The sequence below is a fragment of the Mastigoproctus giganteus genome, chromosome 3 (assembly GCF_048544385.1).
Source record: "Mastigoproctus giganteus isolate SK-2022 chromosome 3, ASM4854438v1, whole genome shotgun sequence".
Classification (NCBI taxonomy): Eukaryota; Metazoa; Arthropoda; class Arachnida; order Uropygi; family Thelyphonidae; genus Mastigoproctus; species Mastigoproctus giganteus.
Window position 1 is genome coordinate 39055175 of NC_143577.1, and position 50988 is coordinate 39106162.

The following is a 50988-nucleotide window of genomic DNA, read 5'->3' on the forward strand; positions in this document are numbered from 1 at the left end:
TACTTACTTCGGGGTTCTTGAAAGCGAACACAATCCCTACACTTTTAGCTTTAACGATCTGATATTTTTAAACCATGTTCAACCGTCAATCAGCGTAAGTTAAACCCTTTCTTGTGAAATATTTAAATTGAGATAAAATAAACTGCTATAACAACTTCGTATAGGCGGCGTTATGTTAGCTTTTCGGATAATCGAGGTTCGGATAATGGAGATCAAACAAATAAATAAAGTTAAAATATTGGTATCAGTATTCACTCCGAAATTATTCTGTCAACTTCGTAGAAACTTAATTTAAACACGAAGACAAAGGCACGTTCTGGAGTATGAAGTTGGAAGAAGGCTGCATATCACTTTTCGAATATAACACAATATCATCACAGGTGTTAATAGGAGGGGTAGTGGTGGTGAGCGTCTGTATTTTATTTTCGTTTGACGAAGGCTGACTGCTTCTACAAGGAAGTTATCGTACAAGGCTAACGAAACTGAGTTATTAAAAACATCAACGCCACTGTTGGACATGCCAAATGAAAGGTCACCACCTCAAGTTTAACTGGGTTCTTTCCCTATAAAACATAAACCTGTTCGGAAAGCAAGTGGATTCAAAGGTAGCCGCGAAAGAGCTGTTTCCTTTGTAAAGAGATGTTGCTACTGGCGATATTTTCGGTCGGATTATTATTCCAGTGTGCTTGTGTCAAAGGAGGAAATGAAAGCGAAGCAATGGAAAATATTCCTGCCAGTACAGCGCTTCCATCTGAGATGCAACGAGTAAGGAATGCGTGGATTGAAATGTTAAATAACACCCGTGTTGGGATCAACAGCATGATCAAATCGTACCTCCCTCAGTTAGTAAGGGCTACATATGAAATGGAACTGTCAGAGAAGTGCATGGGAAGTCTCATGAAATTGATAAATGACTTGAGGAAGATGAAACTTTGGGCCTATCAAAGTAAGTTTGTAGGGTTTTAATACATTAATAATCATTTTCATTCACATTTATTTAAATAAGTTTTAAATTTAAATGAATTCAACAATTTTAAATTAAAATACTTTTTCCGAATGACCAAAAATTCGCAACTCAACTGAAGTTTAAAAACATTTCTTTAAATCTTAAAATAATTTACGAATAATTGGTATTGGTACACGAAGGACTGTTTCTTTCCTCCATAATTCCCAAACATATAGATATTTTTGCAGAGTAGATCAATGAATGTTTGTAGTAAGTCTGGTAAATGGAAATTCTGTTCTTCTCTTCAAGAAATGTCCAGATGCAGATGCTACGCAGCTTGAGATGTTGTCCCATATTTGAAGGCATTCAAAATCTTTGGCCGGTACGACGAAGTGAATAAATCCAAAATTGCATCCTCTTTGGCCAGCGTCTAACTGTAGTGTTTATGATACGCATTTAGGATTGAATATGCCAAAGTAGGAAGGTACACTGAGTTTGAATATTTGGCCAACCTGTTTGGCTTGTGAAATCAAAATTCTCCAATTCTTCTAATGGTACAGTGGTCAGACTCAGGCTGAGATGTAGACTAGATCAAGCCAATCAAGTTGGCCAAATATTCAAACACTGAGTTTGAATATTTGGCCAACTTGATTGGCTTGCGAAATCAAAATTCTCCAATTCTTCTATTGGTACAGTGGTCAGACTCAGGCTGAGATGTAGAGTAGATGAGTTATGATGTAGATGTAGATGAGATCCATGAAGTACTCAAGGTTTCTTAAATATGTCCTTAACATTACGCTTTGATGAACACTAATGAACATGATTACCAACAGAAAAGGAAATATACAGCTATTTTTCATTCTAAAGATGACAATTACCTCAGTATTTTTACTTTCTTTCCTTTTCTATGTGTAATCACGTTCTCCGAAAATGACGTCCGGTCATTCTAATTATAATTCGCTCCAAAATATTCTGATACTTGTCGAAATCCTTAAAAAGTTCTTTTGTCTTGCACACAAAAGATATTCTAGTTGAATCGCAAGAGCTTTCTCCTTTTTTCGAGTGTATCCATCGGCAAGGGGATGACAGTATTAGTGTGGGGATTACTGTTATTACTACAGTGTGCCTCGGCCAATATTTACAATGCCAGTACGGACAGACACGTTGGGAATACAGAATGGCCTCCACTTATAGCTGACTTAAGAAATGACTGGATACAGGCATTCAACAACAGCCGTGTAATAGTTAACAACATGATAAAGACGTACCTTCCACAACTGGTAAGGACGGCATACGAAATGGAATTGTCCCAGGAGTGCACGGGCAGTCTCATAAAATTAATAAATGGCTTGCGGAAAATGAAACGTTGGTCCTTTCAAAGTAAGTTTCAAATCATCTTATTTACCTATTAAAATAACACTCCTCTTATGGCTTCGCTCAGTACGCTTTCCTACTCTTTCTAAGCCTTCACGGATAGCACAGTGGTTATAATCTCTATCCTTGGAACTCAGGGTGGAAAAACCCTGAGTTCGTCCAGCGAATAGCAACATAATGAAGAACACACGCAATTAGAGACACAATATACTGATGTCTCATAGCTTTTGTTTCTTTGGCCCTTAACACACTCACACCTAACTTGATGTATACTTTTTTTCACATTTAATAAAAGTATTACAATGAATGATGCTAGTACACTCTTTTATAGAAACTTAAACGCTACGTGTTCCCTATAATTCATTTCAAAATGGTTACAGTAGCTCAGTATAGACAATTTGAAAATTTGAAGTGTTTTTATTACTGCTTTCTGTATCAACTAGTTTCTTCCGGCTTCCCAACCCTCAACTCGCCATGGTACTAGTCACTTCTTCAGCTTCAGCAGAATAAGAAAGAAAATAACATCCCAAAGTTGTTCATTTATTCTTATTCTTTGTGGTCTGTGGATCAACAAATTTCTTCTTACTTCACAACCAACAATCTAGCTATGGTATCAATTATAAACTTAAAGAGCCTTCCATAAAAATAGCAACGTTCTTCATAAGGTTCCTTTAATTCTGGTGTCCATATCAAAAAGTTGCTTATTCTTAGACTTTGCAACCTTCAGCCGATCCATTAAGAACTGTGCAAAAAGGAGAGTGCATTGGACGCGACACACCTGGGACCCGATATAGAAGGGCTCCAAAAACCAGCTATGCACTTAAGGTCTTAGGACAAGGGCTGCAAAACCCAGGCACTTTGGTAATTAAGACAAAAGACTTTAATAATCAACTGATTGAAAATTTATGAAGGCTCATTTCTACTTGTGTTTTATATCTAATTACACAGCGTGTCTTTTCATTTTTTATTTTAGTGTTAGATGCTTGGGGAAAGCCACCATCTGGATTTCTGTACGCAGTATTCTCTGCAACTGGATCGTACGAAGAATGTGTAAACATCGTAGTCAAAGATAAAGTAGGTGGTCAAGAAAAGGAAAACTTCCGAGGACAATACTGTACCCTTGACATCTTTCCCGCTACTCCACCTAGAAAACTTTTCACAACTTTATTTGATTTTCCAGCAGAACTAGAAAGTATAGCCGACAATGACACTGTAAGTATCAACTTGGAGAGACAAAATTTATAAAACCTGCGTATTAACAAATCAGCGTGTTCAGCTGATATTAAAGAAATATTTAACCTCTTAATGTACATATTAATTTAGATATATTAATTAATCAGAAAAGACTCCAGGTAATTTTTAAAGTTGGAAAGTCTGAGCTTATTATCCATTTTCCAATTTGAGTTAATGGATGTCTAGGAGTATTATAAGAAATGCATTAGCATATTTCGAAAGTAAAAAGGAAACGTGTGAAGGTCGAAATCTTGATGCACATTTTAACTACTTGCATTCACCATTTCAAGACTTGAAACAATTTTCTTGTCATGTTCTTCAAAGAAAGGTTCAATAAAGCAGCTTAAACTGACAAGGAAACCCATTAATGTGTATCTTTTTTGAAACAGCTGCTTCTTTTCCTGGCCTCTATTAATTATTATTATTATTCCACTGACGTTTTATACATGTATCATTCTTCTTTGTTTCAGTACAAAATTTTAAAAAATGCAAAACAATAGCACATTACTCAAGTCCCGACTTTTGCAAAACTCCTTATTTAAATAAAAACCTGTTTTCGAAACTTTAATAAACAACCACTTTCATAAATAATTTCAATATCTTTTGCTACTTATATGGTACCCATCCGGAACTGGATTCTAATGACTTTTTTAACTGCTGCAGTCACCAAGTGGTCAGGGTCAAAGAGTACATAAGTACATGTACTTTGAGTAACCGGGATTCAAGCCTATGACTACTAAATACGGTGCTGTTTTTGTATTCTTTGGATCTTGTGAACCCATTCGGGTCGTCCCGGAGTATTAACATAAAACTGATTTATTTATTTACTTATTTTATGTTGAAATTTATCAAATTAAAAGATTGGTGTAGTTGTAATTCAACGTAGGTATTCGTTATTATTCATTATTCTTTAGATAAAAGCAAAATATATAGTCAAGAGAATTTAATTTTAAATAGCCGAATGTATTTTATTACATTTTGTTTCACTTGAGTAATCCATCAATAAGTATTGTATGGAAAACTGAATTTAGATGGAAGCTGTGTCTATTAATCTTTTACAATTTTATATTTAAACCAAGACACGATTTTCTCTCCATAGGTTTCATATGACATGATTAGAGCAGCACAGATATTTAACTTTCTTTCCATTCGTCTCGGTATGTGTTTACCAAGCAGTTGCAATAATGATGATGTCTTTAAAATAGGACAGCAGAGTGAGTAACTACTTCTTAGCTCTTCTCTCTTTGTTAACTACTTACTTCTAAGATTTCTACATTACTAATCCAGTATGGTTTAAGTGATATACAAACATGTTCTTACATGATTTTAAATTTAAGCCGGCAGTGGTGGCGCTACACCTGTGAGGTACATCTCTAAAATAGGGAGCCCGCGTTAATTGTTGGTTGGCAATAAAAATTTGTGACTTTCTGTAGCTTCTAAATGCAAATTTTAGCTTTTGAATTGTGTTCCCAGAGTTATAGATTTTTTTTACACCCAGCAGGTACAGCGCCACCGTTCTTGTTAGTTTTTCATTTGAAATCGCGTCTCTCTCTAGTTCTTCTACCCGAAATATTTCTTGTGTTTGTTGCTGGCTATTTGCGTTATTCCAGTCTGACTTTAGACGTGTCGATCTGAATGATTTTTATAGGAAATAATCATTTCTAAACACGTGATTTACTCAAAAAAATTTTTTTAACAACTTTCTATTTCAAAAGTTGCGATAATAACTTTCTATTTCTAAATTTCTAAGCCTCCTTTGAAGTAAAATATCTATAATTGTGCAATTTCTTATTTTTAATATGTTAATACAGTAATTATTAATACGTGTTGATGCGTTCTCTTCGCCAAAAATACCCCAAATATTTTCTCTAATTATTTTAATTAATAATACAGATCAAATAGTAGTAGATATTTAATAGTAAGAAAAATCGTTCTTAATATATTTTTAATATTTGCCATGGAAATCTTACATAAACTATTACATCGTCCGCGACGCCCCTGGTAAATTATGGCGCCTTCCCAGGGCGTCGTGATTCATAGTTTGAGAACCGCTCATATATATAGAGTGGAAATTGGGAATTAAGAAAGCAAACCTAGTACAGGGTTCTGCTGTATATGTATTTGTTGAAAATAAAAAGTGTGAAAAACTCCCTTTCAAAATGCAATCATAAGGAGAACGCAAATCATGCTGGCAAAAACTTTTTATACATATCACAAAAAAGCCTACACATGCGCATGTGCAGCATATGTTATACACTGTTTCGTTTTTAGTTTTGAGTGGTGTGGAGTTAAAATAACTATTAATAATTATTATTAAGAAAAATAGTCCATAATTTTGATTTTTTATTATTTGTAATTATTATTATATATTTTACTTTATATTATTTTATTTAATGATAATAATTAGTCTATAGAATTCATACTTAAGCCATAACAACTCATAAAATATTTCATATACAGTTTTTTAGAGGAAAGAAGCATATTCTATTCAATTGCTGAAAAGCATTGACCAATAAGGACTCATCTGCTTTCAAAATTCTATTATTATAAAAAAAAAAATCATCAAAACAATATTAATACGTATGTAGGAGAGGTTCGGTTCAGTTGTGTCACTAAGCACAAAAATATAGTTATAAGAGATTTTGTATCTGCTGAGACGATTTGGAATAAACAATATCATACGAAAAATCAAATTTTGCAAACAGCATGAGCAAAAATTATAGAAATTATGAATGCGTAATAAGCTTCTGCGCATTTTTAATATGGCGACTAGTTCTTCGAATTGCAACGTGTTCAGTTTTCACTAAAGGTGCTAAATTATCGCATTAAGCGAAACATATGATTTGAGCCATTGTAAAAATAATAACTTATACACACTGTACATAAATAATTAAATTTATGTACACTGCCGTACACTTTCCTTTGAAAAATCCGATCAAACAGTTCTGAACGGTCTACTTTTCACCTCAAAAATAGTCTTCCGTGCGCATTAATACATTTTGAGCTACACTGTGCTCCCACTTTTTAGGTACACCCCTTCTGTTCACACAAATGGTTTGTTCCACAACGTTACAAGTCACATGACCACAGTTGTGGATATAAATGCAGCAGAAAAACCTTTCTAGTATCAGTTAAGCGTACAAACCGTAGCAAGAATGGGGAAAAGGAGTGATCTAATGGACTTCGAACGTGGCATGATAGTAGGTGTAAGGTGTGCTGGACAAAGCATCTCTGAAACAGCAGTTCTCCTCAACTTTTCACGCACCACAGTTTCAAGTGTATATCGAGAATGGTGAAACGAACAGAAAACATCCTCTCAACGGGACTCCTGTGGAAGAAAATCGCTTGTTGATGAGAGAGGTCAGAGGAGGATGGCGAGAATTGTGCAAGCAAATAGATGGGCCACAATGTCGCACATCACGTCAGAATACAACTTGGTGCGCAGAACAAAATATCGCAACGGACCACTAGTCGCACTTTGTCGCGAATGGACTACAACAGGCGACGGCCACATAGCTACCTTTGTTATCAATGATGAACAAGAGAGCATGAAACCTGTGGGCACAGCAACACCAGCACTGGACTATCGAGGATTGGAAAACAGTTGCTTGGTATGACGAATCGAAGTTCATGGTGCATCATGTTGATGGAAGGCTCAGAATTTGGAGAAAACAACATGAATCCATGGGGGAAGCGTTATGGTGTGGGGAATGTTTTCTTGGCACACGTTGGATCCATTGATACCCATAGATTCACGTCTGAATGCCACATTGTACCTAAACATCGTTGCTGACCAAGTTCATCCGTTCATGTTGACAGTTTATCCTCAGTCAGATGGTTACTTCCAGCAGGATAATGCGCCGGTGCACAAAGCCCGAATCACTATGAAATAGTTCCAGGAACATGACAATGACTTTTCTTTACTGCAGTCCCTAGATTTCAATCCTATTAAACATATTTGGGATGAGCAGGAAAGGGCTGTTCGCTGCAGACCTCCTCCTCCGTCGAATCTCAAGGAACTGCGCGGCACACTCATGTCTGCATGGTACTCCATTCCTACACAACGTTTTCAGCATCTTGTTCAATCCATGCCTAGACGAATTCAGGCTGTTTTGAAGGCTAAAGGAGATTCAACACGCTACTAGGTAGGTGTACCTAATAAAGTGGCAGCGCAGTGTAGGTAAATAGGATCTTCTATAGACTCAACGTTGACTCACAATGATGTCGCAAAGTATAGTTTTTGAAACATCTATTCTGAATTTATGCTATTTAATAAAAACTATTAATTAAAATAACATCAGTATTATCAATTCCTATTTGAATTATTATTTTCTGAATAACTAGAAAAATATTTTTAAAATTGTAGAATGTATTTCCAAAATTCCTAAAAATTTCTAAAATGTGTTTCAATTTCTGGTTGGTTTATATCAGCAAAGTTTGAATATTTGAAATGCAATTACATTTGAGAGTTATTCGACTTTAAATGTTAAGTGCCGTATGGCAACATAAACTATTATTTATTATTATTTTATTTATTATTTTTTTTCTAGTTCCAAAGCTTGTGGGTTGGGTAGTACAAACGTCTGTAGCTCGATGCGATACGAAACAACCAAAACGATTTTCCAATGAACAAATAGCAGTAATGTAAGTACATTTTTGCTAATCATTTTATGTTTCTTTATTGCTGTACTGTATAATATCGGTTATCGAGAGAAGATACAAGGTTTGATCAGAAAGGTCGGTGGATGTTGCAAAAAAATTAACTTTATTCAATGATAAATATTTGCATTGTTATTATTCTACAATATAATTTCCTTCTGCAGCCACACACTTGTTCCATCGAGCTTGCCACCGATCAAATCATGTTTGCAAGTGTGCTTTTGTGATTGCCTCGCATCCGCCATAGTGCTCTTTCATTCCTCCAAATCAGCACACACACCAACAAACATAATATACAATGCTTCAGCTACAATATATGGTATATAGATAGGCTATGTGATAATGTATGAAAAAAAAATAATAATAATTGCCGGATGTTTATTGTATCGACTTTAATAAAATTTCGAAAAGCTCAATAAATCGTTATAATAAAGATAAGTATAAAATTTCATGAAAGCCTTTCCATTGGGAGTGGATTTATTACATGCGGACGGACGGACGAACAGACAGATTTACATGGTGAAGAAAATGACGCGTTACACATATACCGTACATGTATATGCTAACACACCTAAATAACAAATTTTCGCTAAAAATAGCTTTCCTCTAGACTGCAGGGTAAGTAGTTACAGCTTTATTTATGCGCATGCTCAAAATATACAATACTTTAGCTACGTCTATGCGTTTGAGCTTTGGATCAAACCTTGTATATTGGTCTATGCTGCAATTAGCAGTTATGCATAATTACAAAGAATTCCGAGTAACTGCAGTAAAATAAAAGGAAACGTTTTAGTTTCTGTGGACTTCATTACGAAGTCCACGTTTATCAGAAACTGAGATTTTTCGATAATAGACTCGTACCAAGGAGCATATAAATATAAAAAAAAATAATAACTAGGGGGCTCCGCACCCTGCTCGCTTCACTTGCCAACCCCCTTCTTAATGCCAACTCACTTCTTTGTCTTCGCCAGATTTCTACACTTCGTAAAAGGTTTTAAACATCTTTTCCAACACATCAGTCCTTTTCACTCTTTTAGCTCGCTCTATCAACGCTTCTCCGTTGTCCGAGAAGCGTTGATGGAATATTTACAAACTATACAAATATTTACAAAATACTAAACTATTTACAAATATACAAACTATCGGTTCCCTTCATCAGCTGACATCAATATATAAAACACGTTATAATGGCACATCAAATGATGCCGGGCATGGTCATGTATTAGAGAGTGAAGCACTTGCACGGGTTGGTGAACGTTATGGAGGCAGTTGTCTTGCAATGCGCCGAACATTGGCATGCGTCCCAAACGTACGCGCTCTACATTGTGAACAGCAAGTGTCTGATTCTGCCCAGTAACCCATTTGTGTTCCTTCCATTTAACCTTCACCAATCTCGTGCACGTGCTTCACTGTCTAATACATTACCACGCCCAGGATCATTTGATGTTCCATTGTAACGTTATTAATGTCAGCTGATGAAGGGACCTATTGTCCCTATATAGTAGAGGTATGATGTAAATATTTTAGTTTTTTGTAAATATTTGTGTAGTTTTGTTATTATTAGTATAATAATAACATTATAACGCACTGATCGAAATCTAATCAAGAAATGACCTATGTAATTATTTTCCCGCGCATTTTTAGTGACGTAATTGCCACGCCCTCATCTCCCATTGGTTCGAATATATATGTTTTTTTAATGTGTAGAGAGATAACTTTACTCCTTACAGTAATTTCGTTCGTCCGAGTACTCACGCGGACTTGAGGTCTTGAAGGAACTGATTCTCACCCCCACCACATGAATCTGTGTTGTCTACCTTGAAGAAAGCGGAAGTGTTTCAGTGGCAAAGGTCATCCACTCAAGGTTAGTGCGAAGGCTGACAAGATACTAGTCATTTACGGAATAAAAAATGCGAAGGAGTCATATTACACCAGACGGAACTCACGCACCAGTAAGCAATGGAGTCATCGTCTATGTATATTCAACAGCACGTCGCATCAGTTCAAAAATGACAATATGATGGACGTCATGTTTCTGTGGCTAGAAAAGGGGAAGCAAGAAAAGCCATAATTACTGCCTTACTCCGGATAAACTGAGAGACATTAATCTATATTATCAACGATAAAGAAATACCATACTTCCATTTGTGGTTTACGTGAAGGTTCGATAATCCGAAATACTTACAGTCTCGATAATCCGAAATACTTAGTCTCCATAATTCTGATTATACAGGCTGATAAAATAAAGAAAAAAATGTAATCCAATTTATTAAAATGCTTTAAACCAATTAAAGGAAAAACAATAAAATTATATAACTATTTTAAAAACCACACAGTTATAAATTTTGAAATTTAATATTGAGCAGTTTAGATAACACGAAACAACAGCACAATATTATTTCTTTTTTGATAATGCACTGCTAAAACATCCGAAATTTTCTATTCCAAATTAGAAGTATTATGGCTGTCTTCGGTTTAATGGTGGTTACTGGGACTCTTCTCGAAGCCATGTTTGTACTCTTTCCGGGTTGTGGTTTGAAAGTTCGAGAAGGTAAGGTTTTTTACGGTTTGAGCCTTTCTGGACACATTTTATTTAATAGATAAAATCTGAAATAATTCAACGTGAGTTATTGTACCGAATTAAAAGTAAAAACAGCAAAGATCACCGAATTACAAACAATACAAAATAACTTAAGTCCATATCTATAAAATTAATTCTTTTAAAAATTTCCATTAGAATGATCTAATCAATCTTTATTTTTGTAATTAGGTATCGCTGTTCGAATCTTTCTATGCTTTTCAATATATAGGAATTCTGCAAGACTTTTCAACACAGATCTTCCTCCAAATACTCTGACTTCTTTCCACGGCTTGCGATTTTTATCGGTGACCTGGGTGATCATTAGCCACACCTATCTTTTCACTTATTGGCGATCGCAAGGTAAGTGGGCAATCCCTATGTATATAATGTTTCTATTTTATTTTGTTTCTAAGAATAATATCAATATTTTACCATTAATTAAAAAAATCGAAGGTAAAATAAATAGTAAAAACTTGTTATGGATTGTAGCGATTATAGACCAATTTCGTGCCATCGACTGCAACATAAATTAGGTACACAGAGTGCAGATATGGCCATAACTGTGCTTGGGTAGCCTTCACCTATTTACCCATTGCTACTTGTGCCCTGGTACACTATTTCTAGAGGCCTCATGAACGTAAATGTGGGACAAACGCATCCCACTGAGTCATTGATATTCCAATGTCGATGGCATTCAGAATTAATAATGACATTACAAGTTCCTTTAACACCTATTAATCAAAGTTAGAAAGTCCAATGGAATAAGTCATCGTCCACTGAATATGAATAGGAATAGGATATAATTGGTAGCAAGTGGAGGTACTTTTGCATCCTGGGCCGTGACACGTTCTTCTGTAAAATCCATAACAATATCACTTTTGATAGACAAAATTTCCAATGAATTTAATATATGGGAATATAGAAGGGTGATCCTAGAGAACAGGGTAATTAAGGAGTGTTTGCGTGTGTGCGTGGAGACCAGATGTCACTAGAGGTCACTTGCTATGTGATAAGAGACCAGTTAGTCCTGAAACAGGCTGCAATAGCTGTCTTATCTTTTAAACTCTTTTGGAGAGGCCATCTGTTTGAAAGTTGTGCAATACCAGTGCAATTCGTTTCAAAGGAAAGTTAATTTCTGCTGTACGCAAAAAACGAATAAATTGGATTGTAACATGCCTGATTTTACAAAGTTTACTGTATATGTATTAAAAAACACAACCTATATTAGCAAAACGAAATTTAAATAGTTTGTTCTAGCTCGTGACAATTATTGTATTCTTCTGAGTTGGAAAGCTAATTGTCTAAAAGAGTCTGAATCCCAGAAAACTTTTCCAGTACTTGCATAACAACAGTCTGTGATTATGACATAAATTTAGCGTGATGATTCACAGCCATATTTAGTAAATAAATATGTTTTTTTTCTTTCTTACTTTGTCCATCTAATCCTGGCTTCATCTCTCGCATCTTACTTTATGATATGTAGATCGAAATAGCAGCTTATCTTTTACTAATAGCCATTTCCATATTAAAAATGATTGACACTGTTTATAGAATTGATTCCCTAATATATTTCCTTTTTTTTCTTTCTTATTTATTTTTGAAATGTTCTGGTGAATAGCTCAAGGAAGAAATATCCAAAATATAGTTCAAGAAATTGGATTCCAACTTCCAAATAATAGTTTTGTGGCTGTGGAAAATTTTATCTTCATGAGGTAAAAAATTTCATAATTTTCTTGTATGATATTTCATTTTTGATTCATTAATGACCATCAGTAATTTCCGAATAATTTTTTTTATCTGAATGAAAGGTAAGAAACTGTTATACCAAATGTTTTCTTAGTAAAATTCGCATATCAGGACTGAATCCAAAACAGTTCTTATTTAGAAAATCCAATATTTTTTTAATATAATTTTTCAATTTTTATTAAAGGTTTTACAGTCATGCGTACTGCTCTGGGACTTCAGGAGCAGGATCCTTTACTTACTATGTAACTATTATGTATGAAAAAAGAATCTTGTGAGATCTAAGATCGTTTCAGAGGACTGTCTATTAGCGCGAGACATTTTTCTTATCGTACCGAGAGATGCTTTATATTTAATAACTCTGAATGTGTTTGTTTCTGTAAAAAAATAATATCAGTGCTCCTGATGAAGCATTTTTTCTACTTTCAGTGGTGTCTTACTGGCCTATTGGAGAATGAGAAACAAAGAAGTATCGATCAACATTCCACTCTTCATATTCCGTCGAGTCTGGAGGTACGCTTTTATAGGATAGTAAAGATTCCTTCAACGTCCACATGTTCATAATCTGAAATCTTCTGTTAAATATTAAAATACGTTTTTTTTCAATTGATTTTATTTACTTTGTTCATTTACAGAATAACTCCCTCCTTGATGATGGTGATTGCCATAATGTTCATCATACCTTTAATGGGAAGCGGTCCAGTCTGGCATTTGGTTCTTGATCCAGAAATAGACAAATGCAGGAAGTTCTGGTGGAGAAATCTTCTTTTCATCCATAACTTCTTCGGAGCTGATGAAATGGTGAGTTGGCCTCAAAGAGGCATACATACTTACGTATATATCTACAACAGGTTTTGTCTAACCCAAACGAGCGGGGACCGGTAGAAAACCCAATTCTTTTAGATACACAAGAAGCAATATTTGTGTTGCGCGTATACCAAGAGAGAAATGAGAAGTCGGTGTGATCTCTAACGGGATATATGATCTTGTCTAGAAATCTGAATGTCATCAAGACAAGCTAAGGATCGGTAGACTATGCGAGAAATAAGGCAGGAAAAAATTTTATTTTGTTGCACTGAAAAATCATCTGGAGATTGGTACTTAAGGAATTAGTGATGGGTATTTGAGAAGTTGAAGCCTGTTTTACAGGATAAGGTTCCCCAAATTGGAAGCTGGAAAGTGTTGCGCTATCATCAGTAAAACTAGATAGATTTTCGAAGCATCGGCAGAAGGTCATTACCAATAGGGTAATGACCTTCGATATTTGGGCAAAAGCATAGAACCTTGAAATTTCATGAGAAACTCCTTGAATTTCACCAAACGTTTCCATCGAATTTGTCCAATGAGTAACATAAGTAAATATACAGTGCCACCAGTAGGTCGACGCTGACGGTAACCATATTAGCAGTCATCGATCTGATGGAAGGTTTCAAGATGATTTGAGTTTAGAGTTCATGAATTTCTTCATTACTTTCAGAAATTTCATTATTTTGGAAACGGCAGAGATAAATCAAATGGAATAACATTGAAAGAGAAGGATTTTTAATCCTCATTAGGGATTTCGCTGTGTGTAATCAAATTTATATGCAGAAGATAAAAACAGTGGAATAATAGGGTACAAAAAAAGCGATACAGAACAGAAGCAAACTTAGGAGTATTGCTTTTGGGAAGAAGTGTATAAATGCCATCAGGACTAGGAGATTATTTGGCATCAAGATTTTTCAGAATTCTTCTAACATCCTTCTGTTGGAAACCACAGGAGGCGTTGGGTGGAGTGTGTTTGGCATGGCAGAAAATTCATCAAGGTCATCTATACAAGAGTTACGAGAAAATTAGGATGATGCGTAAGTCGACTTTATCCTTAGCTGAGGATGCAATAGATCCATTAGGTTGCGACAGAGGTGGCATAGGATAGAAGTCGTGACCTGTAGTTTTTCAAGAGACCAGGAGGATCGACTATCAGTTGGTTGGACAAGAAGCAAGTTTTCTATTCTTAGCCTGTTTCAAACTGCGCTTGAAATAACTGATTGTTTTACAACTGTTGTGAAGTCACAGCCATTTTAGAAAAGTCGTTAGGATTTCCTTTCCATGATGCTGGAATCTTCCCTCTAAGAATATAATTATATTCTTAGAGGGAAGGAACTCGATTATCGTTAAGTCTATTGCACAAACTGTGGGTTGTACTTCAGTCGTATGACAAATTCAACATGCATATTATGAGTACTGATAATAATCAAGTCTAACCCATTGTATACAATAAAAATCGATTCCATTCACTTTATGAACGCCACGGTCTTTACCTTTAAAACTAGTTATTCTGTTCACAAATTTTGAATCTCGCAACACACCGACATCTTTAAAGATCAGACTAGTTTGAACTTTCCAACAAAGAATATAATGTAAAAAACTATAATCTTTTATTAGCTTTTAGGCACATTCGATTATGCATAAAACACCTATTGCCTTCACACTGTCTATCTTTCCGTCCTTTGAGAGCTGAAGGGAGTGATAGATTAGTAATCAGGCAAACCGACAAAACGACAAAAGCAAAACAGGCAAACCGACTGAGATATCAAATACACTGACTCCATGTCCCTAGGGAAGACAATACTGTGCAGCTGCGATGTTGATACTGGTATGGTATTTTATTAATTATTTATTTATTTCTCTTTGTAGTGCCTGCTCCATTCTTGGTATCTGGCTGTAGATATGCAACTGTACATCTTATTTTTGTTTCTGCTCATTCCTCTTCCACGGTAAGTAATTCCTTTTTTTAACTTTTCAATGTCAAAATAAGACTTTTCTAAAATATGTGTTAGTGCGCAGTTTGGAGAGTATCAGCAATTTTTCTGATATTCTTTTACGGTAATAATTCTCAAATAAAAATGTAAGGTTTGCTGGGTACAATTTCCAATTTGATTTATGAATATCGTTCGATTAGTTCCATCACTAAAGTATGGGTGTTTGAACACTCATAAATGCATCTGCCAGTTAAAATGAAGTAAAAATGTATTCATGCAGGATAAAAGAATACTGTTATTTATTATGTTTGAAAAAATCTTTCGAGCAGTCTCAGAAATTCGGAAGGATTACAAAGTACCGTATTAAGACGTTTTGTTTGAAGATTCGTATTTTGCACCGGATGCGAAACACTTTGGCCTTAAACTTTTATAATGTGATTTTTAAAATAATATGGGGAGTGCCCCTAAGTGAACTATGCCCTTGAAGCCCTCAGTACAGTATATTATTATAAGCTCCAGGCTATCACGCAAGTGGCTGTTTATTTTGATACGCATCGATCTGTCAACCCGCATTGGACCAGCGTGGCAGATTATGGTCCATTTCCCTCAGCATGAATTGTTGAGGAGGCTTCCATCCTGCAGTGGGTTGATAATGGCTGCACGTTACCTTTTTTTTTTTTTTTTTTTTTACCCAATTTGAGAATCATTACCTTAGGCAACTCTCTGGAAGGTAAGATAGTTAAATTCTGGTTATAACAAGTTAGTTAATGCAACTTGTGCATTGAAAAAGTAAACGTGTAAAAGCAAATGATTTTTACTATGCAAACAGAGAAAACCAACCTAAGCGTTTCCCTCCTCCATTAGGTAATTATCCAGCTTACCTTTGAATTTCCCCAAACTGTCAGCCTCTACCACCCATGTAGGTAACTTATTCCAGTAATTTATAACTCGCTGGTTAAAATAAAACTCCCTGCAGTCCAGTCTAAACATCTCCCCCCGTAACTTGAATTTATGTCCCCTAGTTCTATCATCATTTATAATCTTGAAAATTTCGTCCTCATTCATTTTACTGATGCCTCTCAGAGCCTTAAACACCTCAATCAAATCTCCTCTAAGATGTCTAGTTTCCAAACTCTGCAACCCACATATTAGAAGTCTTTCTTCATAAGGACGCCCTTTTGCCGAACTCACCAGTGAGTTACGCATCTCCCGACCCTTTCAAGAAATACAATGTCTCTCTTTAGGTGCAGTCTCCATACTTGAACACAGTATTCCAAGTGTGGTCTAACAAGAGCTTTATATAATGGGATTATCATGTCCCTATCTCTAATTGCAAAAGTTCGGTAGATCATCGATAGGACACCATGGGCCTTCCTTGCAACCTGTCTACAATGCTCAGAGAACTTAAAGTCTGACCGTATCGTAACACCCAAATCCCTTTCCTCCACTACCGGCTTTAGTTCAACTCCGCCAAGTTTATAAGTTATTTTGGGGTTACTGTTCCCCAGGTGTAATACTTTACGCTTTGCTGGATTAAAGCATAGCTGCCATTTTTCTGACCATCTCTGAAGTCTATCTAGATCATTAACTGCTCTACCAATCTTTACATCATCTGCAAATTTAAACATCGGGCCCTCTATCCCTTCATCGATGTCATTTATGAAAAACAAAAACAATGGTCCTAATGTGATCCTTGGGAAACCCCACTTCTTACATCAACCCAATCTGAGGAATAACCATTTATCACAACCCTCTGCCTCCCGCCCTGGAGCCATCCAGCTATCCATCTAAAGATTTTCCCAGTGATTCCAACCTGTTCCAGCTTATAAAGTAACCGCTCAATGTGGGACTCAATCAAATGTTTCTTTCTGAAATCTAAATTAACAATGTCGAAATTATTCCAAAAGTCCATCTCGTGAGTGACCATGTCAAAGTAGCTGACCAGATTAGTTAAACATGAGTTTCCCTTTATAAAATCATTCTGAGTATCCTTCAGAATTCCATTTCTCTCTAAATGATCCTGAATTCCAACTTTGATCAATGTCTCCATGATTTTCCCTACTACTGAAGTTAGACTAACTAGCCGGTAATTTCCCACTTCACTTTTAGAACCGCCCTTATGTATTGGAGATACATTGGCACTTTTCCAATCCAACGGAATCACTCCCTAGTTCAGTGATGCTCGCATAATTAGTCTCAATGGTTCAATGCACTCACTTGCCGCCTCCCTTAAGATTATAGGGTATATGCCATCAACCCTAGGAGCCTTACTGACCTATAGGCTCGAAATGTTTTGGATTAAGTAAACATGTGAAATTTCAACATCATTAATTACATTTTTTTTTCATCTTAACTCCCATTTCTCATTGGCATAAATGGTTTTTCTTCTGTAAATATCGATGCAAAGTAACTCTTGAGTTCATCTGCGACTTCAGCTGGGATATCTAATACTATCCAACGTCCATTACTTGAAGGTCCAATCTGGTTTGTTCTTCTCTTTTTTGCAACATAAAGTGAAGGAGCTCAAAAATATTTTTATTCAAAGTAATCACCACCTTATTGAATGTACTTATTACACTGTACTAAAAGTTTCAGAAAAGAACCAGCGAAGCCATCCAAAGCGATGATGGTCAGGTAGACGGTTACATTTTTCTTTATGCCCTCAACGCCCTGAAATCTCTTCTTTTGAAGGAAGTTTTCACCTCGAGAAAGAGGAAGATGTCCGCTGGTGATAAATCGGAAGAATAGGTTCGATGGTCGATCCGTACAATGCCATATTTCGTCAAAATGCGTTCACAACAAGTGCGGAATGGGCATGGGGAATTGTCGTGCAACAAGTATCCTGAATGTATCCTGAATATTAAACATACAAATTGTATTTAATAAATTCAAACGGCTGACTCTCTCTCGAAATTGAGACCCGGGAAATGCACTTCAATAGTCTTTGAAGCACTGATGCGTAGAATGCAGCATTGAATCTCTCCTCTTCAGGTACAAATTCCTTGTGAATCGCACTCTGTTTTTCGAAAAAACATGACCAGCATCTTCTTGATCCTGGACTTCTGTGAACGAAACGTTTTGGGCCTTGGTAATGATTTTGAAATCCACTGCATGCTCTGACGCATCGACATTTCACTCATCACTGGTGATGAGTGAAATGTGTTTCAGTATACTGAAACACATTTCACTTATCACCGGTTACAATACAGCCGAGGAAATTAGGATTTTCTTGAAAAGTCTGATGAAGTCTTCGCATGATGACTCTTCGTTGCATCTGTTCATCCGTGAAGCTCTGCAGCACAAATTTTGCGCAGACCTTCCTTTTCCCTAAATCTTCGTTCAGAATTTGACAAATCGTCTCCTTATTCATATCCAGCTTATCGGCTATCGTTCTGGAGCCATCCATCTTGTCAAATAACTATCTCTTGCCACAATTTCCCGAACTTTTGCAGCTCTCTTCTCATTTCGCAAAGGATATTTACTCATTGATATATGACATCAGGGATTCAAGAGATTCACATAGATCCCATACTACAACGCTTACTTTTGTATTGTAACTTTGTTAACCCCACACAAAATAAATAAGTTATTATTTGTATCTTGGTGTATTGCAGACTGTATCCTGAATATTAATAATAAATAAATCTGTACAGATGGCCAAAAATTACTTTGTGGGTGAACTTTCTGTTGATGGTGTCATCCGTGATCGGAACATACTTCCAGAACTACGTGTACAAACTACCCCCAACAGGCTTAACAGTATTTCCCGATCCAATGTAAGTATCCTCTTTTTTAATGAGAGTACAAATATGAATATTTTATTAAAAATGTAGTTCGCAATTTTTTTTTGTTTAATTTATATAGCTAAATTCTAATTTATGTCTTTCAGAAGTATGTATTACGTCCTGACGCACATGCATTTCATGCCGTACACTCACATGGCTTCTTACTGCATTGGTGTAGCTACGGGGTATTTTCTCACAACCTCTCCAAATGTCACTTTTAGCAGAGTAAGTACAAATAACCAAGTTCCTAATACTAGAAGAAATTCGGAATTATTCACCTGATTATGACGCTCTGCATTAAAAGTTTATTGTAATCGGTATTGTACAGGGGCTTGCCCATCCAATAGATTTTGTAGGACTTCGATTAACCACTTCCCGAAATCCCGAAACTTTATCTGCAGATACACTATGCCTACCTGCTCCTGTCTGATGCAGCACTGATTGTTCCGTATGTGGATCTCTCTCTGGAATTCCCGTTGAAAACATCCCTTTACAGTCACTGGAGATTTGATGTCCCACAGCCACAACCGCAGAAAACCTATTTAAGATATCCATTGCAATAAAAATTTAATAGAGATTCATTATCACGTGAACAATTTATAGACATTATACTACAAAAAGGTTATTTCTAGGAGGATCTAAAATACTAAAAATAGATTTATTTGTCTCGTGTTAAAGATAAATAATAAACATGTTATTTGAGTGGTTGTTAAAATACAAAAAGGCTTTAAGGTATCCGGATTAATGTGTCTATGTTCTTTTTTTTATAGTTAACACAACTTTTTGCTTGGATCACTAGTATTACTATGGGAGCTACCGTGGTGTTTGGCATCCTAGAGTGGAACAGTGGTAATCTTCCATCTCCAGAAGTCGCTTCCATTTATGCAGCTACGTATAAAGTTGTTTGGATAGCTTGCATTGCGTGGGTGGTCACTGCGTGCCATATGGGATATGGAGGTTAGAAGTTTATTCTCATTTTACAAATAAATACTTAATCTTAGTACTTAATCAAATAAACTTAATTGTTAATTTATTTATCTAGCGGTAAGTTTGTTAAAAGTTGAAATTTTTGAGTAAAATTGTAATCCCTGAGTTCTTGTATTAATTGCTTAACAAAATTAAGTTCAATTGTGTAATTGCTATGTAGAGAAGGATGAAAGATTAAGAAGACATTTCTTTAACAGTCACGAGTTGGCATAAACGCTGTCTTTAATATTTTAAAATATATGTTAAGTTTTAATCATCTGTGAGGTTTTTCGGTATGTCCATCGATAGACCACTGCACGAAACGGATCCATCTCTAATTCATTTATTCATATCGACTAAATTAAGTTTCCATTTCCAACAACCACTGTCGCCGTTCACCACACCATTACAAACAGATGTCTGTTCCAGTCAGAAATGAGAGGTCTTCCCAGTGTAATTCATTTTACTTGTTCCATTACTCTCGGTATGCAGTATGCCAGCCATTAACCATAATAATTCAACCAAAGCAGTAAGAAATATATGAACTCTGTTAACTTGTTTCAGTTGACTTTTATGCGGTAATTTTACTCTAGCCTGTTTATTCATTAAGTTTTTATAACCGAAGTGCATTTCCTGACGTTATATAAAAAGATTACTATGAATGAAAATATTTAATTAAAATAAAAGTGAACATAAACATACAAGTTAAAATTGTTATTTGTTTTTTTTCCCATTTTCTCTTTTAGGGGTTGTAAACAGTTTTCTGAGCTGGAAAGTATTTATTCCATTAGGACGTCTAACTTTTCTGATTTATTTATTCTCTGTACCAGTGCAGATCACGAGAGCAGCTTTCACGCACGAGAACCTTTATACGCACCACTTTATCTACGTAAGTTTTAATTTCATCTATCTCTTTCAAAAAATATATGAAACTTTATTTCCAGTTCTCAAGCGAATAATGACAAGTCATCACTAAGCCAGATATCCAAGCTAAAACTATTCAAAGTCCACAGATAATCTGATTACTATTCCAAGAACATTTTCAGGGCTGCTTCAGTTTCCTTCAACAACTAGAAATGGTGCCCCAGTGCAGAGGGAGAATACTTTCAAGGAAACAAACGCAGACAGGTGGTAGTCCCTGACACGTTTAGCTAAAATCATGTTTAAACTGAATTAATATTTGAATAGAATTAATATCAATTAATTTACATTGTCTCAACCGTCTCACCGGGGGTCTGTGTGCGTGCTGGGACAACGTCGACCTAATTTCCGAGCGGATAATTCTTTGCAGGGCTATCATATCACATTCTATCAGCTTTGAAGTTTTTCTGGTCATTTAGTGAAATTTCACGTGCAGACCGAATTTAATAACTCCTACGAAGGCCTACGAGTATATTTATAGTTATCTGACACGTGGTGGTTGGAAAGACCTGACCATTAACGGATATTAATTGTAGGGCAGTTGTATATGACATTTGAGAGGATGTGTTCCATTCATTAAATTAAAAACAAAAATACCACAAACCGTAGTGATATAATAAAATTCATTGAGGAATTAAATTTTTATGAATATGTTTTATTCTTTTTTTTTTTCTTTATAGATGTATCTTTTCTTCGGGCATGTCATGGTCACTCTTGGGTTGTCTTATCTTGGTACGCTTTCCTTTGAATCCCCATTTATGGCATTAGAAAAGATTATGTTCTCACCAGGCAAGAAAAAGGCTATATTAGAATCTTCGAAGAAAAGTGAAGAAAACGGATTTGAACAAGTAAATGGAACGTTTAAGGATATCAACAGCAGTAAAGTCGTTTAACTGTACATAGTGCGCGCGAATGTATATAGTATTTGAAAATAAATATTTCATATTCTAACACATTTATTGAAAAAAATATTCCTAAACGATTTGAAATATTAAAGGTTATCAGAGGTAATACAATATTTATTACTTCAAATAATAAAATTTGTTAAGGACATGTTCTCAACAACAAATTTAATATAGTCAAATTTTAAATATATATGTCTTAAACTCCCCCTGCCCTTTCTTTTTCCTTAAAAATTAAAGGAAAAGATTAAGATAAACTTCTTGATTCTAGAAATTAAAGTTACATTAATATCGTAATTAAAATTAAATCAGTTGCTTTATTATAAATGGGTGCTTTTCGAGTTATATGCTTCATATAAAGTTATATGCTTCATTAAAGTGACGTTTCGGGTATCTTACCGATACCCATCATCAGACCATAGTGTTGGGGAAACAGAAAAAATTACAAATTTTGAATATTTTAGAATATTACAGTTACAATTACCAAATTGCTAAAGTTTTCTAGTTATATGCTCCAGGCACTTACTGAATACGTTTCTTTAAATTGGACAATGAATTCTTATTGATAAAATATTTTGAACCATATTTATTTAACAATTTAGAATAATTTAGAACAATTTATAATATTAGTTACAACAAATAATTGTAATTGCAATCTTCTAAAATATTCAAAATTTGTAACATTTTCTGTTTCCCCAACACCATGGGCTGATGATGGGTATCGGTAAGATACCCGAAACGTCACTTTAATGTATTGTAATGTAGGTGAACATCCTAATAAACTACTGTATATTAATAATTTCACGTGGTATAAGAGTGATATTAATATAATAATAACCGTAATGGAAAACAGCCACGTATCGTCCTTCCCTAACTATATTAGAGTTTATTGAGTTGATCAAAAAGAAAATTTCTCTTCTCTTTAAAATTAAAACCAATTTAGTTTTTTTTTTTTTAAATGGGAGGAAATTATTAAATTTCAATAATGTGTGCTTAAAAATCAGAATCGAGCCAAATTCTCTAATCCGACAATAATCTCAATATTCTTTTTAAAAAAAAAAGGAAAACAAAAAATTATTCATATTTTTTATCTCTGTAAGATAAATGGATCAAGACAAAATAAATAGATATTCATATAGGGATTGGTGAAATTTCTCTTTGGGGAACCCCTCTGTTAATATAATATTTAATTCCACCAGCATTGCTCGTGGAACAAATTATAATTAGAGAAACTGATACGAATATATTTAATAGTTAATTTACTGAGTAACTGATAATATTCTGTTTTTTCTATCCTTATGTTTATCTGTTTGAAATCGTAAATAGACTTTCAAAATACGCTCAACAAGGTCAGCGCATGCGCCTTTAAGAGAAACTGCCTTTTAACCTCGAGTTTCTTCACAATATAATTTTCTCTTTTAAACGAGTGGGGGGAATGTTTGCTTAAATATTCAGAAAACATGAAGGCCACAGTTAATGGGGATGCTTTCCGAATTTTAATAAGTAAAGAGAAAAATTATCTAAATTATCAGGCTATTATCACAAAATCTGCAGGCAAATAATGATCATTCTATTATCTTGCACAAATCACAGCGGAAATTATCCGCACACCCAAGGGCAGGAGGGTTACTTTTGTGCAATATAAGTAACCAAAAGGAAAACTCGTATACTCTAAAATTAAAGAAAACTAATAGCTTTTCCTTTTCCTTCCATAATTACGCTTAGTTACATACGAAAGATTAATTTTCGTTTCGACCACTAGATGGCACCATTTGCAAGCTCTTATTGCAATTGTAATAATACAGTGTTTCTACAATCTTCTCTTTCTCTTTCTTTCTGTATTCTCTTTGTTAAAAACTTTACTGATTTCTTTGGGAAGAAGACGAAGGGTCATCTGTGACGACTTTTTCGTCTTTCACGTTGAAAAATACGAAAGCGAAATGATGTATTCTAAATATTAACTATAATTATACGAAAATGACTCCAATAATTTTCAAATGACTTAATAGCAAAATTATAGTGTATTTTTTGCAACCATTTCTTCTCAATTTCTAGAGATAAAAAGAAATCTTTTCCGCCAGGCAATTTGTCATGTCTCATGCATGTCGATAATGATCTTTGTTCTCATTGTAGTATTAGATTTGTTTAGTTTCTTTCCCGAAACAAATCGTATCCAGTTAATATGGTTTTCCATATTTAGTTAAGGTTATGGTAGTGAAATAGGGATAGGAGTGTATAACACTATATTTTAAAAGGAATTTATTATTCTGAAAGACGATAATTAGCTTTTTCCAGATGCAATTGCAAATAAATGTAAACATTGACTTTTAAAAAAAAAACTTCATTTGTTCTGCTTTAAGACAAACAGAAAATATCGAAAATACGTAAAAATAGTTTATTAATGGAATTAGAATCTTCATAATTATTATTAATTACAATCTAAACTTTTCGGTAATATAGAAAACATTTAGCCCCAAGTTTAAATGTTGAGATATTAAGAAAATTTGAGTGCTACCTTAGAAACTGCAATTTGATTAAACTGATTGCAAGATCTCTAGAAACTGGAGTTTCTTGAGAAGGGAATGGATTAAACTTTTGACCCATCGGTGGATACACTTAATGAGTCCATTGATTATCGATACGGATTCCATCAGTGACAATCCACAGAGGGCGTTTAATAATATGTCGCGTCAATGGCCTTTATATGAAGTGGAAAAATTTTATAGAAACTCAAGCACCAGCAGAGGCGGATTTAACGGCGGGTGCACCGGGCGCGCGCCCTGGGCCCCGACTTCTGAAGGGCCCCGAAACCCCAACTTTACACTTAACGATATCTTATATAACACGAACCGAATTCGCTTATGGACTATTGGCCTTTGTGTTTACAAGAAATGGCAGTCGGACCGGAATCACCCCAACACGATAGGAATAAGAGAAGATTCTGAAAATGTATTTATGTTTTTTATATCAGTGAAGGGGAAACACATTTCCCCATAATAACGTAAAAACCAACACAATTCCAGTTATCGGCATACAGTAATCGCAAATGCAATTAGATCGAGTTTACTACCAGTTTATAACAGATTCTACTAGCAGAAACGCAACTTGTTTTTAATTGTTTAAAAACGGAAATTGTTTTTATTGTTTTATGGTAGTAACCCCTAGAAATGTGCTTTAGTAAAATGTGAGGTGTTAATAGTGTATCTCTGCCTTTACGGTGTGTTGTTTATTCAATTACTACATGCGCGGAGCTTTGTTTATGTGTATCAAGCGTGCCTCCTCATTTTGTAATAGTGCGAGCGATGAATCTGTTTAAGGACAATGCAATTGTCATATTTCCATGAAATCCTCAAGAGGAGGTAAAGTGTCATTGGAGAGGTTCTTTGTTAAAGTCGCACAAAAAGAAAGAGTCAACAGATAGCAGTGATTCCGTTAGTGACAGTGAAAGTGGTCCTACCATATATCCGATTGCTTTACGTATATTAAATTTAAATATTAAAAATATGAAAAGGTATGTATGTATTTTGTATTAATCATTTTTACAGTATATGAATATTTTCGAGTTTTGGAACAAATCAACTGGGTTTCCATGATTTCTTATGGGAAAATTCGCTTTGATATACGAGTGGTTTGGATTACGAGCACGTTTCCGGAACGAATTATGCTCGCAAACCAAGGTACCACTGTATATTGCATATTGTTGAAATTATATTAAGATAAAATTAATTCCTGTTGTTACATCAGCGCCTGGATTTTCGTAGTTTATGAATAATTTTTGAATTTAATTAATCATTAATTTATTGCACTATAACGAAAAATCTTTTCTCTAGTATTCTAATCATTCAGACTATTATGACTTTTCATTGGTAGCCTACCAATGGTAGCTAAAAAAAATGAAACGACATCTATCAGGGGCTAAAAAAAAAAGACGCCAGCAAGTTGCCAACCAACAGAAAGGAGCATTGGACAAATTTATAACTGGCGCTGGCCATTCAAGCCACCATAATTCGAGCAACAATGAAGATGAAGAACAAGGAACTTCCATCATCCAACAAAAGGAGTTAGTTCAAGTTGAAAATCAAGGTATAGAAGAAAGCAACAATGATGAAGAAGATGAAAAACCAGTTAACCGTCAACCAGGTAAAAAACCAGTCGAAAAAAGTATAGAAGAAAGTCCATTAGAAAATATTGAAACGCAAATGGAAAATATTCCATTCGAAGTTACACTAAAAGATATTGCTCTGTGGCCTAACGTTTTATCTAATGAAATGGTCGAATTTCTAATTTCAAATAAACCAAGAAATATAGGCGATATAACTACACTTAGATTGGTCTATAAACACGGTGATCGCATTTACTACAGAGGCTTGTGTAAAGACCATTTTTACAGAAAAATTTCGAATGGTGAAAAAGAAGAAAGGACGTGGCTAATTTTTTTCCGAAACAACCAAATCAATTTATTGTTACCCATGCAAAATGTTTTCGGGATCAAAGTCTAAGTTGACTATAGGGTTCCAAAATTGGAAAAATATTGGAATAACTTTGTCCGAACATGAAATGTCAAAAGAGCACATCGCTTCAATGTGTACATTATACAAGCGCTCCTCTACGTTAAATCGCGTTGACGTTCAAAATCTGCAAATTACATCGCAAAAAGAAAATTATTGGAGAGAGATTCTGCGAAGAATTGTATCCACAATAAAATTCCTCGCAAGTTTGGGCATTGCTTTTAAAGGCCATAACGAGAGTGCAACATCTTCGAGAAAAGGCAATTATTTGACTAGTTTAGAGTATTTGAGCGAATATGACGATTTTTTAAAGTTGCACTTACAAAAGTATGGAAATCAAGGTAGCGGACATGTAAATTACTTATCGCATCAGACGTGTGATGAACTTTTGCAAATAATTGCCGATTATCTTAGTGCACACATTGTGGAGGAAATGAAATGCGCAAAATATTATAGTATTATTTTAGATTCTACACCCGATGTTGCGCATGTGGATCAACTTACTTTTGTAGTGCGCTATTTATCAGAAAATGGGAATGTTAAAGAAAGATTTTTAAAGTTCTTCCCTAAGAAAGACACGATGCGGAGTATCTAGAAGAGACAGTTTTATCTACCTTGCAAAATTGGCCAGTAGATATAAAATATTGCCGTGGACAATCGTACGACAATGCAGCAAATATGTCGGCCAAGTACAATGGTCTGCAAACAAGAATAAGATAACATGCTCCATCAGCAACGTTTATTCCGTGCTCCAGTCATTCACTTAATTTAGTTGGTTATATTGCTGCAGGGAGTTGTAGTAATGCTTCCAGATATTTTTTATTCGTGCAAAATTTGTTTGTTTTTTTCCTCCGCATCAACGTTTCGATGGAACCTGTTATGCAATAAATTGGATAAAGGTTCTTATACATTAAAGAAATTGTCAGATACAAGGTGGTCTGCTAGGGCCGATGCAGTTTTAGCGTTAAAATGTGGCTACAAAAATATAAAAGAGGCATTAGATGAGATATGCAATTCCACAAAAGAAAAAAAAAATTGCTGTTATTGAAGCAAAATCATTACTTAAAGAAATGAATGATTATGAAACTGCTGCAATGACAGTCCTATGGAATAAAATTTTGCAAAGAATCGATGCAACGAGTAAATCTTTGCAATCTATTGACTGCACAATTGTTAAAGGTGCGTCATTATTAAAACGTCTAGAAATTTTTATTAATGAAAACATAAGACATAATTTCAACGAAATCGAATCAGAAGTTAAAGAACTAACAGATAAAACATTTGAAGATGATCCCGAGCGAACATCTACAGAAAATCGAAAGGAATTTTTTTTACATAATGTACTCTACGTAATTATTATTATTATTATTATTATTAATAATAATAACATTTAACAGCAGAACTGAACAGACGCGGAAAAATCTATGAAAATGTTAAGTAATTTTTAGAGTTTTTTTCCTGTTTACATTGTGTGTAGAAGAAAAGAAAAAATGCGTTAATAATTTAATAGAAATTTATAAAGATGACCTTGATTCCAACAATTTTAAAGATGAGTTGGAACAGTTTTTAATCTATTTAGATGAAGAAGACAAGCGATCAATTAATAATATATACAAAAAAGCATTAGATATGAAAGCAACTTTTCCAAATGTGGAAATTATTTTGAAAATTTTGTTAACCATGCCAATTTCAAACACATCGGAGGAACGCTCATTTTCTTGTCTAAAAAGAGTAAAAAATTATCTAAGAAAATCAGTTTCAGAGGAAAGACTAAATAATATGGCTATTTTATATATAGAGAGCGATTTACTTAAAATTACTGATTGTGATGAGATAGTTAATAAGTTTGCAAAACGAAAAGCAAGAAAAAATTTATTTAAATATTTTCACATTTGTAATTTTAATTTCAAGTAAAATTCTATGATTTTTTTTGTTCAAATTTCTGATTGTCACTCCTATTATACGTATACCATCATTAATTATACTCTTACATATGTTCAGCTATTAGTTCAAAACTTTGTGATTATTATTATGCTATTATTAATTATATTATACATATATTATATTCAAATTTTATTGGAAATAAAACATTAATAGTACATAATATTTTTTATTAATTTAAAAAAATAGTTAACATGTACTTTTTTTTTTCCCTGTCTCTCTCTTTTTTTTTTTTTAAGGGGCCCAAAATTGTCTTCTGCGCCCGGGGCCTCAACCTACCTTAATCCGCTTCTGAGCACCAGATGTTAAAGATATGATTGAGTTTTGCATATGGGCCTTCTGAGTTAGCTTTCAGTTTAGTGTCTACTGCCTTTTGTAATTGGGTCACCAGTTTCCTCTCTGGTTGCTGATTACATGCGATGGTAAATAACTTTCTGTCCTCTAACCTGAAATATCCCGAGGTAACTATCTTCCTCTTTACTATTTGATAAAGCTCCCTCCACAAACAACTGCATCCGTCTTTAAAATTTCGGAATTCGCTCCTTAATTTAATGCCAATCTCGAGGTTATTCTACTTGAGAAGCTAGATAACGTATGTACTGTGGAAAGGACATTACTAAATATTAAAAGGACATAACCAAAGTGTGGATCATAGGAGGGGAGAAGATGAAGTTTTTATTTTCATTTACGAAATCAGTCAGAAAGATTATAACGCAGCAGTAGATTTGAACTCAGAACTTAACGTGCTGTTAAAACAACAGGAAACGACAGAGTTGTTATTGCAGAAGATGAGAATACGATTAGTATGAACGAACTATTTCAGAAGGTGATACATTGGCGAATGCGAGTCTTATTCGATATTGGGCAAACCGCGAAGGGAGAAAGGAGAGGCTGACCTGCATAATAAACTGAGAAGTGGTCGTCCTTCCACTATAGTGACGCCAAGACACTGCTGCGTCAATGACCTTATTCTATATTACTTGTGCTCCTGTGACACAGCTAGCGAGGTTCGCTTGCTGCATATCATCATAGGGAATTGGCCCATCATTCTGAACCGCAGTCCAAGAAACTATTAGTGGGTTGTTTTGGACTAAGGCCATGAGGGGTCAAATATATTATGTGGGTGAACTATGTGTGCCGTTTAGCCAGGGGGAACTATGCAATCCTGCCCCAACATCGACTAATTCTTTGAGATAGGATTCGGGCACAGGCCGATGATCATTAGAATTGGCCTCAGTTTCTCCAATGCCGAAGAAATTCAAGATGGCATCGTCAGTAGGGGGAAAGTCATGTCCACAGCATTTTTGGGATGAGAAAGGCATGTTTATTGTAGAATTCTTTCTTTTCAGGGAGTAAGGTGAACTCCGATTACTATGTGATTACATTATGAAAATTAAAAGCACTTGATGAATTCTTCCCACCAGAGAAATGTCTGAAGGAATGTCTTTTCATGTCAGTTTTAGCTGCACACAAGTCTACGCTCTGCTGTATAAAACAGTAGTGTGTAGATAAAAATACTGTTTATTTAATTAAAGTTAGACTATTCCTTTAACTGTTTAAAGGCATGTTATCCTCTTTGAGGATAACATGCCTTGATTTTTAACTTTCTAAAAAATTATTCTTAATGTTTACTGTATACAGAATCCTGCGAAAATTGAAAATCAACGGGTAACCAAATTTTCGAATCCGTGGACTGGAATGACTGAAATTTCAAGGACTCAGCATAGAAGTTGATTCCTTGAAATTCAAATCAATAATGACACGACATTCTCTGACCTTCATGCTCCCAGAAATTATGAGAACAGTTAATAAAAACGCTAAAACAAAATGCTTCCATATATTTAAACACGCGTCTGGGACAGTTGAGAACCTCTAAATTGGACGATTTTCTGACATTAACAATGGCCGATTTAAAAATAATTACAAGAAATAACAGACTATGAAATGATAATAGTGTATACCATTGATAAATAACACGACATTGCGACAATCGCTTTATGAAATTATTTTATGTAACTGTTCCATAACAGTTTTGGCGATTATTCTACTAACTTTCATATCAAAGGCTGTTAGATGTTTTAAATTTCCAAACCTTAAGAAACTTGTCATCTTATTCCGATTTCGTTGTATTTATTATCATGCCTTGCACGTTATAATATTCTTTTTCTTTCAGATACACTTGAACTGGTACGATTCTTTGGTTTGGATTTTCTAGATTACGAGGTTAACTATGCAATATTACTTTCGCGTTTAGCAAATACGCGTTATGGACTGAAAGCTTCGTGATGTAATTCTTTACAGCGAACAGTGTTTGTGACCCGAACTTAATGCATCGTAATAAACGAATTAAAAAGTTTTAAAAATATGTCATATATAAGATTGGGTAAGTTCTCTCAGAGGCAACAAAGACTGTGAGGTGTATTGTGCGTGTTAATCACGTGCATATGGTGAGGCAGAAGAGCGATTATAAATATAGCGCTAGCTTTATGGATCACCTCATAGCCTTAACTGCCTTGGAACTCTGTGAAGGCAGCTATGACCCGATTTCATTTTATTTAAAAGTTATCATTTAGTCATTTCCATAAATATTAACTTATATTTTAATAATTAACATAAAATGACAGTTCCTTCAAGAAATTATCGTATTAAATTACTTTATTGTAAAGTTAAATCGTTCAAAGTTATGATCAGGACAAATGCTGCATACACTTATGGGACGTTATATGCTTTATATGCTACTCAGGTGGCGCTCTTCAGCCAAGCCAGCTTAAACCATTTAAATTCTTAAAAATATTGTTACAAAAATTAAAAAGTAGAGTAATTTAAGTACTGCGATTATATTAAATACAGTAATAAGCTACAGCAATTAACTACACAGTTAACTAAAATTTAAAAGTTTAAATTATAATGCCTATATGCATATTGTGCGTATAGGACATTGGTTCGTATAGGCTATGGCAGTCAACGGATTCACGGGTACCCATGCTCACTGCGAGACACAAGAAACTGCGCCATGCATGGGCACGTCAGCATCAAAACTGGGCCTCTGACACATGGGAAGCTGTCGCCTGATCTGATGAATCGCGTTTCACATCTGTCATGCTGATGGGCGTATCAGTATTTGGAGAAAGCAACAGGAGGGCACAGCATCTGGATGGGCTGTTGGTGTTTGATAGGCTGGAGGCGGTGGTGTTAGCATTAGCATTAGTAGAGGCATATGATGCAAGAAAGCAAGCTTATGCAGCATCAGCCAAAAAAAAAAAAAAAAAAAAAAAAAAAGACACTTCAATTTAACCCCATCCGTTCGTTCGAAATACCTGTCCAGCTGAGCCTTAAATTTATTAAGGCTATCAACTTCCACAAGGGATGGAAGTCTGTTCCACCAACCAACTACCATTCAGCATGCTCAAACCATTCAAGGCTTTATACACCACAGTCAGATCACCTCACACGCGCCTAGTCTCCAGACACTGTAATTTTCAAAACTTAAGCCTTTCTTCGTAAGAACAACCCTTTGTTCCATTCGATAATCTTGTTGCCCTTCTCTGTACTCGTTCCAACAGCTCTACATCCTTCTTGAAATGAGGCCTCCACACCTGTATACACTACTCAAGGTGTGGCCTGACCATTGCCTTATAAAAGGGAATAATCACCTCCTTATCCCTGCTAGAAACATTCCTGTATATCATTGACAAGACACCATGAGCTACTCTTGCAACCGTCTGCACTGCTCAGAGAACTTCATATCTGCCTGTACAATTACTCCCAGGTCCTTTTCATTCTCTATCACTGTCAGTGTAGTACCACAGAGTTGATACGTTGCTCTGGGGTTGCTGTTTCCCATGTGTAGTACTTTACATTTGTCAATGTTAAACTTTATTTGCCACCTCTCAGCCCATCTGCTCAACCTTTCCAGATCCTGTTGCAGCAGCATAGCGTTAGTAGTGTCCTTAACAACCCTGCAAACCTTTGTATCGTCTGCAAACTTGGACATTAAGCTTGATATACCATCATCAATATCATTTATAAATACAGAAAACAATAATGAACCCTGAGGGACTCCACTAATAACATTAGTCCACGATGAGCAGTGTCCATTGATTACCACTCTCTGTCTTCTCCCCGTAAACCATCCCTTTATCCATAGCACCAATTTGCCTCCAATGACACACTGCTCCAATTTGTGCAGCAGTCTTCCATGTGCAACAGTATCAAAAGCCTTTCTAAGATCCAAGTATATAATATCAAAGTTATTCCCTGCATCCAGTTCTTTTGTGACTGCATCATAGTATCCAATCAAATTGGTCAGGCAAGACTTTCCCTTAACAAAACCATGCTGTGTCCGAGCTATAACTGAAGTCTTGTCTAGATGATCCTGCAGTGCTTCTTTAACCAGTGCCTCCATTAATTTTCCTGGAACAGAAGTTAAACTCACAGGTCTATAATTACTTGTGTCAGCCTTTGATGTGTCAGACTTGTGTCAGCCCTTGTGTTAAGGTTTGGTGACTTTTCGTGGTATGTCCTGGGTCCTCTTGTCACTGTTAATCAACCACTAGATGGGAACGCTTAGCTTTCTATCGTTGCCGACAAAGTACACCCCTTCATGATGACAGTGTATCAGACAACTGTGACGTTTATTAACAAGACAACACGATATTCCACAAGCCCAAGCAGGTTGCTAATTAGGTTCAGGAACATGACAATGAAGTCTCCCTCTTTTTGTGGCCACCCAACTCAGCTGATCTCAACTCAATTGAGCATGTTTGGGACCTACTGGAAAATGACATTCGATGATACGACCATACGCCTGACAATGTGCGGCCATTAATGGACACATTGCGCAACGCATGGATAGCATTATACCAGCAAACCCTGCAACACCATGTGGAATCCATGCCAAGATGTATACAGGCGGTATTATGGGCAAACGTTGGCTCCACAAGGTATTAGGTAGGTGCTATTAAAGCAAAGCCAACTTAGTGTATAACAATATGGTGACTGTTAGAAAATATTTACAGTAATTTAAATCAAAGCACATTGAAACCAAATAAATCATCCCAATCCGTACCATGTTAATCATGATCTCGTGGTCGTGATTCACGAAAATAGAGTTATATTTCGTTTAAAGCTCAATATAATTGAGTCTTTTCACTGTCCACTTCCATAAAACATCTGATAGAATTCTAAAAAAATATATTCTTTTTCTCGATACCCAGATTTTATGATTGTAACTTAACTTTTGGACAGTGTATTATTTTCAACATGATTTTTAGCGCAGGTGTTTAAATTCGAACAGAGAGGGCAATAGCTATGGAAAAAAAATAAATATTGAGGCAATGGTGCAACGATTTCACACCACATCTTTGTCTATATGTAAGGTAGCTTCGATGTCTTTTTTCTTATGATTGGCCGCATTACAGCGCAGTGTGGTATTCGACACGCACTCATATATTAATGAGTCGAAGTTAAGAGCGTCGTAAACCTGTAAGTTTCGTCATATCCAGTGATCTCGGGCATCAGTTTAAAACATTTTCTTACTCCGTTTTTCCCACGTTCGTGACCAACGTGTTGAGAAAACCCTTTCTCCTATGGCGTAAGACTTTCAGAATCACCGCTTTTCCAGTTGTGTGCTGGGGGGCTCGATTAGAACGAACAGGCGGAATGAATAATAAAAATGTTTATGAGTTGAGCGATTGCATCCACATCAAAATGAGGTTAATAGTACTACTAGCCTGCTTGCTTCCCTGCCTTCAGGTTGTACATGGTCAGTAAATCAGGCCAGATTAATCGGTCAATGTAGACTATGCATGCAACCTTCAAACGATTTTTTTTATATCGATGTCGTCTTATGTATCGCTTTCTTCTTTTCTTTCTTTCGTTCTTTCTCCAATGTGGTTTCGATTGTAAGAGCATTTGGAAATGTCTTTTCTTGCCGAGAGACAGACACTTGGACTTCTTAAACGATTAATTCTTCACAGCAAGGTCCAGCTCGTTAACAGATTGATCGCGAAGCATCTACTCGACCTTGGAGTTTTATTCCCTGAGCAATCAAAAACATCTGTTTTCTCAAATCCCCATAAAAGTTACTTTTAACATGCGGTGTAGTGAACAATTTCTATTTGTAATTTCACTGAAGATTCATTATTGACTCAGAGAACATTATCCATCACCGAATACTCCATGTCATACTGCACAACACGTAGTGACTTTGTTTGAAGGCACAGACATGCAAAAGCCCCGAGAGACTTTTAATTGGAAAAAAGGGGGGCAAAATAAAGAGTTTTCATCTGTGAATTAAAAGTTATCTCGTCTTTGGATTCAACATGATCCCAAACGCATTCAACCCAAGTTCCATGATATTTGGACATAAATTTGAGAGAAACTATCTGATCACGTCAACGGTCTGCGCGAATAGCACAGACTGTTAACGTGATCAGATAGTTTCTCTCAAATTTATAGTGGTTATAATTACCATCCTCTCCAAACACCGGTTGGAAAAGACACGAGTTGGAATCCTGTCAATGACGCGAAGAACTTGTACAGCTTTTTTCTCTCTATGGTTGAGTTAGTTTGTCACAGGCATAGATACCAACGTATACCCTCCCAGGAAACCCGTGTTTTTCGTCAAGAAAAACAAGGAACCGACCAGAGGACGCATTCAGTTTATGGACATAGTACACATGGGTGGAGAAGAGTTTTCTCTGGTAACCCTAATTGATCAAATATATATTATTTAATCAGCAATCATGTTATAAGTTTGATCTCGTGCACAGCGAAGATAAATTTAAAGCATAAAGCGAGAGATAGATTGATTAAAGAGAGAGATAGATATAACATCATGTGTGGATTAAACTCGAAAGATAGAAAAAAACATGCTCTAACCGAGCTACATTGTGAAAAAAAACATAAAAATAAAAGTTCCACCTTGTTGCATTTTACCCTACGATATTTTAAGATGACAGATTAAAATGATTATGTGCTCTTTTTATCATATACAATTTCGACATATTTGACTCCAGAGAAATATATGTCAGTAATCTTGTTAGATGAACAAGCCATAACAACCCTTACCGCTGTTGTTCATACTGCAGATTAAATGGGCCACTAGGACTTGCAAGGTAGGACCTAGTGGCCCATTGTAGCATGCGTTTGAAATAATTCCAGCATAACTAGAGCAATATTGATGTGTTGTAACCCAGTGTTATAAGAAACAAGTCAGTATACAACCTTGAGTTCCTTTCATTTCACTTTCTAAATGGAAAAAAATGAACAAAGCATAAGCAAAATATGATTGTTACAAGTGACTCCTATTTCCTTGGCTTCCATTTTCTTCTTAAAAAAACACACAATCTCCGATCCAGTATAATACATGGAAATTATCCGCGCAAATACTAAAAGAAATGGGCAGCTAGTTAATTATTTTTGGATAATCAAGGGCATCGCCATTTGCAGTATACCCTTCATGAAATGAAATGTAGAACCTATTTTGAATAGAAGATTGTGGTGACCAAAGTTATCAAATACTCTGAATAATCTGGTTTGATGCACGCTGGATCCAAGAACAAATTTTCCGAAATGCACTGGAGATCTGAAATCATCACAGCTCTTCCTCCAATGAGACTCTAATCGTTGCTAAGATACTAATAATTTTAGGGAACAGGTAGATTTGTCACTTTATATTTGCAATTTATCACCGAATTCTGAAGATTATAGAGCGAGATGATATGATTGAGGTGTTTAAGACTTTGAATGGATGAGAAAACTCGGTGCTGGTGGGATTCTTCCTCTATCTCAGACTACACACATGAGGGGGCACAAATTCAAATTGAGAAAGGATGGTTGTAGAATAGATGTGCGGAAGTTTGGCTTTAGCCAGCACGTGGTTGATTGCTGGAACAAACTTCCATCTGTTGTTGTGGAAGTCAGCAGTTTGAATAAATTCAAGGCAGAACTAGACAAACTAATGGAGGGAATGGATATGTGAAATGGGAAGTGCTGGCTTTTGTTTTCTTTTTGGCTGATGCTGTATAAGCTTGCTTTCTTGCATCATTTTCCACTTCTAATGCTAAATTTTCTGTCCCTGTAATGTTCTGTCCCAATATGAACAGGGGAAGTAGCAATTAACTACGTCAACTCAACCAGAATAGACCGCTATTGGGCTCTAACAGCAAGACGGAACCCTACGATGTCCTGTCATCAACTGTCTCTTGAGGTTGCAGCCACAGATGAAAACAGTCCCAACCGTATTAAGTCCCAACAACTGCATTAAGAAGGCGCAGTTCAAGTGGACTCTACGCAAGGAAGCCATTGCTTTGTATCCCATTACAAATTTCGACATCTAAGACAAAACAGATACTTCTGAAGGGCTATTTAAAAATGAACAGACCATCAAATATTAGACTCAATGACAATGCTATTCAAATTGTAAGATCTTATAAATATTTAGGGATTATGATGGATTACCGCTACTGGTCATGGTAGCCTTTAACTCTAAGCTATACAAGTTTGGGTTGGCTGCCACGCCCTTATGTAAATGTGGGTCTCGGACACTCTTGTCCATTTAATATTTGAATGTTATTTGTATTAAGATTTACTTAAAATAGTTTCCAACTCCTTACAAATGTGTACAATGAGAATGAGTTGCCTCAGTTTCTTAGTTGCAAGGAAAATTTTTATGCTTTTTCAGATTTCGCAGAGAAATTGTTTAGACGAAGAAAGCGAATTTATAATAATGAATTAGATGCAAATGGTTAACTTATAGTAAGTAAATTGAATGCTGAATAGTGTTCAGTTTTATGTTTTTCTACGTCCAAAGATGTAGTAAATGTAAATATGTACAGAAATCCTTATAAGCCAAGGTATTATACTTGTTGAAAGGAAAATTCCTGTGATGGATTTCTTGGAGTTTGGAGTTTTTTTGGATTACCTGACAAATTGAGTCAGAATGGAGGTTTTTGAGCTAGCGTTTGAAATATCATTGGTCTTGTGGATTGGCCATTAATTATGTTCTTTAAATTAGAGAACTGTTAAATTGCAGATCTTTATGTTTGTACCTGAACTGGAGACTGCAGAATCGAAAGCTCCTAGTGAATGTGGCACTGATTATTAATGTAGTAGTGATTTGGTAAAGTGACAAGAACTAGATATTTTATAGGACAATAGAAATGGGTTGTAATGAATGTTGTCTAACTATTCTGTCAAAACTGGGTGTAATTTAATGAATACCGGAAAATTGTTTGCAGTTGGATAATGATGCGACAGCTGTTTTGTCATGAGTGCTGAAATGAGCTATTGTGATTGTTAGACTGGTTGATGGTCGTTTAGGTTGAGGACGTTTAAAAAACTGCAACTTATGGAATTGTAACCTGAGACATTGCATAGTTATTAATGAATATTTTGCTGGTTGTACATCTTTGCCTGATGGATTGTTGGATAATGGTAGACATACTAACATAGATGGTGTCTATTTAGACTTGTAAATAAATTGTCAATGTCTTCGGGTGCTTGGGCTGCACCTGGATTGTTTGCAGAAAAAGAATGGGTTTTATAATCGATGTTGAGGTTTTGTTTATCAATGGAGCTTCTAGATAATTGGTTATCTCTAAAGTATAACTTCTGGTCTAATATAATAGTTTGTTCTGGTTGTAGGCAAATTATATGAAATGTATGGACGTTTTTAGTTCGTTCAACTGAAAGGTAACTGTGTGGATTGAATGCCCATGTGTATTGGGTTTACTCGGATTCATACTTCTAAACTATGTTTTGATTGTGAACCGTGTTTTGAGTTGACAACAGTTTGTGTTGTAATTCTTGTGGTCTAAAATTGAGATAAAAGAATTTCTCTGATTCTGTCGGCAGTTGGCAGACTAGAATAATTATACAGGGTGTTTCAGTTAAACGTTTCAGAACTTCTAAGAGGGGTAGGGTACATCCTGACAACTCGAAATCATATAGCAATGTGGGGTCGGAAATGCTTTCCTGAAGCGGTGTTGTACACAGAAGCACCATAAAAAGAAAAGAGACCGTAAGTGAGAAATCGTTTTAATAATACATGAAAAGAAGCGAAAGGTACATGGATTAAAGTAAGTGTTCGAAGTTTCTTCCACGGGTTACAATGCACGCCTCACATCTCCGACGCATGGACATCCGAACATTCTGGAATACTCCAGGCGAATTTCGAATTTCTTCGGCAGCTACTGCGATTCTTGCAACCAGCTCCTCAGCATTGTCAACAGGGGTGTCATAAACTAGCGATTTCATATGACCCCAGAAATAAAAATCAAGACATGATAGGTCGGGTGACCGAGCAGGCCAACGCACGGGACCACCACGTCCGATCCACTGTTGACCAAATGTGACATCCAGGTAGTTACGAACATCTCCGCTATAATGGGCAGGGGCTCCATCGTGTTGTAACCACATTGTCTGTTGCGTCGATGCAGAAATCTGTTCATCTCTCAAAAGTTGTCACCCGACCTATCATGTCTTGATTTTTATTTCTGGGGTCATATGAAATCGCTAGTTTATGACACCCCTGTTGACAATGCTGAGGAGCTGGTTGCAAGAATCGCAGTAGCTGCCGAAGAAATTCGAAATTCGCCTGGAGTATTCCAGAATGTTCGGATGTCCATGCGTCGGAGATGTGAGGCGTGCATTGTAACCCGTGGAAGAAACTTCGAACACTTACTTTAATCCATGTACCTTTTGCTTCTTTTCATGTATTATTAAAACGATTTCTCACTTACGGTCTCTTTTCTTTTTATGGTGCTTCTGTGTACAACACCGCTTCAGGAAAGCATTTCCGACCCCACATTGCTATATGATTTCGAGTTGTCAGAATGTACCCTACCCCTCTTAGAAGTTCTGAAACGTTTAACTGAAGCACCCTGTATATATGTAAATAGCTATGTTGCTAGCTCTGCACCTTACAACACTGTAGTTTTAGTTTTAAGGTTTTTAGGAGTTTCAAGTTGTGTTAAAATTGATTAACTATATGTTTATTTTCCTATAAACTTTTTCACACTTCTCTCTTCTTACTCAGGGATGTCTTTTATTTCTTTCCCTTTCTTTCTGTCCACTTTTCTTCCCCTACATTTCCACATTGTTCCCTCTAATTCCCATTCCCTTTCCTTGAACTCCTTAGGGCTCCCAGGCTTGCCTGATAGCCCCAGTAAGAGTCTATTTTTTAGTGGTTCATCCTGGCTGCCTCCACGTGGCTTGGAATGGGAGTCAGGGGATAGGGGACCAGGTGTCTTCTGCTCCCTGGCTGCGAAATGCCATGTGCCGGCTCTCAACATTCAACACAACGCACACATACCTACACAAATACAGACTTGCCGGAATGGAATTGGTGCTATGTCTTATCAGATGCATCAGCGGCTTATAAGGGAAACCCTGAAGACCGCCGTACAATACACAAAAACTTTAAATACTTTAAAAATCCCATCAACCCCAATTGAGGGCTACAGAGCCAATCTGTTGTTTGGCTCTGTCAACAAATTGTCGGCTTGAATTTGCTGTTCTTGAAGTTTTGGTTTAGACTTGATTAAAACTGGCCGACTGCAATTGTCGGCTTTAACCACAAATTATGTTGTAAATAAGTTCAAGGTGATAGTTCACCCAAGTTTGGTGACTTTCGGGTTGACAGTTGTATTTGTATTTTGTATTATGATTGGTAACTGTGTTCAATTAGTTGCTAGGTGGTAATTCATTCATTTATAATTGAGAGTTTGTACACCGCTAAATGCTAATTGAGTTATGGAGTTAACTTATTAATTGATTGATCTGTATTTTGATTAGTTTTATGTTTGTTTTTTTTTGGCAGTAACAGATTCCACTGGTGACCTATATTCTATAATCAATTATTCTTTATTCTTCAGTTTCAGGGGATGCCCTCTACTTTCATCTCCTTGCTTTCTATCCACTTTCCTTCCAATTTATTTCCCACGCTTTTATCTCTGTATATCCCACTTCCTTTCCATAAATACCATGGGGCTCCCAGGCTTGCCTGATAGCCCCAGTAAGAGTCTTTTCCTGGTGGTAGAACCTGGCTGCCTCCACGTGGCTTGGGATGGGGGTCAGGGGGCAAGGGACCAGGAGTCCCCTGGCTGCGAATTGCCTTGTCAGTTGCATCAGCAGTTATAGGCCAACCCTGGAAACCGCCATACAAACACAAATACTTTGAATAGCTTGAATCCCGTTAACCCCAAACCTCCGCACAGATTGTCGAAACTGGTGCCATGAACATGTGACTTGGAGCCCTGACAAACAGGGTAGTGTTTGTTTTCTGATAAGTCCGTTTTAGCCAAACAAATTTTAGACTTTATTTCATCTGGAGACAACAAGAAATGCGGTACCATGACTCAGGGGATGTAAGTGTCCCTTTCATCAGAGAAAGGGACACTTACGGTGGAGGAAATATTGTCGTGTGGAACGGAATAATGATCAATGGCCGCACTGCTCTTCCACTTTTCATGGTTTTTTATATGGGTATCGTAACTGTGCAGACGTACCGAGAACAGATCCTCGAATCCTATGTGCGACTTTTTAGGGGTGCGATTGGTCCAGATTTTCTTTTCATGCACGACAACGCCATGCACATAGAGCTCAAGTGATGGAGGAATATCTTTAAACTGAAGATGTACAACGACTGCCGTAGCCAGCACGATCACTAGACTAAAATCCGATCGAACATGTGCGGGATGCCCTTGGGCGTCGCATTGCACGTCGACAGCCAATTCCTCGATCACTTGGTGAGTTAAGGTCTGCGCTGGCTGAAGAATGGGATTTGCTGTCACGGAATCTTATGGACGCCCTTATATCGAGGGTTAGTCACCACTGTTAGGCCTGGTTAGCCATTGGAGAAGATCATACGCCGTACTGATGTCATGGACCATATTTTCGAGCATCTTGTATCGACTTCTGTAATGTGACCTTTTTGGTAATTCTTATACAACCCATATAAATGCCGTTATACCTGCCGAAGTTTCTCGCTGTCTCTTCATTTCATCCTTATTCCATGATACACCACCATACCAAATTTTGTCCCGCTTCATCGCAAGCTGCACGAATTACACCGCGTTTTCTACCTGTTCTGTGAATTTTGTCGAGTAGTGTAGTATCTGTTCTCTCATTTCAGAGTGGCGATTTTTCTCGCAACTTCCGAGGTACGTGAGTAGTAACACAACGGAACCTCTGACAGTAGAGTTGATAAAATTTTCAATGTTCTGTAAATTTATTGTTTCCTATTATCGTTTAACATCATTAATGTTTTAATTATTATTTATAAAAGTTAATAATTAAAACTTGTACCTGCATCTAAAAGGCTGTATCTCTTACAGTATGTAAAAGCTCATATTAAGACGACAGGCAGCTATATAAGCAAAAAAGCTTATATAGCTGCAAAAAACACAACAAAATTCAAAAAAACACAAACAAAATGCACACTAATGTTTCGTTGGCCCACTCCTTGCTTGATGACTGCTGCACATCGTTGTGGCATCGACTGAATAAGATTCTGAATGTATTCCTGGGAAACCCGGATTAATATCTCCTGCAACTCTCTAAGTGTTCTTGGTTTCTTTTTCATTACTAAAACACTCATTTTGTTCCAACAATTTTCGGTTGGATTTTCCCAAGCCGTGTTATTGTGCGAATTGTTTTATCCTTAAACCATTTTTGAATGAACAGTAAAGCACAGCGAAATAAATTATATTTATTTAAGCAAAAGTGCGATATTTCAAATATTTAAAACTTTTGCTAATTTTATGAAATAGTACCTACGATTTGGGGTCTATGACGTGGAGCAGAGTCGTCCCGAAAAATGCAATCCCCATAGTGATCTCCAATTGTAGGAAGTAATTTTGTTTCAAAATGTCCTTGTATGAATGAATTTATGAAGGGTACGAATGAATGAATTCACTGTGGAGATGATAGTCAGAATGAAGTTCTCCTCCTCTTCTTCTTCATCTAATAATCTGCTGGCTGTCCGAACCATGCAAGTTTAATTTTGATTCATCAAATAAAGTAACACATTTCCACTAATTCTCAGACCAAGTAACATGTCCTTTGCCCACTTTAGACACTGGACTTGCATTTTTTGCGTCAAAAGTGGTTTTTTTCTTGGGCAAAGTGCCACTAACCCCGATGAGAAAAGGCGTCTACCTACTGTGGCAGTACTTGCCTTTATTCCTGTATCCTTCTCCCATGCTGTTTTGAGATCTGTCGATGAGGATCTTCTGTTTCGGACACACAGACAGACCAGAATTCTGTCCTGCGCTGCAGAAGATATTGGTGGGCGTCCACTTCCTTTCTTCTTCCTGTCCATCTGCATTCAAGCAGCAGCACTTTTCCAACCTAGTGTTAATCATGAAAACTTAGCCACTGAAATAGCGCAGAATGCTAGGCTGGTGGCATATGCGCTGTATTTATGCTGTCGCTAGGGTGATGCAATCATGACATCATCTAAGAGAGCTTGCTAGAGATGGATGATGCAATAGGGTAATACTATTACGAAACATATATGATATATTGCCAAATATTTCATAGGTGAATTTTGCAAGTGATGCAATTTTTCTGAGCACCACCGTATGTATTACTTTGTGCATTTGGTGTAGGTATTACTGTATGCCACTAACTTCTTAAAACATATTTTTGTCTAACCCATCAATGGCGTCACTTTATTTTGCAATATCTGTATTTAGAATTCATGATTGATCCTTGGTTTCTCATGATACGATAAATCATTCTGTAGGTAAGTCGAACAATGCGCTTCGTTTTATAAGAAGAAATACTGAGCAAGAAATAAAATGAAGCAAACCCGAAATTTTTATCAATATTTTATTCTCCTCCTAAATGTATTCTAAAAGCTACATAACAGATAATATGTACAATACACAAAAGTGTCACTCACAAAATTACCGCACTGAATAGATAGATCACAGATATACAAGATATAGCTTACCAAATGTATCCGGACATTCCTCCCAATGGTCGGAATGTTTATAAAGCGGAAATAGGTTTAAATTGTGCAGGAAATAGCAAAAACCTCACAAACAAACAAGAATAAGTCATATAATGGCATTGATACTGATTTTAACAGGCATTATCTTCGGATTCTGTATCAGCATCGCCTACGATGAAATCTGTGAGGGCTAACTCAGTGTCTTTGGTCCATTCAAAATCGGAGATAGATAACTTAAAGACACTTTACACGGTCTTCAAATCAAACAGGTGTGAGTGTGGGTCTATAATGCCCGCAAGAGATTATTTTTTCCAGTGTTTTGCGTCCCATTGAAGTTCGAAGGGGGCGGGTGCATAGTTTGGGGTTGCCTCTCCTGGTTTGGAGTAGAATCAGTGGTTTGAGTGCCAAAACCGCACTGGATTGATCACACGTATATGCCGAGTCGTATATTGACGTGTTGGACAATTCCGTGATGCCACACTCTGGCAGTTCTGTGGAAATGGAATACTCCATGTTCCAACATAATAATAATCCATCTCGACAACTCGCCTGGCCTGCCCAGAGTGTTGCTGATGTGTTCTTCTCCTATTGCTGAACTGGCTATTACAATGAAGGAGAATTTGGCACAAATTTCTGTTCCCAGCTGGAAAAGGAACTGGTCAAACGTGTTTGAGGACGGATCAATGAATTTGTTCATTAAAACTCGTCTTTTTTCTAAACGTGGAGATGTCCGAATACTATTGGTATGACAGAGTATATAGCAAGGAAATATCACTATAATTTATTAATTAAAAGAGAAATTTGATGATCTGAAATCTAAATCAATAAAGTTACATCATAAGTTAATATTCAAAGTGAGCAACCCTTTTACGAACACTTTTAAGGGCAAGTAGATGTTTTTAAGAGAACAAAAGATGATTGCTTAGAAGCATAGAAATGAATCTTTGGGCTATTTGAGCTTTAAAAAAGTTAAGTGACACAAAATCATTAGGATCAAAGCTCTAGTCCCAGTTCCTTTAAGTCGCCCACGTAATAGATCAAAAGTGTTTGAATCTCTACATCTACAATCACTGGTCAAAAATTTAGAAACCTTTTGCAAATGACATCAACAGATAATTAAACGCACAGTACACAAACGTAAGTTGTCACACGCCCCAAGACAAGACCGTGGAACAGTGAAAAAAGATCATGTGGCCTGACGAGTCTCAATTCTATTTTTTTACCAATGATAAAATGAAAGTGTTTCGTTAACCTCATGAAGCCATGCAATCAGACTGCCTTTTGTCCACCACTCAAGCAGCTGGTGGTGATACCATCTCTCTCGAATCGGACTAACATTATCCTACAATGCGTAATTTTTACCCGGATTGCGATGGATTCATTCGTTGGATTTTTCCACCGTGCAAAAATTGTATCTGAACGGTTCTAGGAACATTGCCAAGACTTCCAACATCTACGCTGGCCGCCTAGATCTGAATCCAATTGCGGATGCCTGGGATTTGTTGGAAAGTGTTGTTCGTCTTCGCAGTTCTCTACCGACCACAATCCACTGACAAATATTCTGATGGAAGACTGGTCAAATATGGAACTAGACTTCCTGAGACATTTATTGGAATCCATGTCACAGCGTGTATGAGCTATAATTCTGCCGAAAGGTGGCCCTACTAGATATTGAGTAAAGGTTTCTAATATTTTGGACAGTGAGCGTAGAAAACTTAATAATTGCAGCCACATACTCTTTAGCAATACAGCTATGAGAACTGATAGCTTATAAGTTAAATAGAAACTGCTTCATTAACTGAGTGCGTTAAGTGAGTGTTATATAGATGGTAAAAATGTAATGAAGTCAACAAAAGGTACTTCAGTAGAATGTTTATGCATTTACGGTAGCATGTAACAAAAACCTTTAAAACAATGTCCTTAAATTATTTTGCTAAATATTAAATATATACAACTTGGTGGCATACAGTTATCAAAACAGTTAAATGCTTTTGTTTGCCTGACAGATCTCTGTTTCCTATTACAATTGTCTTAACTGTTCATGAGGAACACTTCTGGCTTATGACAATGGAAGAAACAGCATGTTTTCGATCTGGTCCTTCGATATCATCTTGTTCCTTGGAGAGCATCCTTGCCTACAGTCGACAGATGAAATTATGATTATCAAATCCATTTGCTTGCTTTCCGTTGTTCATTTTTCCGTTTATTTCATCCAACCCATTAGCATGACCATTCTTATTGCTAACTATTAAATCACCCTTCTCTTCTTTTCTCGATGGTAACAAGACCTTTTCTAGCGACATAAAAGGAGATTCAAAAGCAAGGCTTCCAATGTACGCTAGACTAAGGGACATTACTATATGTCCAAAGTACCAATAAATCTGAAAAACAAACAGAAAAATATTTTAAAAACTTTTAAAACGTACAGCTTAAGTGTAAAAGGTATTTAAAACAATCAGTGTTGCCTTTTCATTTAAATATGCTGGAAAAAGAATTAGGGAAACAATAATTATATGTAGCATTTAATATTTATACATAGTATTAATATTTATAGAAAATATATTCACGTCGTGTAAGAAAGTAAAAATAATTAAGACGGAAATGATAAATGTATGAATCAAAGGAAATGGCAGCCTTGACCCATTGCCACCAGCGAAAAATAAACTTGGGGAGGTTTCGAACCAAACTCCATTGATAAACGGGCAAAGGAAGTTTTCTGTAAGAAGTAAGTTACGGTTAAATTAATCGAGCTACTACTTCCTCATATTAATTTCCTTTTATTACCGAGGAATCCGGTGTTAATTGACCTTTAAAAAACTAGCCAACTATGAATTCATACAGATAAAAAAAATTATGTATCTAACTCCATAAAACGGATCAGTTATTTAGAGAAAAGGGAGATTTTAATTTATAAGCCATATTGAGTTGGATCCTGATAGGTTGGCCAGATTTTTAACGTCCTGTTCCAAAGTTTATAGTTAATTCTTGCTTTGTAGCTCTGTGGACAGTTAGGTAGGTCTAGCTGAACTTTCTGAAACTCACAAATCGTAATTGTTCAAATATGGCCTTACCTAGAAGCTCTCATTGCCTCGAAAATCTGGCCATGTGCATTTGCAACGTATATCAACCAGGTCCTCAGTAGTGCAACTGTCAAATTACTGTCATAAGGGAACTACCTCATCTACTCTTGCGTCTAATGTCTGTAAATTGGGTATGTTCTCCAGTCAGTTTGCCTGTTTGCTGGATGAAAAATTCGAGTTCCTCGGAACTCGAATTTTTCATCCAGCAAACAGGCAAACCTCTAGCCTTACAAGTATTATTTTTTATAATAGAAGAGAAAGGAGAAATATGTCATTATTATACGCATATACTGTATGATTATGTGAATATCGTAGCAATGATTAATTTAAGGCTTTCAGAAATTAACTGATACATTTACATTTTCATTTTATAAGCAAAAACAAATAAAACTGAGTTAATTGAAATTTACGTACGAATGTAAAGTGATGACCATATGACCTTTCGTGGGCAAAAGCGGCAAATGCCCGTTGTACAAGAGGAGAGATCAGGTAAATCATAAAAGTTAGACGACTGAGAGGGATAAAAGCCTTCCAGCTTAGAAATCTGTTCAATATTCCTGCAAATAGATAAATTAATGAACTAAATTATTATATAAAGAAAAACTTTTCCCAAACTTAAAAATATAAAATAGAATAGCATTCGACTGTTACGAAATAAAAATATAAATAATATCAATGGCACATAACCTTAACCAATCTTTGCCAAGGTACGTGACTTACAGATTGACTGAACTGGGTCTTGCGTTTTGCTTTAAGTTTCACTGATCAGAAAATATAAATACAAGCAGAGTCAAAAAGATCTCGAGATTCTCCACGTATTTATTTACCTTTAAGAAAACAGTATTTTACGCTTCAACGCATCTCCTTCGAAGTATGCTCTTTCTACTCAAACACGATTCTGCCAATGGGCATATAATTCTGAAAGCAATCTTTCAGTTCTCTATCCGCGACAGTCGTGGTTGTTCTCGTTCTATGCGATGTACTTCCGCTAAAATAAAGCAAATCACAGACCTGAAGGATATTTCCCCTAATCTGAGTAACGATTGGGAAGAATTAAAGCTACAGGGAGAAAGGTTTGACAAATAGAAATTATATGGATTGCTTTGCAGATACTTAGGTTGACTAGCAGTGGCACCTTCCTTCTAATAATCCGTTGATTACGTTAACTTCGTGTATGATTTGTTTACGGTTATGCTTGACAGCTTCCGCACAAAGGTAGTGACGCCCTAATTACCAGTTTTCGGCCAACGAACTCGAGAATCGTTTACTGTTTTGCGTTGGAACGCCAGACCCACTGATAAACATCATGCTTCTGTACACACATTTTTAATATTTGCTTGTTGCTCAGAACGTAACATATTTTTATTTGGAATGATTGCCCAATTCCATGGGCAGAATAGGTTTCTCATAAGCTGGGCAATTCTTCGATTCAGTCTTGTATTTCCTCGCAATTAGCACAGTGGTTAGAATCTCTGTCTTTCTGTACCACGTGGAAAATTCCAGGATTCAAATCCCATCTCAATGGGAAAATATTTAGGGGCTTTTTCCCCCACCATGATGGAATTAGTCGATCGCTGGCCAGGGTTGTATCGTTTTTGAGCTGGAAACTGGTTTTAGTCTTATAATTAAACATGAACGTTGGGTGAACAGTATTTCGGCAATGTATCGCTTTTAGACCTTTTGGCTTAAATCGTATTGTTGTAATACGGGTATCCGAGTCTTTTTTTTTTTTGCATGACATGTACCCGTACGTCCACAAATGAGAGAGAATGTTTTATGAACAGTTCTATTTACAACTTTTCGGTGTAGGTACACACGCATTCCATTATGCAGATGATCCAATTTCTGCAATTTAGTTCCATTTTTAGTCCTGGACGGTTTTATACAACTGTCTTCAGCATTTTCCAATTTTTTTCTGTGCAAAATGGATTGATAAAAGTTCTGATCTCCATCAGAACTTTTGGCAGATCCCTTTAAACAAGAAACATTACATTGCCACAAATATAAGACGTAGACCAAACATATTTCTATGCAGCTCGAAAATGAGAGTAGAACGGTGATTTAAAGTATAAATGTAAAATACCAATACCGTATATTTCTTTCCTTAATTCATGATACAGGTTCATCTTTGTCGAGACCATCTTGAAGCAATTATTTCGTTTACTTTTTTTTAGGAATGACCTCTCGTTATGAAGAAGAATTATATGTATTTTGCATGGCACTAATTTAAGGTGTTTATGTAATAAGATCTTAAAATGATTTAAGTTTAACTACAAGTTCGACTTATACTATCAAAGGTGGAACTTGACTTTAATGAATCATCGTAAAATACAATATAAAAAGTAAAATCTAAAAATTCAAAAATAACAAAACAAAATTAATTATGTGGTAGTTTGGCGACATAGAACTTTGCAGTCAGTTTGAGTTTTTGTAGACTACTTTATTGACTTGGCATAATTAACTTGCTTAGTCATAAGTGGTGAATTGAGTGCATGACACGATTGTCGCAGTGTACACATCCAACATCAATAACGTACCTACACTGTGTGGCAATTCCTTCTCGTCTGTGTGGCCACAAGGTCAAATGATTGGATTGGATAGCTGAGTTTGTGCAAAGGCAACTAGGCATCTGTGTATCTGTAAGTTGAGTATAATTTATGATTGATTTACTTGCTTTCTGGATGAAAAACCGCATGAGGTGACACACTCATGAAAACTCCAGCAAACAAGCAAATTGACCACAGAATATACGCAATTTATAGATCCAGTATAATGACGCCTCATAGTCTTAGTTATTAACCTCTTAACTCAAAAAAAAATATTGTTTTTATTGAAACTTTCATGCGCCTGAAAATCAAAAATAATGTCATGAAACTAAAGCATTTATCACACAGTGGCGTACCATCACGAGCTTCGTACCCTACTGCAAGATTTCTTTATTGGTCCACAAAGTCATATTTTTTATTTTTTGAGCCCCCGTGAGTTTGAACCCTACCACCTGCGCCACAGGATGATACACCACTGATTACACAATTAACTTGTAAACCGAAATCAGTGATATTTATTATATCAGAAAAATAAATTTTCTGGAATTATTAATTTCGATTACTTTTATTTTTTGAAATGAGAGCTCTTACCTCCATGTCCCGTAACACAAGCGACAGTAAGCCAAGCCACACACGTTACCCACACCACTCTACAGGTGGATGCATAGAGCGCAGCCACTCCAACACCAGGAAGATCTCCACTATTCCATTTCCATATTCCAAAGACCACAGTTGAACTTAATACGAAACTTGCGCACCACCCAATGAGCTGTAGGATCTGAATCAGACAATGAATAGTTAAAGCAGCTTAGCGAGAAAGGTTTGTAGGAGAGGAAAAGTCAACGTTAAAGTTAGATATATGAAAATTACTGCCGTTATATCTAATCTAAGAGAAAACAAAGTCAACATGGTGAAATAATCTCTTCTGTGTAAAGTATATACTGCTGTTTCCATAAATTCTCCAGTATTTGAAACCACCAGGAGTGCGTGTACTAAAGCAACCTAGGATATGAGATGGGTGTATATTCTGCCTAAAATTGCACTTATTCTGTGGGATACGCTCAAAATATCGCCTGAGACTGACTAACTCAGTCACATTATGGAAAAAGACCATAAAAATTCCTCTCTTCATTGACCGAATCTGAACCCGAATCTCGTCAATGACGCATTTGATAATTATAAACGGCGTTTTTTTATTATCAAACTCTCCATCAGTCTTTTCACATGGAACCTTTTTACATTAGCAAATCTCAGTAGCTCAGTGGAAGGATCTGATTTTAAAGGATATCAAATGAAACTACAGAAAACATTGTTGGAAAACTTCCAGAAAGTGCCTTACCACGATGATGGCAGGCATGAAAAAATAACAAAAAACATTACGATTTCTATATAAAGTTAGATTATTTAGATTATAAAGTATTTTAAAGTTAACCCCTTCGTACCAAAGGTTATGTTATTGAAAATATATTTTACAAATTAGTCTGGTTACTTTATTGTCATACACTCATGAGCCAAAACATTATGACCGCCTACCAAACAGCGTGTTGGGCTGCTTTCGCCGTGATAACCGCTTTCTTGGAGTGGCATCGACTCCACGAGACGGCGGAAAGCGTCCTTCAAGTATCCTGGACCAGCTGGACATAAAGACCTCTCGGAGTTTAGCAACGGACCGAGGCACTAGCATCGACTGCCAAATTGATTGCGGAAATGAACTGACGTTCAGGTGCCGTACTACATAAGATACTACATGCCAAATTGAGACATCACGAGCATTATTGGGACTGGCCCACCTTCCCGTGGTGTGGACGAATACCCAGAATCACCTGTACAGGTGACTGATGCTTCTGGGTAGCCAAGTGGCTAGAACACACAACAACAGAACACACAAACCTCTGTCACACACATATCTGGCCCATTTTTGTAATACTATTCTTCACAGAGATACGAGGCGGAGATGAACTGACATTCAAGGAGCCGCCCTTTACAAAAACACATGTCCACATGTCCACATGCCAAACGCTGCGTTTCACCGCACTCCACAAACATTCCATGATGATGGGAGAATTTGGCAGCCAGGGGATCGCATAAAACGTTTGACCA

At 36.2% G+C, this 50988-nt stretch overlaps 2 protein-coding genes across 2 annotated transcripts in view; one reads left to right on the forward strand and one right to left on the reverse strand.

The window, feature by feature from the left end:
• The first annotated feature begins 613 nt into the window (after positions 1-613).
• On the forward strand, positions 614-21900 carry LOC150087893 (nose resistant to fluoxetine protein 6-like). The gene is made up of 15 exons (XM_090369955.1): positions 614-946; positions 3294-3532; positions 4653-4767; positions 8104-8197; positions 10666-10763; positions 10983-11153; positions 12412-12505; positions 12966-13049; positions 13172-13337; positions 15213-15292; positions 18931-19053; positions 19167-19287; positions 19833-20019; positions 20775-20917; positions 21630-21900. Exons 1-15 carry the CDS (start codon positions 640-642, stop codon positions 21840-21842), a joined length of 2235 nt encoding a protein of 744 aa, XP_090226081.1. The 5' UTR covers positions 614-639; the 3' UTR covers positions 21843-21900.
• Positions 21901-45397: 23497 nt separating this feature from the next.
• Positions 45398-50988, reverse strand: part of LOC150087894 (nose resistant to fluoxetine protein 6-like) — a 17192-nt gene continuing 11601 nt past the window's right edge. Inside the window, exons 6-8 of the mRNA XM_090369956.1 lie at positions 49480-49666; positions 46757-46899; positions 45398-45643 (exon numbers count right to left, since the gene is read on the reverse strand). Coding sequence (XP_090226082.1) covers positions 45398-45643; positions 46757-46899; positions 49480-49666 — 576 coding nt within the window. The remainder of the gene's footprint in view (positions 45644-46756; positions 46900-49479; positions 49667-50988) is intronic.

Excerpts from the sequence above, each read along its gene's own strand:
- LOC150087893 (XM_090369955.1), top strand. The coding sequence starts at position 640 with ATGTTGCTACTGGCGATATTTTCGGTCGGATTATTATTCCAGTGTGCT. Across the intron at positions 13,050-13,171 it reads ATATTCCGTCGAGTCTGGAG|AATAACTCCCTCCTTGATGA; the intron begins GTACGCTTTTAT and ends GTTCATTTACAG. Across the intron at positions 15,293-18,930 it reads CTGCTCATTCCTCTTCCACG|ATGGCCAAAAATTACTTTGT; the intron begins GTAAGTAATTCC and ends AAATCTGTACAG.